Raw genomic sequence first — 72,089 nt, 5'->3', positions numbered from 1 at the left:
AGCATGCCAGCAAGAAAATGCTTAGCAGAATCACAAACTTTGAGGGAGCCATACCAACAGAACAACAGGGTTGGCAGTAAAAAACAGGGAAGTCAAAAGCAACAACCAGGAACTAATTTAAACAGCTTTCTCAAGACATGTCAAACAAGGAAAGACAAAAAACATTGTCACTGGGCAGAGAGAACTCTTTTCAGACAGATCAGCTTCTGAAGAGTGGTTCTGGAAGAATCCCAAAGTTGTCATCAAAACCAAAAGGCCTCACATCTAACACAAACTGTTAAGCCTTAGGCTAGGAAGGATTTTCAAAGCAGTGACAGAGTCTGCATCTTTATCTTACATCACTGTGAACAGATAATTTTTGGTGAAGTTAATGAGCGATAGAAGCTGGAGAACAGGCTTCCTTCAGCACTCAGACACAAAATCAGAAAGTCATATGCAATGAGAAGTCACTCAAGCTCTCCTTTACTTAGAACAAGTGTTTATATTCAGTGTGCCTGCAAGGGAGAGGTGCAGACAATGGTCTCCACAGTCTTCCTACTGTATCCCTTACGGATCTTTTATAAACTCAATCAAAAATTGTCTGAAAAGTCTGTCCAGTCAGGTAGCTGTGTCCCATGATGAGAGATGCAGTGCTTAAATGTAACTGGAGGGACTCTGGGGCAGAAGAAATCTGCCCTTGATGATCAGATGGTTCTTATCTCACAGGCAGGTGGTATGACGAAACAAAGATGGCATCAAAGACAGTACCCTTTTACAGCTACATCAAACTGTGAAAATACTGAAGGCTGGCCATCAGACAATCCCTTCAGTATCTCTGCTACATACTGAATATGTAGAAACACAGCACAAGTCAAAAACTTGTCTTTGTAACCAAGCTAACTTCTCTTACCTATTAGCACGACCATTGGCACTTCCGCGAGGAAAACCTGGAACAGTTTTACAAAAGCCCTCACTTGTAAATAGATTCAGTATAAAAGGGTAAAGGGTATCATCCACTCAATGTTATGGATTAAAATATAACAGGAAAAGTTCAATATAAACTGGAAGATACAGGAAAGCTATTTCAAATATTTTCATATATCATATGAATGACTTTTTTTGCTATTTTGACCTACTAACGTACAGTTCTCACCAAACAGTTTCAAAAGCAACAAAAAAATATCCCATTTGGAACAATTCAAACTTCTAGATGAATGCTGATCACTCCACAGACATTACTGAAAAGACGAGTTCCCTAATAATTTACTACTAAAACTAAACTAAATATGAATTTAAATCTGTTTTTTAAATGAATTTTAAATAAATTTTTTTAGACCATCTTTTTAAAAAAATCTAATAGTGAGAGGCAAGCAATTCAAGATATTCTGATAAACACTATATTTCATTCTAGGGATACAATATGGTAAGAGAACAGAAAACCAGGCAATTTTAGCTATATCCATGGGGCTTTCCTCCTCTCTGACTGACATTTACAGGCTTGATCTTTAACATCTCTTAAGGAAAACAATAATTTTGATAATAATTAAATGTATTCATTTTACAGATAATATATCACTACAAAACCTACAATTTTTCCACATCTTAATAGAATTTTAGTCATACCCAGAATCAGCAGCAGTATGAGTAGAGTGTTTCATCAGTAATATATCAGACCAGACAAGAAAGCCTGATAGTGATCAGTTCAGGAGCTATTCTAAGTCTTTAAATTATCTTCATTAGGCACAAAATATGGTAGTAATTTTATTTTAATATCAGCATTTTTATTAACCTGTTCCTTAAGAAAAACCCTGAAGTATTACTTTTATTCATTAGTTATTCCTTAACGTAACCCACATTGCATTCTGGAAACAAAAGTGGGAATTTTCTTTAAAATCCCTCTTCGTAAGGGAGGTACCACAATCAAAGCAGCCAGCGAGAGCATCAGCGCGCTGCAGTCACGCACTGACACCTAGTGAACGCTTGCAGTTCAGGAATCCTGGGCTGATCTCCTCACCGCCCCTGCGCCACGCGTGTTACCAGCACACTCATACAAACACAATGCTTCCCTCATTCCAATTAGGGGGACACCAGGACCTGAGGTATTCCTTGCACGGGAGCAGGAAAAGACACATAAAGCATCTGACCAGCTCAAGAACGTGTATGTCCCTGCAAATGAGTCCCTAATTTATTTTATTTTTCATGCATAATGGCAGCCTAGTGACTAGTGCTCAGTATGGCAGTGAGAACAAGCAGACAGACAAGTTCCTCGAGACGAGATGGATTTTGCAACCCCCCCAAATCCACTCAGGGAGTCAGCTGGCTCCACACACAGCACAATTGTTTTCTTTCCATTATGCAGCAGATGGTGCTGGAGATGATCTGAAAAGCCCTTAAACGTGAACGGCACATGCAGAGAAACAGTGGAGACTGCAACCAGAGGATTTATAGCTGAGAACAGTCTGGGGTCAGCGATTATGTCATCACATTGTCACTCCTAATGTGTCTCAACAGAGATGCAGAAGCTAGCTGTTCAACCCATTCATCGAGCTTCATGCAGAATCACCAGCCTCACATCCTCACCAGAAACAACAGAGAGTTCCTGACATTCTTACTCCGCTCCTCTTATTCTTTAATTGCATTTAAGGGATCCCTTTTCCCAAACTTTTTGCATTTCTTCAGCCTAAAACCCAAGGAACTATCTGTTCTCTTGAATCCATAGAGAGCACTGGACAAATTATTCAGTGAAAAACTGCACTGCCGAGTATTACAAGCAAAGTCAGAAAACAAATTCCAAAATAAGCCTTCAAGCTCTTACAAGTGAGTTGAGGTTGTGTTGGAAGGCAGGGGAGGAGGGGCAATGCAGTACACGGCCAGATGCCACGCATCACCGTAAACCTTTTCAGACCCATGTTCCAAATTCCAGTTTCCACAGCTTGAGTTTCTTGTATTTCCAAACAGAATGTTCCAGAATCACATACAGCGTTATAAATTATATACCTCTGCAGCCTGTAAGCATTTTTCCAATATTGGCTCTGAACTGACTTTGGTGAAAGTTAGTCGGAAGAAAAAGTTATAATTAGTCATTCCAGAACTTCTAGCTTCACTTGAAAAAAAACCACATTCAGGGTATTCATACCTAGCTCTAGGTACTAGGCTCAATTTCTCTCATGTATATGCAAGTTATGTTGTTACAGCTATAGCCTACACAGGTGCTAGCAGTAGTGAAAAGTCTTTAACAAATGGATATCTGGCTGAAGTAGTTACTATATACTAGATTGCTCTTTCCTGTATGATCCTTCTCCAGCAGAACTGCTTGTCTTTCAATTCACAGCTCCAGCTGTAGAAGTCACAGTGGTGTTTTTTCCTTTTCATGATTCCATAACAATCCACATTTGTGTGTGGTGACAGTGGCAGGGGGAAACAGAGGTCTCCCTGCCCAAACCATGAAGACCAGCAGGCCACTGGCAGCTGCCTTTACTTTCCAAATGTGTTTTTAATACATCTCTAAATTACCATGTTATGAGGATAAACTTCTTAGATGTACTATTCAGAGACTTTTACAACATTAAATTATCTACTTTACTTGACCTGATTGTTTCAGGAACTTCATAATCCCCATTTTCTTTTTTACCAGTTTGTTTACAAAACAAAACAACCCATACTAAACTGTGGGGCTATGGCGGGAACTTGACAAATCTGAATAACTGGCTTCTTATTTTGGAATGAGTGCTCAGAAGGAAAACAACACAGAAAACCTATGTAACTTTGAAAAAATGACCCAAGCAGAGTTACTCTATCAAGGTTTATCCTATAGCTTTTTGGTTCAGGATACACCCCAAACTTCCCATGCCACTTTTGCTCATCTGAGATGGTGAGGGACAGACACTGAAAAACACATAAAATTACTGCCACTGTTAATGAATTTTAGTTTGTGAATCGGGTGCAGTATTTTGAGATCCTTAATTTAAAAAATATAGTATAAGTCTGTTAAAGAAGTAAATATTTTATGAATGCATCTTGGAAACAAGTTAAAGACAAAGTAAACATTAGGAGAAGCAGGGCAAATCCTGAGCAACTCAATTCTCATTAGTTTTTTATAAGCATATACAATGTTCAAAAAGATATAAAAATACAAATTTCTAGGTATATAGAATGCTCTCCTGCTTGTTGAGACTGTATTCTGGAAGACAACATGTTTTTCTATGCTATCAGAACAGTGAGGCTTGACAATTTTTTTTCATAATTTGTCATATCACGTTAAAAATTAGAACAGGTAACTGTATTCTTGTCAAATAAGAATTCACATTAGGTGTAAACATATGGGCAAAAGCACAGATGATTAAGGGGAGGAACCTGAGGGGGAACAGCAGAGTGCCTGATCAGCTTTCAATGATCAAAATTTCTTCCATAATAAAGAATATTTATACTCCCTCAAAGCAGTATCCTGCTTTGCAGTTCAAATATCCTTGTTGCCATGGGAACTCCAAAAGAAGCCAGTTGTGACATAGCAAGCCTATAACAGAAGCAAATCTACTGTGAAATGACCAACAGTCCAGGGTTTTGTATAAAAAATGCTTGAGTATTTTTAACCTGAAAACAAAATGCTGCCTCAAGTCTTTCTTCCAAATCCTTCTTCCACAAATATCTTGCAAATTTTCACTAAAATACAGACACTGTTTATACAAAATAAGGTAAAATACTATTTCATATCTACTACATCCAGCACAAAAATACCTACTTCCATATGTGTCTTTTGCAGATATATTTGGTACAAAGTATGCATTAGTGATTTACATTACTGTACTTGATGTAGAGAGACAAACAGATCTCAAAAAACCAGAACAGACAAAAGACTAAAGCACACACACACAAAAATACTGCATAAGAAACTATATAAAGGAAGACTTCTAATGCAATTATATAAAACAATATTTCGAGGGTATACATGCAATTTGCCCTTTGCATCTGTTTTCACCAGGTAACAAAAATCAGTGCTTGATTACTAAAATAGAACATCATGTCTTTTGAGAAGGCTGTTGGCACATCAAAGCAAAGTGAAAAAGCAGTGTCAAACCCAGAGTCATGCAGTTCCCACTTGAACACAAACAGTTTGCAGACGTGTGAATAAAAAAAACCCAACAGGCTGATCAAAGGATCCATGTAATAACATGGAATTCATACTTTCAAACATAACCCTTTCAGTACCCCATTATAATCTTATCGAGACACTAGACTTATTTTCCTGTCAAATATGTGTATAATACAAAATGTCTTGAGTACACCACATGATAAGTACTGCACTGAAATGATGTGACCTTTAGGTCACAAATGCTGATTTCTGACATGACAAGGAAGCTGGGGAAAGCCCTGAAGAAAACAGTTTTTCAAAACAGTTACCTGCAAAATTGCTTTTATATGTCAAAGCAGTCTTGTATATGTTTAGAATACCTTTTAACATTATAACTACTTAAGTATCACATTATGACTAATTTAAAAAGAATCCTAGGGAACTAGGTACAAGTCTTATCTGCAGACTGACTCATGGCTCCAGATCGCTTTGCACAACTATTAATTAGGAAATACATTCTTTTTTATCTGTTCTAACAACACTTGCTTATCAGACAGCATATTATACAGAACATATTATCACTGAAACCAATTAGTTTGGATGGCCTTCATTTCACCCCCCTCCCTGGAGCGCAGATAAGAGCAGCTATCTCCATTTTGGCCATGCCCACTCTCCTTTTTGACCTAGCCTGCACATTCTGGCACAGAACTGTACAGGTCTTGCCAAATGCTTGGACTAATCATCAAGAAACGGAGGATACTAAGAGTAATGGAAGGCATTCCCAATGGAGAGGGTAGTTGCCTGGGAAATGGGAAAAGCAACAGGCTTTTCTTTTTTACCTGTCAAAGCCATAGAGCAAACAGGATGAAGGAGAGGGAAAGCAGTGATACCTGAATCTTTATTAAGGTCTGTCTGAAAAAGTATTTAAACTGGACTCAAGAAGTCAAGTAATCTACAACAAAGTGAACCAGTTCAGTGAGAAAACTTTTAAAAGATAAAATTTTACTTTCAGAATACAGTGGCGTTATTCATTTGACAAGTTTTTACAATTAGCAAAAATATAAGCTTCCTGAAATGTGTTGTGGGGTAAGAGAGTAATACAGTACAATGATGCATACTAGAAACAGCAAAAAACAAAGGAAAATATTAAATCTTAGGTCATTTAGTGCCACCTGGGGGAAGGGCCCAGAAAGGGCAAGGGGTATTTAAGGCCAAACACAAAGCAATCAGATGTCCTGACCCTACTTCCTCTTGGAATTTTTATCTCAATACCACTGGAATCCAGGAGCTGGATATGTACTGATATGTGTCCTTTTCTGGATCTTTTCTGTCTTTCTTCTTCTAATTCCTTCTTCTTGGAATTTTTGAGAACTTAAAACTGGCTTAGAGTTTGCTAAGTTGAATGGGCCAAGTTAGTTCTTTGTGAAATGTTTTATGTTGATTGAATGCTGCATTAAACCCTTTTCAAAGTTTCTTTTGACTCTCTGAAGTTGCCAATAAAGTTATTTTTGTTGTTTTGATCTCTTGAGAATACCTTGTCAGTATTTCTCCTGTGGGTCTAACTTAGAGTACATGAACAGCCGTAAACCCTTTCCAATGGCTCACCACGCAAGTTGCTTGGGGCCTTTACAGCATTCAAACCTTCTTATTCTCTGGCTCAATTTCTCTAAATTAGTGTGCTGGGTTTGGCTTGGAGAGAGTTAGATTTCTTCATAGCAGCTGGTATGATGCTGTGTTTTGGATTTGTGTTGGACACAGTGGTGGTGATTCCAGGATGTTTTTTGTCATTGCTGAGCAGTGCTCACATACAGTCAAAGCCTTTCCAGCACCTCACGCGGCCCCACCAGTGAGGAGAATGGGGGTGCACAAGGAGCTGGGAGGGGACACAGCCAGGACAGCTGCCCCCAGCTGACCACAGGGATATCCCACCCCATGTGGTGCCATGCTCAGCATACAAACCTGGGGGAAGAAGGGGGAAGGGGAGATGTTTGGAGTGTTTGTCTTCCCAAGTCACCGTTACGTGTGTGCAGCCCTGGCTGTCCCATGGATGGCTGAACATGGGAAGTGCTGGATGGATGCCTTGTTTGGCTTTGCTTGTGTGCACAGCTTTCCCTCTACCTACTCAACTGCCTTTACCTCAACACACAAGTTTCCCCGCTTTTACCCTTCTGATTGTCTCCCCATCCCGCTGCTGGAGTGAGCAAACAGCTGTGCAGCATTCAGCTGCCAGCTGGGGTTAAACCAAAACCATCAGTCGCCAGCAAACACCTGCAGAAGATTCCCCTGTAGAAAGTAAACCAAACCCCAGCTCAGCCCCATTCACCCCCCCTTCTCTTTGAATAAATAGACTGATGTAGTACATCCGTGCAGCAACATCTGTCTGTGGTTAAAGCAAGCTGTGCTACCAGTGTGACAAGTGCCAAACAAGGCTGTCTGCTGATCTGTAGCATCTCTACCAGGCCATTTGTTTCCAAAATACAACAATTTACAATAGTGAATGTGTGTTGTAACACACATTACAACCTCCTGCAGTTGCTTATTGCTTATTCCCTCCACAGTCGTTACGACGCAATCACGGAGGCAGGAAATAATTTCAAATTGTCATTAGAACCACCTCACAGAAACAAAAATCTAAACACCAGACACAAGACCTATCACAATGATAAATTCACAGCAAGGTAACAGTGCATGCTGCAAACACTTTTTGGACTATTACACAAGTAAGGATCCCCAAAGAGTGAAGAAAGCAGTCTACATTCATGTACTTTATATTCCATATATACTACTTAACTCAAAATACAAACAGATTTCCCAAGGTTCAACCAAAATTCCACCACACGTTGCAGAAAGCTCTATTTATTTCATAGTAAAAGTTAAATAGACCTAAAAGACTTTATGATGTGTAAGAAGACTTTAAAATACAGCATGCTTGGCCACAAACTATCCACATTTTCTCATTTCGCTGTACTTAACTGCATTTTCTAAAACAAATTATGATCAGATTTTTAGTGACTAGTGAGGGATATTGCTGAGCTAACCTGAACTACTGTTCAAACAATAAACATGAAAATAACATCTTGAAACAATAGCCACAGATAAGAACAGGCACACAAAAAGAACAGATCTTTCCTTGTACTCAATTTTTAAAACCTGTATTTTACAGATTACTTTAGCCTGCTTTGCTCTGACAAGACTAAAAAGCACATAAGTTGTTCTGGAATCACCCTAAGGTCACTCCAGCACCTTTGCCCTTGGGTGTTTATTTACGTTGCCACTTCTCAGGGTAAATATACTGAAATTTACAAAACCCTTAAGCTTTGTTTTTTCTACAGACACTATGCAAAAATCCATTCTCCAGTTTGCCCACTGATAAAGTAAGGGTGACTAATGTGGATGTGGAATCTTTTGTGGCAGACTTTTGTTAGCAACCTTTCCTCAGTAAAACATATCCTCATCCAGAACACTGCAATATATGGTCGGTATAATTACCCATTAAGTGTGACAGAACATGGGAAACTGAGCATGTTTTGCAGCCTGAAGCAATCTGTTCATTATTTAGCTCTACTAGCCTGGGTCAGCCACTGCCTCTCACAACTGTTTGTCTTCTTGACTACCGAGACCAGAAGATGTTTTAGACAAAGAACGAACGGGAGGTATATCACTGCTCCTGAGTTTGCTGTGCTGAGTGGATAGAGAACATAGTTCCTCACACAGGACTAGCACAGTCTTGCAGCACCACAGGATCTATCCAGAACCACAGACTGCACAGAAATCCCCGGAGCCGTCTCCCGTTTGCTCCGCTCTGCCGGGGCCAGCCGGGCGGGCGCAGCTCGGTCCGAGCGCTCCGCGCAGCCAGGCCAGGCCCCCGGCGCAGCGAGGCCCAGCGGGGCAGCCCCCACACACCGCAGGGCTCCGAGCCGATGGGCGCAGCTGGGAATGGACGTGCTGGGCCAGCGGCAGCACCGAGGGACGGCCAAAACCCAAGGAGCCCTAAAGGGGTGCCGCAGGCCACCTCACCTCACCTCGCATCCCTTTACGCCTCAGGTGCCCCAAACGCCAGGAGAGACAGGCGGTCTTACAGGCGAGGATCCAGAGGGTCTCCGCTGTGGGGACAGCCGCTCTCTCTGGGTGACTCCCACACGCACACAGATGCCGGGGCGGCTCGTTCTCCTCACCCAGCTCTCCCAGCTCCTGGGCTGGCAGCGGCCGCGCCGCGCTCCCCGCCGCCTCTGCGCTTGCAAGCACGCACTGCGCTTGCGGCTCCTCACCTGAGCCACGGTATTCCAGCGCTGCCTGGCGCCTCCCCGGTTCGCCAGCCGGGCCCGCGCCGGCAGCGGCCCCCGCCAGGCACGCCGGGCCCCCGTCCTCCATCGCCGGCAGAGAACGCGGCCAGCGGCACTCCGCGGCTCCGGGCGGGCTGACCCCCGGCGGCTCCCGCGGCCGCTCCGCCCTCCCCGGGCCGCCTCGGGCCGCTGCTCGGCCCCGCGCTGCCGAGCCGGGCCGGGCCGGGCCGGGCGGGGCTGGGGCAGCGGCAGCTCCGAGCCGCGCACTGCCCGCAGGGACGCTGCGGGGACGCGCGTGGGCATCCCCCGTGTCCCATGTGTCTGTCGCAGGTGTTTCCAGTACAGCTACAGATCTGTTTACAAAACAAACTACAAAGAGAGGGGTACCCAAGCAAAAAAAAAAAAAAAAAAAAAGTACCCACAGCTGCTTGTTGTTTGAGGCATTTAATAATTTATTTGTGCTGGTCTTCTGATAAGCACAAACCCCTCTCAGACACATACTGATTATTTTCAGTCTAAGTCAGACGAATATATTATTTATGTACCTGCAATTTTTTCAAGACCGTTCCCTCCCCAAAAACAACCACCAACATGAAATTTGTCCTTTAATTACACATTTTGGATTTTGGATGTTTTGGATTTTGGGTTCTCTCATCTCTCCCTATCTTACACCCTGCCCTGACAATTGTTTTTTTACAGCTGAGGTGAAAAATCTTAACTGAAACACTGCAGCCTGAGTGCTCACTACACGAGAGTAGCAATACTCATTTTTATAGTGAACAACCTCAACAGACCATCAGTAGTTGATAATTGTGGAAAGAAGGGAGAAAAGGCATGCACCATCCTACTGCTCCGTTTGTGTTTCTCCTGGGGTGCACACCCAAAGCTCAGAGTTCCACATCACACAGATTCCTGGGAATATCTGGTTTTCCCAATACTCTTCAGAGGATCTCATGTAGAGTGCATATCTGTGCATCTATGATGATTATTAGTGTTTGTGCTTTTAATTTGTTCACTTGTTGTAACCTTCATGGCATTACTTTAAATTTAGGACAGAGAAATGTTCTTCTTAGAAACAGCACTCAAATATGATTGCTACCTAAAAATTTGGCTCTCATGTCTTATCATAAAATAATAAATTATACTTAGAAAATAAAGATGCAAATATATTTTTCTTTATAACACAAAGATAATTCATCACTTCACATATAAAATATAATTGAAATGATACATACATTGCAGCCTTGGTAGCTGGAGACTTTCTTTAATATCTGATTTTTAGTTGTCTCAGAACACTGATATGAAAAAGGGATTGAAGCATCATGAGCTCTTAGATGTTATCCTGGGATCCTGAATAGGATTAATAACCTCAAGAGTGTAAGTTCAAATGATGTTTAAGGTCCTTCAGAAAGCATACAGCTTCAATTTTTCTTTACTTTTCACAAATCGATTTCTAACATTTTATATATATTCATATTTTACTTTCATAGCACCTCTTGATATCCATTAGTTTTTAATGGGAAAATAAAAAATGCAGACAAAACCATTAAATACAATAAAAAATGAAGTCTTTATTCTTTTGGCTCAACTGTAATGTGGTTTACTGTTCTTTATGGTAATAGCATTTTCCTGCATGCAGTTCACCGACACACAAGTCAATATTTTTGTAAAAGGAGGAGTCAACATCGAATTTTTGCTTGTGTAAGAAACACAAAATGTCCTGATGTGATCAATTATACAAGTTTGCTATTTAATTCCTGTGGAAAAAAAACATTGTGGATCCCATATTATATTTAGAACAGTTCTAGTGCAGCATGAATCAACAAGAATAAGAATAGTCTATGTAAACAAACACTGGTAAAGATTTCATGAATAAAAATACTACCTTGAAACTTCTGATGCAGGCAGTGCTAGAATCTTAAACAAATCCTCCCCACCACATTTCAATTACAAGTTATATCTATTTGGAAGCAAGTGCATTTTGGACTCAGTTTGAAACTTATTTCACATTAAAATGTGTGCAAAAATACAGTACTAATAAAAAAGCAGAAACCTAAAGCTACCCCATTCTTTCCTTTGTTTCTTATATTGTGAAGTTCTTGAATTAAAAAGTGCTATGGATAGAAAGTAATAAAAGTGACAGTAACATCAACCTGAAGATAATTCTCATTTCTTATTTTATGTACAAAATGCTGAAAAATAAAATAAAATGGTATTTTTTACAGTATTTATATTTTCTTAGAAAATTCTATCCATGTAGTTTTCAACAGATTAAGCAGTTTGCAACATATCCTGTACAGTCTGACTATGCACCGTACAGTAGTCACTTAAAATTTTAGAATGCAAAGCAAGAAGCTCTTAAATAACTGCAAACTATTGCTTGATGTCGTGAAAGAATGATGACCAATTGAACAATTTAATTCACTTAACCACTGAGCTATGGCTTCCCATATTAGACTCTTAACAGTGGAAGGAGTAAAATTACAGCAGCAAAGGCAAGATAAACATGCATCAGTGATAGCTTCCAAACTGTCTATAATGGTACAGAATACTTCATATTAGCTGTTGAGAGATTGCAAATTACACTTACTGTGGTACATATTTGATGCAATAAATATTGTGCACATGTCATTATTTGTTTGCTCAAACATGCACCACGGGATAAAATAACTATTTACATAGAGGGTACTTTTTTAATCAACACATACAATGTCAACCTTGCTGAGAGCAGAAGATGGCTAAATGATACTGCAGGGTGAAGCAAAACAACTTCATAATCCTTGTGTTTTGCAGGTTTTTGGTAAATTCAATTTCCCAAGGTCAGGTAAACTGTTTTCTGCAGAAGAATACTTAGAAGTAGACTCTATGTCCCTCAGTAAAATTTTTATACAGAGATTGTTCAACTACTGTTAAATGACTCATGAAAAAATAAAACATCTGTTCTATTATTGTAGACTCTATGGGACTTTACAGGCACATTAAGATTTGTCTGGATGAGATACTAGATGGATACTGTTATTAAGCACCTCAACATACAGAGCCACCCTGAAACATGGAAGTAGTCAGACTGCTGCTTTGTGCGACGTCATGTTTTCCCATGCATGAACTACAAGTGCAGCATGCCTTCATGCAAATCACTTCTGTTTGTACATTATAGAGAATCCGAGAGCAGAACACCTGGTCCTCATACCCCCTTCCCCAACATAAAACCCATTTACAAAAATAGTCACATATAATAGTAAACAACCTGTGAATTAAAAAATGATAAGTTCACCAACACTTATTTTTGTAAAAATATGGCAAATGTGACTGTTGAAATGCTAACAGTGGATACAATTTTTGTACTGTGTGTTTCATGTTAAACACAGAGATTCATAGGTTTGCACCTTTTTTTTTAACTGGTCCCTACAGTCTGGTTGGCCATTTTATCATCTCTTCAGCAGTGTCAGCTGGTACTAAAAACAACAACCTCCTGTCAAGATGTTACCCTGTTTTACAGAGTTGCAGTTTGATGACAAGGGGTCACTGTCTTGCTATAGGCACTGACCTTATATATATATAATTATATATATATATCTATATATGTAAAAACTGACAGTTTGGCATGTACCTCCTACAGGAGTCCTGTTGACACAAATACATACTTTTTCAGGCTGTAAACAGTTTATTACAAACAGCGTTCTATGTTACTTTTTACTTTCCCTGCTGTCTTTACCTTTATCTTCTTTTTCTGACTTGTCTTTTTCATATTTATCCTTGTCTGGCTTTGTTACACTGTCATAAGAGGGTGGGGAGGTTGTGGATGGGGTCATATCTGTTTTTTCTGGAGTGGAGTTCTGGGAGATACAAAGTACTTCTCAATCATCTCAGCCAAAAACATACCTAGGAAAAAATAAGTTAAATCAGTAAAGAGTATTATTACATTTTAAAACCACTGCTAAAGATATATTCTACAAGGACCGTAGAACTTTAAGAAGAGTAGGATAAACAGATTTTTATAAATTATCCATTTAGTTTTTTTACAAAATCTTTGTGTTTGGTATATGTTTTTAGGACAAACTGATAACTAGTGTATGTATATTGGTAAATGCTGCGATTAGAGGAATACCCTTTTGTTTAATGGTAACAAAAATAATCTCTGTTAATCTGAAGAAAGATCATATGCACATTAGTATTAAAATTCCATGTAATCAAATTAGGTTATTCAAAAAAAAATACATATTTTAAGAGAAGTGCGACTTCTTAATCATATATAAAATAACATGAACACAGGTTTATCACTAATGACATAGAAATTCCAAACATAAAAAATTGATACAAAGGTTTATTATAATTCCCAGAAGAATAAAAGACTTGAGCGTTGCATTATGTGCCTCAAAGCAGAACAGTAACTTTTTTGACACAAAAATAGCAAAATTGATTTGCATATTAAGGAGTACTTAAAAGTTAAAAATCCACCATTTTTACTCCATTTCTTTCAGGTTTGCTGCTCTAGATAAAGCAAAATTAGTACAGTCATTATTTGTTACCACATCTGCTTCAGCTCTGCTTCTGCAGTGCTCACTCTAGCTCAGGCACAAAGCCTCTCAGGATCAAACAAAACTGAAGTAAGCAAAGGGTTTTGCCCTGCTCTCTGGGGTGCACACATCCTACCCTCATAACAGTCCCACACAAATTTTTTCTTGGATTTTTGATGATTGGACTCTTTCACCTGAAACTGTCCATGTAAGTTTATATCAAAATTGCCTTTCAGTATGTGTAGGAATCTCTACTGATTTCAGAATATGGATCTAATTTCAACCAGTAAAAAAGTAGGAGGGTATGAAACCTCTTTCTAACAAGTTCTTACTATACTTTTCAGTTATTTTATGTATAAGACTTTCTAGTGACAAAGTTGAACCCAAATATAAATAGAGTTTACACGCCAAAAATATTTCCATGTTCACAAATTAGACATTTCATAAAAATGAGTTGCTCTTACCTACTATGGAGAGAATCACAACCACAAAATCAAAAATATTCCAACCTATAGTAAAGTAGTAATGACGAAGTGAAATCAATTTCAGGACAAATTCTCCAGTGAAAAGTACGATAAACACCAGGTTAATCCAATATAAAATGTTTTCCATTTCTTCACTCTGATCATCTGTTTCTACCATCATTGTGACCATGTTAAGGCAGATGAGTATCATGATACTGATATCAAATGCTTGTTTTGTTACAAAATCAAAGACCATCCCTTGGAATTTGTTCTGTTATAGCAGAAGAAAAAGAAAAAAAAAAGGTATTTCAGATTAATAAGGTTTTTCTTATATAATGTAATTTTTTTGCTTATGATTTATTTCAGCCTGAGGCATAATAGAAAAAATAAAATTTTTAAATAGATGCAAAAATAACAGAAAATATTTTTATTCTTACTGCTGGTCGAGGTATAGGCTTTTGTGGTTTCTTGGAACCCAATTTTTTCATTGCATTGTAGTATTTCTTCTGTTCTTCTGTCATGAAAATGTCTTGACCTCCAAAGTAAACCCAAGAGACAAAAACTGGTTACAATCATGTATCTTTACTGATTACTTATAAATAATACTAATGATCACTCTTGTTCACATTCTCATCTGTAGGAAAATTTAGAACAGATATAAAAATCCTCTTTTATGATTTTTATATTAAGTATTAAGCTACAGAAAGTGTTGAGTTCAGCAGCTGGAACAGTGATACCTTTTCAGGCAGTGTTGACAAAACACAAAGACTAAAGAGGGTATGAACAAAGATAATTCAATGTTTATTATCAAAGTGCAGAAATCTATACTGCTGAACTCTGTGACATGAAGGTATAATAGCAGAGAGTTTTTATAGCCACATTTAGCTATTTCAGTGGTTAGTCTTTTTATGAGTCAATTAAGGCTTCAGTCACAAATCCATATCTTCAAAGATGACATTGAGTATTTCACTAACCATGGAGAGTCATAGATTGTCACTTGTCCATCAAACCCTCATCAAGCCAAAGTAGAAGCTTTAATAATTTAATGTATTTACTATGCAGTGCTCTTAACTAATTTATCATAAGAATATTAATAAAGTTGTCATCAGTGGACCAAAAATAAGAATTTTTTAATATTCTTTTCAGAATAACAGTGAAGTACTTATCTTCTTTTTCTGCTGGTTGAAATTGTCTATTATGACACCAATAAAAAGGTTCAAGGTAAAAAATGATCCAAAGATGATAAAGATGACAAAGTAAAGATACATGTACAGGTTATCTTCATACTTGGGCTGATCCAAAACCTGCAAAAAAGGCACAGAAACGACACATTAGTTTGACAGTGAACACTGTTAAAGATAGAATTTAGGGCTCCATCACTGTAACCTTTGGTTCCTGTGGTCAAATCCTGACATATATTCCAGTGATCTTCAATCTACAAGAAGTTACATTCTTGAAGTTAATTTTTAAAAATGAAACTGACCTGTAAGAATGTAGAATAAATACTGAAAACACAATTTAAACTAGCAAAGTTCCACCTGCCTGAGTGTACAGACAACCAGCAACACCAAGTTTTACATCTGCAGAATTTTCTGTAAATCTTGTGGGAGGCCAGTGTTGTGGGCTTGTGGAGATTTCACTGCTACAGGCACTTAGGAAACTGCACAGGATTGTGGAAGAGAGGCATCCAAGCCATGTTTAGACTAAGCATATTTTCTTGGTATAGCTCTGCACTGTCACTATACTACAACAGGCCTCCTGCTGTGAGTGCAGCTTACCAAAAAAAAAAAAAAAGGAGCTTTACCAGTATAGTTTATTCAATTGTCTACTTAGAACTAGAGGAAAACTTGCACCAAGGGAACAAGGGTCAGGCTAAAGGGTAAGAAAATGCATGGGTTTAATTAAAAATAAGCACTCTGCCCTAAAGAAAGCAGTCAGGCAGCTTGCAGAGAACAATGAAAATCTTAACTATAAATAAGATCAGTATTACAAAAAAAAAAAAACAACTTTCCCTGAATTGCTGTCTGTTTCTAAATATAAAGAATGACTCAAAGCATAATGAGAGGAGGGAAAGGTATTTCATTGCAATAGGTAAGTGTGTTGGTGTGTTGTAGGACTGAGGAATTTTGATTCAAATGTACTATAGAGAAAATGGAATCCTTTAGGACTGCTCCTCTGCTTTTCTCATTTCTTGTATTTTCCCCATGGTTTCAATTTTCTTTAACTACAAAATTATAGTAACTCTTTGTTCTTTCATTTTTGCTGTAATTTCTGAAAGATGTTAAAATTGCATTCTCAAATCTTGGAGCTCATACAATCAAAACAAATGGAGTCAAGGGACTATACTTACATTCCGAGAATCCACAGCTGCGTACATGATATCCATCCATCCTTTAAATGTAGCCTATAAACAGAACACAGGTGTTTAGGTCACAATTCTCCTGGAAAATGGCTTGTCAGAAGCATTTTTTAGGAGCTGAAAACTAAGTGTATTTAGTACTCATCATGAAAACCAGTGGAGTGAAATCTTAATAGCTGACTCTTGCCTTCTATTGTATGTTTTATTAATGTACAAGAATTGCAAGCCAGTTCTAATATCTGACTATAGAGGATACAGCATCCATTAAGAACTTTTGTCTATTACGAATAATACCTGGTGTAAAAGTTATTTTTTCTGTGCATGATTATTAGAGGTTTATTTGACACAGATTCAATGCAGTTAAGGTGTATTACGTTTGAATTACATTTTTTTTCTCATAGTCAGTATATCCTCTAGGCTTTATGTTACTTCTTCTGTAGAGTCATGAATTTATCCCATACTTCATGACTCAAATCAAGAATTGAGAGACAAAATTTCTAAATTAAAAAAAAAAAGAAGTAAAAAACTTTTTACTGTTACAAGTAAACAATAGAGATCTAGAAAGATAAATAGAAATTAAGGACTGGTGACTTACCACTTGGAGCAGAGAAAGGTAACCAAGGCCTACGTTGTCAAAGTTAACCTTCACATTCTTCCACCGGGCAGTTTCATTGTTTTGTATGAGCTCCTCACATTGACTAAAGTTGTTAATTTGGCTGATATCAAATCTCTCATCGGTTGTAGTGTTAACACAGTAGTAAAACTTTCCAGCAAATAGATTTACTCCCATGATACTAAATATCAGCCAGAATATAAGGCAAACAAGAAGCACATTCATAATAGATGGAATTGCTCCCAACAGGGCATTCACCACAACCTGGAGTACAAATGAAACCGAAGAGAGACACTGTAAGAGCACCGGCACCAGGATTTTACAAATGCTTCATCAGCCTCTCTCACATGTAACATGCTATTATAATTCTAATATCCGTGTTACACTTCAATTGTTGAGAGCAACAAATCAGAAAAGCAGTGTCGAGAAAAGTTAAAATGCCAAACTTAATTTGAAGGAAAAATACAAATAGTAGCAAGTAAAGAATGGGTAAAATAAGAACCGGTAAAACAAAATAAAAACCGGTAAAACTTTAAAAAAAAATAAAGGAAAAAGAAGTATTTATCAGTGCTTTTTAGAATATTTACTTAATGTATATCTGCAAAACCATAGCAATTATAATCACTGTTGAATCAAACAAGCCAAATTTTCAATACTATTGACTGATATTAAAATGTTTACTGGATAAATTCAAGCAAGTTCAAATCTATTACTGAGCAATTTTCTAATTGAAATTAACTTTGAGTCTTTTTAAAAATAAAATCAAGTGATGTATGCATGTTCCTTTGGATGTTTACATTTAGAATTAGAAAAGTAGAAATGTTCAAACTAGGAAAGCTACTGAGTACCTGAACACACCAGAGCTGTGTTCAGGCAACTGGCAGATAAAACTTGAAAAAGAGACTTGATTTAATTCCCAACCGAATTTTGGGAAAAATAAGGCTTCAGGAAAGAAAAATGTGAAAATGAGTTCATGTGTGATGATGAGCCATGATTAAAAACATGCTAGAATGAAAATAAAACACTGAGGAAATAAAATTTGGGAGAAAGTAGGTCCATTATGAATGAGAATTATTAATTTAATGATGGAATTGATGATGCTAAATTATTGAATTCTAATTTTAAATCTCTCTGTAAATAACTCTAAGAATATAAAATTTGGTAAGTATAGAGCACTGCCACCAACTGAAGTGGCAACTTTGCCAAAACAACTGAAGCAGATCCTTAAAACTTAAAGTTTGCTTTTTTTTTTTTTTTAATGCAAAGCAGTAGCTATTATTTTGATGGGCTTTTTTATATTTCATTTAGCTTATATGATGTAAGTACTAGGGCAGATCCTCTAGCATAATAAACGTATTGTTTCTGTATGAAATACAAATATGTAGTGAAATTCTATAGAATCAATTAATAATAAAATTATTCAGGTAGATGGGCTTTCATTCCTTGCCCTCTTACAGAACAGAAAATAAACCCTTCGAATATTAGCTAGGTGATGAACCACCATCATGTGCATTATAAAGGAGAATTGGGTGAAGGAAAGGAGGGGTTCCTGTTGTACTTTCAGAGCCCTATTCCTGTCAAAACACTACCTCTTTTCAGTGATACATACTTTGGACAACATTTGAGAGCCTATAGGACTTCAGTGAAATTGTTGTTATATTTAAATTTAGAAACTGGATCAAATGAAGTTGCTTTCAATGTAAACTACTTAATCACTCTATAACAGCACAAAATAGTCCATGAAGTCCAAATATTCCATGGTTTTTTTTGTTTGTTTGTACCTTTTTCCCACATATTGTAAATCAAATGTTTTAATAAGTAGTTATTTCTAGTGGGGAAATTTAAAAGAAATCAGAATAGTTTCTTAATCATACTAAAAATCTTCTTAGCAATAACTCTTATAAATTAATAAGCAAAAGTAATATAGAATTTTATAAGTCAGCATCTGGGTTGAGAGGATTCCCTAACTGGTGGATAAATCTCTTCTGAGATTTATGTCTTATGTTGACAAGCTTGTACTCAGCACTGTGAACCACATGATTGCAGGAGACCATAAGACGTTGTTTGACCTAAGCAAATGAACAGCCTATATAACTATGCTGAATTAGTTCAAATTGGAAAATCATGTACTCACTTATTTTTACAGCAATTTGACTGGAATAACAAATGGCAAGGTCATTTTTTCCCAATTTGAGAATATTTTCCAAATATATTAGTTTTTTTTTTAATTGAAAGTTATCGCAATTCTTCTACTCAAAAAATAGAAGTAGATTTCTTAAATGCAATAATATCATCCACCAGGAACAATTCTTGAGATATAAAAGGATAGTTAATGAAGTGAAAATATTTGTCCTCGAGCTTTCAGTCTCAGTACACCCAAGAATTCTGTTCCTCTTTGTGCTGCAGCTGCAGGTCCAGTCATGTTCTTTCTTTAATTGCTGGATTTCTGCAGCTGACCTACTTTCTCTGGTATTAGTCTGAGTCCTGAAGCTACAGAGAACCAGCTTGTGATACGAATATTTGAAGACGCTCAAAACATGCAGTTGAACATCACTGGAAACACTGATCCCAACACTTTCCAGCTTCCACTAGTAGTAAGTCTGTGAGAAAAGGGGGCTAGGCCTGACAGCAAATGAAAGCAGGGGAAGCATAAGAAAGACATCAAAGCCCTTGTTTTCTAGTTGAAAGAAAAAGGTAGCACCATATAGCAGTGAGTGATACTGCTTGGGACAGAGCACGGGCAGATTAATTATATTCCCACAGGCTATTTTAATGAAGTACCAAGTGCAAATTAACTTTCCTAGCAATAACAGTGGTGGGAAGATTCAGGGAAAAAAAAATAATGTTTTTCATGGGGCAATTTTTTTCTATTAATTACTAGTTTGAGTGGGCACAAGTCTAGATCCTAGAAAACAGTACAGTGTCTTAAAAACTGTACATGTATTGAATAGAATTTCCTGCTTGCATATGGGAAGTGTAATGCTCAATGGAAGTCATTTAAGTGTCTATGTAAATATATGCATTGTACTGTACTGTCATATTTTCAGTTCATACATGATAAACACCAATGGAATGATTCTGTTATGAACAGACATCTTGAATTTCCATGTATCAGACATTAAAACGTTCTCATACTAATCTCTTCATCAACTTGAGCTACTGTATCTTTAAAAATGCTAAACTTGGAATTAATTACTTTAAATAAGGCAAAATTCACTACATCCATTGGAATATTTCAATGGTTAATTGCCTAACTAAGTTATAGGTCACATTTCTAGTCTTAAGTAATCTAACTTCATCTACTACTTTTTATTGCATTTTTTTGCTAAACTCATAAATCTTCTCCTCATCTGGGTATTGTACAAAGAGATACAGTTGGCAGTTCAGGATCAAATCCGTAGGTAAAGTTTACACCAACATGGAAGTCATGGGATTGGCAATTACACATAAACCTTCATTACAAGGTTACTTGGTTTTTCCTTGCAACAATAAATTGCCACTTAAGCAATTTTATATAAAATTTGAAATATTTTTATTGTGGGTTTTTTGTTTTGTTAATTGCTGGCATAAAAGAAACCCCTACAGTTCATATGATTTTAGTGAGATAATACTGATGCTTTAGACAGGCCTTACCTCTGATATAAACATCCCAATTTTCAAATTTGTTTTAGTAAAGGTCCAGAAATTTTTTGGAGGCAAAGAAATGCTATTTCGTGTTTGAATTTATAACATTTCATCAAAGTAAATTTCCTTTTTCATTGAATCTCTTCTCTTACTTTCCACATACAGAGAGCATGACATTTTCTTCAGAAGCTCACCAGTTTGTAGTTGACTTACAAATAAGCTAATCAGCTTATCACCTGGGGTGGCAAAGAATAGTGATCGCAGGAGGGAGCTCACCCAAGGATCCCTTTTAATTATGGCAGGAGGGTTCCAGTTCAGGTGCATCTGCTGATACCCACTATGGCAGTATGTCCAAGAGAGACAGATGGACCCTGAAGGTGTAAGCCAGACATCTTCCTGTGGCTGGAGCTAGAAATATCTACCGTGTCTGGTTGTTCACTGCTACTCTTGAGAGAAACATTTCTAGAGCTTTTGAGTCTTGGCTGCATACATCAGGTCTTTGTCCATATCAGTGCACTAAAGAAGTGATTTAAACTGACCACTTTAACTGACTTTGCACTGAGATAGAGTGAACGTGCCCTGCTGGGCAGCTGAGGGTCTCGGCTGTGGTAACTGATCCAGTGATAATGAACAGCTGGGGACAGTAACTTCTCAAATATACCAGCAAAAGTCTAATATGTTTTCAGGCTGCTCAGTGCTCTATAGATTATAATCAAAATTTTACAATCAATATAGAAAGCAGTAAGCAACCAGAAATCATAAAACCATCCATATGCTAGAAAAGTTTTCTTAAATAGAATGCTATGGTTCTAATATGAAAGAGAGAAGATATTTTAATAGTGCTAATTTACTTATTAACACACAAATTAATTACAAAACTTTTAGTTCTAAAAGACATTCCCAATTTATATATACTGAATAATATGTTAAATGATATAGGCTATGTATGATAGTCTAAACTGGTACAAAATACACATGTGCTTGCATACATGGGTGTATGTACACACTCTTTTAAGAGGAAGTGTTGGAGCTTTTTTAAACTGTTCTGACTATAGAAGGTTGTGTTTGTATAGGATAAATGCAGTAATATTGCATAGATCCATGCAGTTGATAAATCCTTGGGCCCTCCATGAAAATATGAAAATGGGGAAAGGCCAAGGAGCATTGTTAACTGTAACAATATGTGCCATAACACATGAATTCATATAAGCAGATGAAGCCTTTTGCTTATATGTTAGTGATAAATGTGAAATATATAGGATGGTAGTGTAGCATTTCTGCATGGATTGGTCGTTGATTATTCTGCATGCATTGTTTCCGTGGATGCATGCATTATTTCAGATTCTTTCATGTTGTCTTACCCTCATCCCTTCAAATCGCGACAAGGCTCTTAGAGGTCTCAAAGCTCTTAGTGTCCTAAGGGATTTAATCGCACCAAGTTCTGAGTAGCCCAAGGCATTAGCTGTTAAGCTAACCAAAGAGACCTACACAAAAACAGAAAGGCAATATTGCTCATTCATCTGTATATCCTTCTGATACATATGGTGGGAATGATGTGCGCCCTGAACTTCTCAAGAAGATTCAAGGCTGGACCTCTTTCTCCAGGAAACCCTCTATAATGCAGAAAAAATTTACGTCAGACAAAGTAGAATAAAATAATATTCTAGGTACCTGTTGATGAAATCATGTTGATAGAATGGTATAAAAGTGCCTTCTATAGTCACATAAACCAGTCAACATTTGGTGGGATTTAAACAAAAATGAAGTCACATGCAAAAACAAAACACCCAAAAACTGGGTGAATTGGAATGGACAATTTAGGTCAGGACTTCCCATGATATCTTCAGAACTTGATGAGAATACAAATGCTCTCAAAAACCACTTCCAGACCTTGCTTTTGGTCAAATGTAACTTTCTAGTGTCCAGAAAATCTTATTCAACAGCCATAGCTACCAGTGCTGTTCAGATTTAACCGGACTAATCAAGACTGAGAACCAAGTGTTTGTTAGACAATGGTAGAAGCTTCAGTGTTAGGCATATCCATACTTCATTACATTCCCTGTGACTCCTTTAACCACTTCATCAATTCTGGCTTGCATAACGCTGGTCTGGTCTGCAGGCAGATGAGTAAATAAACTAGAATAGCTGTAAAATAAATAATACAATTATCTTTCATCAATAATCCTTGGAAATGTATTTCTAATAGCCATTGGGAAGGAGTGGCCCTAATAAATCAAAAATAAATCATCTTCTATTTATGTCCATTTAATGCCCTTCCCTTCCATCCTTCCTGTTCTCTCAATTCTTTCATCTCCAAATTGTTCTTTTTGATTTTTTATTTCAATCTCCTGACTATAGATTAAAAAGAATGATTGAGATATTAATTTTTTAATTAAAAAATTGCACCAAGGTAAGGTTGACATGAAAAACTAATAAAGTTATTTATAAGGGTCACAGAAGTAACTAAACCACAGATTATCCAATAAGAATTAAATATTTGTTGATAAATACAAGTTCTCCTGGTCATGGCAATGTACACATCAGATGATTGAGCCAATACATGTTTTACAGAGGTACAGACTCAATCATAAAATACTATATGAGTATATAGTCATGTCTTATCATAGGATTTGCAATGCTGGTCTGGATTTACAAGGTATAGTGTTTTCCAATGTCTCTATAGTAAAGACCTCCTGATCTATCACTGTAGTTTTAGGGATATATTTAGCAATTTCTATAGAATTCTGGTGCTTTTTGTAATGTGCAAATAGGTGGTTTAAGACATACTCTTAACTTGCATTCCATAGGAATTACATCTGTGGAACTGAGAGGTAAGTCAGACTATACAGAATTATAAACCATACCGCCACAGCAGTTAAAACAGAGTTTTTGTTGAATAGAACAGAAATCTTATCCTTAAAACAAAATATTCTTTTTTTTCAAGCCTGTTGTACAAGACATGAAAAAGAATACATACATCAACAATCAGGAAGTCCAGCCAGCACCATGCATTAGTGAAATAAGTTTGAAAGCCATAAGCAACCCATTTTAAAAGCATTTCCAGAATGAAGATATAGGTGAAAACTTTGTCAGCATATTCCAGCATGGTCTTGATAGTTTTACGTTGTTCTATGTAGATATCTTCAAATGCCTGGGAAAAAGATTTTTGAAGATATAATTAAATGTCTTCACAATTTGCAGTGTCATATAGGAATGGCCAGGAAAAAAATTGAATTGAAAAAATATACATGATGATAAGGCATGTATCTTTCCCTCAAGCATAACTTTGGCTTTCACTTAATACTTTTTGTAAGGCTGGGTCCAAACAATATTCATCTTTCAGCTGAACTGAACAGCAATACACAAAACTTACTGTAAGACCACTCTTCAAACTTAATTTTAATTTATTTCCATGGATAATGTTTGTGTAGCCAGGTTTTGGTAGTGGGGGGAGCTAGAGGAGTGGCTTCTGTGGGAAGCTCCTAGAAGCTTCCTCCCTGTCCAGCAGAGCCAATGCTAGCTGGCTCCAGGACAGACCCACCAGTGGCTAAGGCCAAGCCAATCAGGAATGACAGCAACGCCTCTGTGACAATATATTTAAGAAGGAAATAAAAAAAATATTGCAGAGGCACAATTGCATGTAGAGAAAGTGGAGTGAGAACATGTGAGAAGAACAGCTCTGCAGATACCAGGGTCAGTGGAGGAGGAGGGGCAGGAGATGCTCCAGGTACTGGAGCTGAGATTGCCCTGCAGCCAGCAGAGCAGATAATGGTGAAAGAGCTGTGCCCCTGCAGCCCATGGAGATCCCCCTGCAGCCACTGGAAGAGCCCCACGCTGGAGCAGGGGTATGCCCAAGAACAGGCTGTGAACCTGAGGGAAACCCATGCTGGAGCAGGCTTCTCACAAGGACCTGCAGACCATTGAGAGAGGAGCCTGTGCTGGAGCAGGTGGCCCAGTAGGACTTGTAGGACCAGGAGGACTGGATCAGGCTGTGCCTGAAGGACTGTACTCCATGGAATAGGGACACACATTGCAGCAGGTTTTGGAGAACTGTTGCCTGTGGGATGGACTGACATTGGAGAAGTTCATAGAGAACTGTCTCCCCATGCTGGAGTAGGGGAAGGACTCCTCTCCCTGAGCAGTGGCAGAAACAATGTGTGATGAACTGATCATAATGCACATTCCCTGTCTACCTGCACTGTGGGAGGAGGACGTTGAGCTGGGAAGGAGGGATATGGGGTGAAGGTGTTTTTAAGATTTATTTTACTTCTCATTATCCTGCTCTGATTTTGTTAACAATAAATTCAATATATTAAATAAATCCAATAAATTAAAAATAAACTGTTAACAATAAACTCAGCCTAGGGAGGCTGAGTCTGTTTTGCCTGTTACAGTGTTTGATGGCTGATCTCTCCTGGACTTATCTCAACCCATGAACCCTTCTTTCTCCTGTCCACATGTAGCATTACAGAGCACCTTTGGTGGGTATCTGGCATCAACTCACTACTGATAGCAAGGGCTTATTGACATTAGGATTTCCTTTGTGGGAGTTACAGATTTATATTACAATTTTATGAGGGATTTAAAAATGACTGTGTGATACAGTATTTTTTGAGGAAGAATTGAAACTAAACTATGCATACTAACTCACAAAGCAATCCTAAATAGAGATAACTGTCTTAACAAAAGAAAATGTATACATTGACAGTGAATCACTGTGCATTGAGCCAAGTGTAGAAAGAATATTATATTTTGTCCCTGCTATGAGAAACTAATTATTTCAATACCTACTCAGTGCACCTGATTTAACACCAATCTGTAAAATATCTGATGGAATTGTGTTGGCACCTTCCTCCTCAGTTTGACAATTTGAGTTGCTGCTGATAAATTTGTAGCTCAGCTGTGTTTTTATTCAAAAGTGTGTTAAAAAAAGAAGCTATTATCATCAATATTAAGACATGTGAACACCAGTCTGATAAAACTAATTTCTTATTTCCATTAACACTATATTTTGAACTTGCCAAACCATTTGTTTCACAGCCCACAAGCAAATTCTTACATGTCCTACAATACTTGCAGATAAATATTTATATTAGAATATACATTAATTGGATATCAAATTCTAATTTGTTACCTGTAGGTATGTGATTAACTGTAATTTTAAATGCTTGCTGTTTAAAATCACAATAGCCACAATAGTTCCACACTTAATTTACCAGAGCACCACTGCTGAGAAGAATCATGAAGACTATGAAGGTCTCAAACCAGTTGTGTTCAACAATCTTATAGCAGGTTTTCCTAAGATTCCACCAGATTTTCCCCTTTCCTTCTTCTACACTGACTTGACAGCATTTGAATCTCCGTACACACCCTAAATGTGATAATAAATTTTGAGATGTCAGAATAAAGTAAATATTTATTAGGAATCACAATGAATGGTAATCATTTGACTTATTTCTTATCATAGTGCTACTGCATTAGATCCTTATAATTCCTCTTTAAGCATTTTTATTTAGTATTTGAATTTAATCTTCATATATTTCACAATACCTTCCAAAGAAAGAGAGAAAACACACAAGGACAGTAAGTCTATGGCAGTACCTCTGAAAGAGTTACTAATACTAACAGATATTACAACTATAATCACTAAACTTCTTTTGATTTTGAATAAAAAGAGAATCCTGCCCAAGTCTACACAACTAGGTCTATTTATCTTGCCTTTATTTTGCTTTGCCTACCTTCTGTGAAACAAGCTTCTGGCTCTAGAACTTCTTCTGGTTCTGCTTCTGGCTGTTCACCTTCTGGAGGTAGTCCAATATCAACTGTGCTGCCTTCTGATGAACTGGATGCATTCAATTTCTGTGAACGAAACCCCACATTATTTTTTTTTCAGTTTTATTATTTTGAATAGAAATTTATGTTGGAAATGTATATCAGAATATTTTGAATGTATTCAGTGCTGTGATACTAAAATAACTTCTTATCTACAATTTATAAAGCCAAATTGCTCTACTACAGGTGAGGTCACAAGATTAGAAACTACATAACGTGCATTTTCCCTATTGAAAATATTTTGATATTTTCATACAAGGAATTGCTGAAATTACTAGAGTATTATTCTGAGCCACACATAAGAATTTTGAAGTGAAATTTCAGTAAGCTAAGAATGGGTGTTTTCCACATTTTGTACTGTTTAATTATTCCAATCATGTGGCTGCATTTTAGGTTACACTTTAGATAGCATGTGTTAAAACAATTAAATTTCCAAAATCATGACCAAACCAACAGCAAGCTGCACAGATGTATTTTCATGCCTCAAGTAAATATTATTCTAGCAAGTCTGTAAAAAGCTAAGTCAAAAGTTTTATTGTAATGTTTTTACTGACATGAAAACACATGTTATGAGTTTTATAGGATAATTTAATTATCTTTATTTCCAAAAGAGCAGCACATTACTTTAGGAGCAGTAGCTGATATTTTGCATACTCACTTGCCAATGCATTTTCTGAATTTATTGTGCATTTTGAAGCTACTTATTACTTTGGTACAGTACACATAGATGTCCAATTACTATAAAAGGCCAAAAAAAATTTCAATGACTACAGTTAAAACAAACTCTTTTAAAACAATATTGTAAAAAAATAATACTGCATCAATAAATCATACGAAAATTATAATCCAAACCTTAAAAGTTATTCTTTCACACCATCATATGATGCTGGCAACAGACAAATATGAGTACTATAATAAGTAAAAGTAGTTTGATTACAGCATTCTATGACTCTTCTAATGTTATCACTATGTGGAGTATAACATCAGTAAAATGGCTGCATTGATAAGTAGCTAATCTTATAAAGGGAATGATGTAAGCAGATTTAGAATAGAGTCTATAAGGAATTAATATTAGACAGAGATGTTCTATGATAACATTAAAGATATATATTTTTGCTGACACTTAAATCTGAAGTTAGAGGCATTATTCCTTTAAAACATTTCTCAGTAGCTTCAAATTCTATACAGTTTTTTGTAAAGGAAATATAAACAGTATTATTCTGTGGACATAGAAAGTCACTTGAGACATTTAATGGAATTTTACATAGCAACAAATATTCAGTATGTTCTTCAAACAAAAAGTAGATTTATTCCTTTCTCCCCCATTCTGATTCTACTGAATCACACTGACAATATATTCTGTTGTGATTCTGACATAAGCTTAACTTTGATTTTTGTGTACCATGGTTCACTACAGAGCACATTTCAAAGGAAGGCTGAGCAAATGGAAACATGTACTGGAGGGTGTATTATACACTTAGTTTCAGTGATATCTGCACATGCCTTTCATCTATGCTTATTTGAATTTCCCAGCTTAGACATTCATGTCTCATATTTCTGCATGAGTTTTAACATCTATTGAGGTCAGGTCCAATGTACAAAGAGATGGATCCACACTTTTCTGAAGATTATTATTGACAAATTTCATATTGCAATGTGTTTGAATTATAGATAATGCATGGCAGTTTGGTCAATGTGGAATACTGCCTCTAAAATGGAGAAACTAGAAAGTTTGGGATAAATACTGTAGTCATCAAGTAAGGACCACAGCATTTAAACATTAGTGGAAGTCAATCATCAGTTTGAGGAAAAGCCAGAAATACCATAAATGGAAGGTACACTAAAAAAATTACATATGGTGTTAAAAATTACCATTTATCAATACAATACATTAAATCATTTTTTAAACTGAGAAGTGACTGTTTTTATTACATAGTGTTTTCTTACAATGTTGCTTGCATCATTCCAATCTGGAGAGCGTTTCTAGCAGAATGCTGTAGTAGTAGCAGAGCAAACAAAAATTATGAACTGGCTGAACCGTAAGTTTGAAAGACCTACTGTCCATTCTTTTACAGGAAAAGTAAGAGTTCAGTGTCTCAGATATTATGCAGTTAGTTTAATAAGCAAAAAAGGATAATGAATTCCTATTACTAAAATTGCTTAAGAATAACAGTTAACTCAACATGGAAAATTAGATATAGCTACTATAAGGAGAGATCACTAATATCAGATAGAAAGGTAAAAAATTATCAATAGAACCGTAAATTATCAGGAACATCAAAAAGACAACTTTATTTATGTGGGGCACTATGTATGGTGCCCCACATAAAAAGATGCATCTTTCAAGTCTCTTCTCACTAAAAAGCTGCTATGCTTCATTTACAGAGCTGTAACAATAATCAAAGGAGTTAAACTGAACAAAAAAATCCTAAATTGAATCAACAGAAGCTGATACTTGAAATGCAACAATTAAATGCCTCATCCCACTGAGAACTCAGTTACTCTTCTGCTGATGTAACAGAGTATTTCATTAGCATGCTGCACTATTATACCGGCCCCAAACAGATCAGTATATAAAGAAAAATATTACAAAAATTATTCAATAAACTCAGTCTGTAAGAGTTCAGCATCATTTGGGAAAGAACAAAAACTAGAATTTTTCAACAGTATAATTTCTTTTTTTCATTTTTCTTTGTTATTTTTAACATTTAATTTATTGTATAGCATTATGTACTGCCGTGATAATGTACAAAATTTATAAAATTTAGTATGCATCAGAAACAGCTAGAAAGATTTTATGATACAACATCTCAAGATTTTATCAACTCAATTAAGGTTCAGTATGCTAGGAAAGCTTTCCAGTAACATTTACGTATTTCCACAGCGAACTTATGCTCTGGCATAGAGCAACTGAATCAGGGACTTTGTACTGATTTCTATGTATTCAACACAACATGACCTGGCAATGGATCATGTTACTGCTATCATGTTTAATCATCATGCCTTAATATATAGGAAGATTTTTCTAGCACTCACCAGTGTTCACACATATGGAATCCAGCTGGCTAGCTAGACTACCCCAACTGCAGACCCTGATATGTAGCATATATCCCAGTTCTTTCCTAAACATATCTGAAAGTTACCTTTTTACCTGGCAATTTGCTCTCTGCTTACCAGCATTACAAAAAACTAGATTTAGGCTGTTTACTTATATAGCTTGTTTAAAAAATGAACCTATAGAAAGAAGATAATAAACAAACCCAAGCATAAGCTTTGATCTAATAGTAAGTCCATTTTAAGCTTTTTGTTATTCCATGAGTCTAGATTCAGTCATGCAGATTATAAGAGACTTATCAGAATCAAGCATTAGACAGTCTTTGAGAATTATGAAGATATAAATTTTCCAAATAGTATGCTAAGAGAATTATTCTCAAAGAAATCTGTTTTTCAAAACCCTAGAATGTACATACTCTACCTCCTTTTCGAAGAAAACAGTAAGGGGACAAAAATAGTTACATGTTTCTAAAACAGCAGTATACTGATTATCCTAGAGATTTAATTATCTTTTACATCACATGTACCAACAGCCTTGCCAGTCATGCTTTAGTCAGCAACACACAACAGAATTAGAAACAGATTTTCATTAAGCTTTCAAGATAGGAAAGCAGCTTGCCTACCAGAGAAGCATTGCAAAAAGCAGCAGCCAAGATTAGGTCAGGAAGTTTTTGACATAATTACTTTCTGAACCTTGACAACATCGCATAGATTCATACAATTCTGCTTCACTTACAGCCAGGCCACTTCTAACATTTCTTTGTTTGTTCCAAAGATGATTATCTGAGAGTAGTTGGACAGCTCTTAGCTTAACATTTTTAACAAAGCCTGAAATTTCATGATTAGCCAGGATGCCACTAATAGATGTTGAAGTCATAATTTAAGGGATTGAAGGAGCAAAGAGCAGAACAGACATAAGCAGGAAGATGGTGCCAAGAGAAACCACCAATTCGATATTGTTTTCAATTTTCTTTCCTCCTAAATACCTGTGAAAACGCTAAATAATGGAAATTAAATTGGTTTTATTTTCTCAGTCTTTGTGGATGTCAGTATGAAAATGAAATATTCTGTGATATAAATGGCAATATGATATCCAAACTATCCAGTCTTTTTCAGTATGGCTATATCACCTACAAAATCTTCAAAGTGATGGATATCATTGTGATTCCACTGGTGCAAGTAAGTGGAATCTGGATTTAACTCTTTCTAATGCTTATACAGTTAGGCAGAATAACTAAGTGTAAAAATCCAGATCACTGTAAATCAAAGCAAAAGAATTTTGGGGTGATTATTTGTTGCAAATACTGCAAATCCCCAGTATCTCTAAATTATAGTCCACTCTGGACTTTATGGATATTCATAATTCCTTTGATCTACTTATTAATGAGAATTTATTAAATGAAAATATTTGCAAAAATAGTTGTATGAAAGCAAAAGCATTTTAAGTAGCAGTAGAAATATGCTCCAGTGGGAAAAAGATCTACCACCAGAACCTACTTTAAAAGCCTCTTTAATTCGTACAAGCAATAATGAAAGGATATTTCTGAAATAGAGTAAGGAACTGCTGTTTGCAAATATTAGTTAAGCAAACTTCAGTTAACTCTCACAGTAACAACTTCCAAATATCATATCATATAATATCATATCATATCATATCATAACAATATCATCCACAGTGAATCACAATATGCCAATACAATTCTACCAATTCACAATACAAAGCCTAAATTCTTCAGACCATTTTAAATAATGAATATTTTAAATCAAAATACATCTTATCAAAATAATTATTCTTTAAAAAATATAAGAGGAAAAGCTCTGGAACAAGTATGGTTTAAGTCCACTGATTTACAAAACTGAAAGCAGCAACTGTGGTGCTGTAAATATTATGGCATTGTTTAATAGGTGAGATGTAAATCACAATGAAGCTGAGCAACTTCTGCACATTTTGATCCAAACTCAGGAGTTTATTTACTTGAATGCTAAACTTTGTCTATTACTGATGACATGAGAATAACTTTAAGTTTCTCAAGGCAGACAATTTTAGCTGTTTGGGGAGGTAATAATTTTTTGACCATAAATTAAAGAGCTATAAGATTGAATTGGGCCTCATCTTGCAATCAGTGTTCTCTTTGCACCTCGACACCTAAGTGTGAGCGTAAGTAAGAGCAGAACTGATCTCTGAATATTTAACCAGCCAAATAACAGTTTTGTATGAATTCTTTCAACTAAATTATGGTTACATGCTTTGACTGCAGAAATTAAATTAATTTCATGCTTAATGGTGCTCCAACTACTGCATATTAATCTCCAAAATAACTAAATGCTTATACAAGAACTAAAGAAAAGCACTTCTAAAAAAAAAAAGTGAAAAAGAAAAACATGACTATGATGAGTTTGCAGATTACCTCCATTATATGTTAAAATACATTAATATGAAAGTTTTCTAAAACAGCTAGCAGCTTTTCATTATCAACACAATTTACAGATGGAGTTACATATAAATATAAGCTTCTGATGAGAAATGTGGCATATGTGTTACATATTCTGCCTTCCTTCAAAGCAAAAGAAAACCCTTCAAAAACAGAATCCTGAATTCCATATCATCAAGATTAGGAGAGGTACATAGCATGCACTGCAAAATACTATTAAAGTATTATGGAGAGGATCAGAACCACAGAAATCCTGGCGCTGCCGCTCTTGCCTGACCATGCTGTGATGCGAGTCCCGTGGCTCAGCAGGGAGCAGCTGTGCATGTTGGTACTTATTGCAATGAATGGGACAGGATCATAGCTGAAGAGCATGCAGGCCAGTCAATATCGGCTAGAAGGTGATTAAATAGGATATAGAGAGATGTATAACTTGCTTTGGTAACCTGTGTAAAACTGGTGACACGATGCTCTGCCTCGCTAAAAGGCACCAGAGCTGCCCGCTTGACTGATCCAGCTTGGTTCTACTCCTGTGAGAAGTAAGAACGGTAGGAAATGAAGTTCAGGACACAGCACCTCTGGTTTTTGCACTGAATATTGCTTACAGTAAAATATACATTATTAGTGTGTCTGCAACAGCATTAGGAGAGCCCATTTTCTTCAAAGCATTGAAAAATATTTTGTCATTGGCATATATTGGTGTTATTATTGGCCTATAAGTTGCATTTAACATAATTATTACCCGCTATTATGATTATTTTAACTAATTATTATACATTCATACATGTACTACAAAATTTTCCATATAAACCATCCTCATAGCACTTTAAAACATGAAATGGAAAAAAAAAAATGTCGGTTCTACACTAAATACCAGTACTGCAGCTCAGATCCACAGACCTTTATTGATAGGACAATGGGCTCAGCACAGTGTTACCACAATTATTAATGGCCTACTTCCATGATAAAGTTTTATTTAGTATTTGTTCTCTAATTTCCTTATTATACTGTATTCACCCACTGACATTCTTAGGGACAGAGTGTTTTTATAGTTAAATTTATTTTAGGTTTCAGTAACTTTCTAGAAAATTCCTTGTTCATTCATACCTACTAAGCATGTACAACATTTTATGTATTGTTTCTAAAAATGCATAACCTAGTTAACATTCCTATCAAACTACTGGAAAGATACATGTGCTATAATACAGAATTCACTAAACATTAACATGCTTAATTAAAACTTGCTAAGAAATAATAATTATTTTGTTGGAATTCAGCTTATTGCCCTATACAATAGTGAATACATGGACTTGGTTGTAGACACAGAAGCAAGCAGAAGCACACAGACACACTCTCATCAGCATCTGGCAATCTTGCACAGTGTCCTCACAGCACCTGGATGCCTCAGCTGCCTTTCATCTGCAAATCTGCTAATTGAATGCAGTTTGATGGCAGTTCCTGACTTAGATTTTTTCATTTGTGGTGTAAGCAATGAAGTGACTGGCAGATCAACTTGGCAACAGCAGTATCATATAAACAGAAAAACATGAGTGGCCAGAAATGCAAGGCACATTATGGCATGGCAAAAATAAGGAAACCTTATAAAAAAGCCATTTGTAGTCAATTTTTGAATTTAAAAAATGCTTTTTTTTTTTCCTATGGATCATTTTCTTTACAAGTGTTGGTCATCTGACTAATAAGCCAACACTCCACTATATCAAAAAACCACGGTGGTTGAGTATCAAGTGAAGAGTAGGAACTAGGATTAAGATTTTAATGCTTTTGTGTCACACTTCTGTGACTCAAATCTACTTGAACTTTAGGCACTTTCCTAAGAAATATGCTCACAATCTTTGCTCACTGCTGTGTCTCTCTTGAAAATCCCTGAAACTAATCAATATTCCCTTCACTTTTTCACCTTTATCATTTGCATTAGTAAGAAATGTTGGCCCCGAATACTCAGCAGAGTTTCAGACTTGGCCAGTTGAAACTGCTTGACACTAGCTCACCTTTGACTTAATTTGCAGTTTCTGAAGCACAACAGCATTAAAAGCCTCCAAGAATGCAATGAAGACACTGTTTTCTTTTAAATATGGTAGGTGGTATAGAAAGCCTTTCTTTTATGGTGGAAGTTTAATGACTGGAGTTCATGCCTCAAATGTGGGATAATCCACTTTAAAACTTTTCCTACAGGAAGTCAATATTTCTGTCATCTTGTAGAATAACCCAATGAGGGTCCTTCCATGGGAAGAAAAGAAAGTTTTGGCTAATGAAAACAGTCAGCAGTCACATCATCCAGTTATACAGTGAAGTAAGAGATGCACCATTGTCTTACTCAGCCCTGGTAACCACCAGCACAGAGGTTTGTACAAAGCTCACCCTCCACCTCTCCTACTGACATAGTGCTCTTGTGCAATGAAGAACAGAACAATTGAAGGTTAAACTTCAACTGATTTGTTCTACACCCAAGTACTGGTTTTGAAGAGTAAGATAAATATTAATACAATCAATCTGAAAAAAAATATTTTTATAAGAATAATAAAGACATTTGTGATAAGAAACAAGAAAATATGACTAAATGTGTAATGCAGTTGGTAAAAAACTGGATCTCAAGTAGAAAATTACTAGAATCTTACCCATATTTATACTCTCAGATTCAAGTAAGAGAAAATGAAAGCCTTTATGTTAGTTTATGTGTACCCCACAGCATGCAATACTGTTCAAAAATACCCATGATAATGCTGAATGTACTGGCATCAGTACTAAGCATAGCATACACTTACTGCACTTGAGCTGATGTGCCTTCACCGCTTTCAGTCGTGCAGGACAAAGCAGTGGGTTAATAATACAAACACAATAATAATGCCTTGGCATCCACTACAACTCTCAGTGCTAGGTTGGATTTATCCACTTGGCACCACCTTGTGCCAGAAAGAGGTACATTTTATTAGTCACAGTAGGTAACAGGTTCAAATATCTTAAAGCTTTCAAAACAACGAGTAGTCAAATGAAAGGATCTTATACTAGGATATTAAGCTTTGTAACTTTTTTTCCATAAGGCGATCACTTCAGTGGTTCTGCTACCATCAGATAGATTATTAGTGATTTATTTAGCATTGTTTAGTGATGCTAGTCTAGTATTCAAATGTGCCTATCTATGATGTACATGGATGCATTTTGACTATATAAAAAAGGTTAAAAACATCAGAATGAGCTGTTAAAAAAGCAGATTAAAAAATAAACTGCTCACATTAAATAAACATGGAGAAATTTGCTCCAGCCATACACACTTCGTATGACTTCTGGTATCCAGGAATATTAAACTGTTAAGGATTTAACTAAATAAAATAGAAAAAAATATTAATTTTCTAAAACCTTTTCTTACGTATCTTGATTGTTACTGTAAATGCAATATTGTATTACCATCATTCAAAACTCACAACCTTACATCAATTTACCTTAAATAACATTACGAGTTTGTATATGCTATTGTAAAAGAATAAAAGAAAGATTTGAATTCAACACTAGTAACCTCAGGGAAAAAAAAAAACATCAGAGTATTTTAAAGTTAGAAATAAGCTTACCTCTTTGCTTTCTTCCAGGTCTGATTCACTGCTGAACTCCTCTGTGTTTAAATTTTCAAAATCTGATTCTCCAACAGCAATGGGCACTGTCACGGTGAGACTTGGGTTGTTTATGAATGACATGTAATCACTTTCATCAACAACATATTTTTCCACACTGCTGCCTATGCCACTGGTAGTTCCATTCCCGTCTTTGAGATAGGCAAGGTTTTTACCTATATCTACTATTGTATGGTTGGAAATACAGCTGTCTTTTTTATTGTTCAGGTCTTCAAGAGGTTTGATTTCATCTAAAGCTTTCTGTTTTCTAACAAAGGCTTTTTGGATGAATTCACGCACTTTTCTCTTCACATAATCAATGCCTTTCTGAATCCTTGCCACAGCAATCTGGAGATTGTTCATTTCATTATCGTCGTCAGTAGCAGCAAGATTGTCTGAACTAAATGAGCTCAGCAGCAAGGCCAGAAATAGGTTGAGTACCTAAAATAAAATAAGGAAAAAATTGCTCTTATTTTTAAGTCATAAAAGAAATGTCATTAAAAGTTTTTCAATATGAGATAATTTTTATTTCACATGTAACACTTTATTTCTATGCACCTTCCTGCTATTCTTTTCACTTCATAATCCCTGTCCCCAGCATTTTATTATCTTGCCAAAAGCACTTTTAGCTGGTTTGACTTCACTAATACAGGTAAAATCTGAGCTGTTCCTTGACTGTCTCCTCCACAATCTGCAGTAGTTCAGATCTGCTCCTCAAAATGGAGAAAGACATAAAGAGGCAGAATACAACATAATGCAGTGATTTATGCAAGCTACATCCACTGTAGTGCTCATAGGCCAGGGGAGTGCAGGCAAATGCCAGTCTTCTACAGTTCAACAGACCATACCTCTAGTACCTCTAGTACCTTCTAATTCAGAATATAGTAAAATTTTGTATTTGGCAAGTATATATGAGTCTGTCTTGGTCCTGGGCAGGAACACTAGCTAAGCGATAGACTCCACAGATGTGGTACACCTCAGTTTCAAGAAACTATTTCATCTCAATTTCAAGAAGGTATTTCAGACTTTCTTGCAGACATTTTACAAACATACAAGAGAAATTTGGATAGCATGCAATTATGACAGACCATGGGTAAAACTGATTAAAAAACATTTAATTAAAAATCAGATAAATTATATTTGTCAGTTCTTCCTGTTCAAACTTGCAGAATATTTTATAAGATATGCCACAGGACTCACATTAGTCTGGTGAGTGACTTAGTAGTGATGAGCATATTTATAAAATTTGTGGATCATACCAAAAAGAGAAAGATGCCAGCACTCAAGGAGGAAGAACTACAATTATACATAATCATGGTTTATGGCAAGTTGGTGAAATTATTCCAAATCAATATTTTGTTTAATTCTGAAGTACTGTTGTGGAAAGGATTGTTAAGAAAAATGAAATGTATATACACAGAAAGTGTGAAAGCTGGCAAAGTGGAAGCACTGCAGAAAGGAGTGTAGAGGCTGCATCAGGAGAGCAACACTGGTACAGAAAATTCATGTGTCTTTTGGGGATGTACTACAAGGAATGCTGAGTGCAAGAAATTAAAGTATCATTATTCCACATTATTCAGTACTTGTGTCTTTATTCAAAATGTTGCTTGGGAGGAATTCAGAAGCCAATAGCAAAAGGGATAAGCCATTTACAAATCATCACTTATGAGAAAAAAATTGAAGCTTTAAGCTTGTTTTGTTTCCCTAGAGAAATGACTGAAAGTGAAAACAGTAAGCTTTTAAGTATCTTAAATGTTGTCATAAAGACCAGCAGTTTTCCATCAATATTGAGAGAATTTCGTTTACTTGGCTGTAAAAGGTGATTTAAATTAGATGTTTTTTAAAGGCACTCTTAACTGTAAGCATAATTCAGCACTGCTCTTACTAAAGAGGTTATAAACTTACTGAGATTTAAAAGAAAAATAGACAAACACTTTTCATAGATGACCAAGGTATATTTTAACCTGGTGTACAGAAAGGGCAAGTGAACTACATTATTTCCTGAAGTCCTTCTCCAGTTTTCATTTCAGATTTCTAAATCATGAAAAAAAAGAGATATGTCCTAAGAGTTTTAAAAAATCCCCACTGATTACATACCACTAGGTTTCCAATCACCATGACCATCATGAAGACTGTAAGGCACATGGCTTGGCCTGCAACCTCCATGCAGTCCCACATGGTTTCTATCCATTCTCCACACAGCACTCGGAATACAATCAGGAAAGAGTGGAAAAAGTCGTGCATGTGCCAGCGAGGGAGCACACAGTCACTGGAGATCTTACAGACACATTCCTTGTAGCTCTTCCCAAAGAGCTGCATCCCAACCACAGCGAAAATGAACACGATGATGGCCAGCACCAGGGTCAGATTCCCCAGAGCCCCCACTGAGTTGCCAATAATCTTAATCAGCATATTTAGAGTTGGCCAAGATTTTGCCAGTTTGAAAACTCGAAGCTGCAAAACAGAGGAATGGTTCTTTGTTATCTAATTGTAATGAAATTACTGCTATACATTTCATATTTCAGTTACTGCATGTCTACATCATGTCTCTTGTAATCTTTAGAAGTTTTAGTTACAAAATTTCTGTTTCCAGTTCTTTGTACAATACTACACAACAGCAGTGTAAAGTCCTGATTCAAGTGATAAGAAATCAAAAATAATATCTCTATGCTCATTTCAATTACATTGAAATTATCACAAAGACTCCTATTTGGACTTTGACTGTTTTGATGACTTTAGGTATTTATAAAGAAGTTTTACTTGTTAAAGAAGTTGGACAAAACAATCTTTCTCCTGTAAACTCTGAGAAATTATTACTAAAAATAAATGAGCACATATGAAATATGATCAGTTTAACAGGACCATAAGTGTATAGTCTCTTCCAGTTTCTTTCATCTTAACAGTCAGTGAGATGAAGGAAATAGTTTTCCTAAAAAGAGAAACAAGCTAGAGTTGTTAATGACAGACATGAAAGTGACTTGCAAGTATCTTTAACAATATATTTTCTGTCTTTTAAAATAAATGTAATGTGTCTTACAAAGCTTGTCACACAACATTGAGAAAAACAAGGGAAATTATTATATTAATAAGTACAACTTGAAACAGACAAAAATGAAATTATTGGAAAGATACAGCAACTGTTCAGACAATTGAAAGAGAAGAATACTAAAATGAATATAAAACTAAATAGTGTCTCATGTGATTATTTTATGTTTCATCAAGAAAATATGACATTAAAACAACTTGACATAAATGCCAAGTTTAAACCAGAATCTACTACTGAGAGAGAAGTCAATCCAGACAGATTTTAGACTTCAGGCAAAGTACAGTGTAATGCTACGCAGATAACCACAAAAAACTTATTTAAAACCTCTTACTTTTAAAGGGGATGTATTTAACTTTCGTTTCAAGTTAAATATTTTTTTAATTTAAGGCAGAAGTTGATCTTGATGATCAGGAACTCTAGCTTCATGCCTCTCACTGTGTAGGTCTTTTCAGAAGAGTGTTTGGACACTGAATTGCATGCTAGCCTAGTCTGCACGAAGACCAAAGTTTTTCAAGTTCCTGTTCATGAAAGAGATATCTAATAACAGACAGAGACACTGTAGTGACTTCTGAGCAGAAAAGCTGTCAGACTGCAGATAGACCCTTGCAGAGGATGGTACAGAGAAGGCTGGTAGGGATGAAAAGTCCCTGGACAATGAAAAATCTTAACACTACTCTCTTGTAAAACTAACCAATAAAGGCAATTGGTAATGGGAGTTTATAAGCTAAAATTGTCAATAAACTCTTATTAATTAACTCATAATTTACCAAGCAATTCACTGGTCTTCAGTCACAGGTAGTGTAGGCCCTATGACTCTTGAATTTTTTTACTCCCTCATCTAGGGAGAAGACTCTAAGAAATACTTCTCTTAGAAAAGTTAATCTTTTAAGCATACTTTTGTCAAGAGTAGAATTGATGTTAACAATATTTTGAAGGAGAAATAGACATTACCATGACAATATGCAAAACAAACTGGACATAATATATACATGCCATCTAGTGAGTATGCAATTTAGCATTTTATAAGTTCTGAAAACATCTTCTATCTCAGCCAAATATTTAATTTGCAAATGAAAAATGCACAAAATATATATGTACAAATACAAAAATGTAATCTAGAAACATATTTTAAATAGTATATTTACCAATCTGAATGACCGAAGAACAGATAATCCTTCTACATTTGCAAGGCCAAGTTCCATTAAACTAAGACTCACAATAAAACCATCAAAAATATTCCAGCCCTCTTGGAAATAATAATAAGGATCCATGGCAATTATCTTGAGAAACATTTCTGCTGTGAAAATTCCAGTAAACACCTGCAAGGAAAATACAGTTTCTTACTCCAGTTTAGGAAGAGTAAAAGTAAAACTAATGGTATCAACAAGTGCTAAGTTATATTTTCAGGAAGAAATTAATGATAAATCTTAATGTCTTCTCTATATTTCCATACACTGGGGTTAGGAATAAAATTAATATTTGAAGCTTACATATGCATCATAGAGTTTGGGTTACAAATAAAAAGAATGGGAAAATGTGTTTTTTATCTAGCCTGCTAATATGTATGCATGCCAATACACAGAATATAATCTGATTTTAATGCTCATTTTTATCTCCTTAGAGCTCATATTTGCCCTTAAACCATGTTTTTACTTCTAGGAATAAAGATAGTTGTTCCTACCATAAAATTTTTTTATTAACAAGTAATTATACAGAAAGTTGAGCAGAACTGTTCTTCTTCAGGATGACTTATGGAAGACATTGTCATTCCATTTCATAATTTCCTTACATCTGTCATGCTTACTGGGTCTTTCCCCTCTAAAATTCCTTGAACACCCAGACCCTTAGGAGGTACTGGTGAGGAGCAGAAGGGTATGGGAATGGAACTGAAAGTTCTTATCATTTGTAACTATTCATCAAAAAAAAACCCAATTCCTTTAACGAGCTTCAATAACAGAAGATGAAGATTTTGAAAATCAAAGTGCACCTATTGACTCAGTAGATCTTGACTCTGTAAAGTAAGAGTGATGAAATTTGCAAATGTCAACAACTTGAATGTAGGTGCATCAATCCCAAGTCTCTAAATAGTCAACTTTTTATTTTACATGAATGTGCATAAGTCACAAAAGAATTAAAGAAAAATGCATTTTACAAACATATCACATCATGAAAGACTTACAAGGTTTCCTACTGAAAGCACCCCACTAAACTGTTCTGTCATTGGGTAGTGCTCCATGGCCATGAACAGGGTGTTCAGGACGATGCAGATGGTAATGGCCAGATCAACAAATGGGTCCATCACAATCAAATTTACTATATGTTTGACTTTCAGCCAGGGAGTACAGCAGTCCCAAATTAAGCAAGTGTTAGCAAATTTATACCAGCATGGTGGACATTTCTGTCTGGATTCTTCCAGTTCTAGCGAGAAAAATGAAAATAACATTTTAAACACATTTCTCTATTCCAGAATTGCCTGGATATTTCCTTGAAACCTAAATGCTGTTTTCAAAGGTACTGTTGACAAACTGTGTTGATATTTTGAAACTAAGACTGCTTTCAGTTAAAAGAAATTACAATTTAAAATAATATATTACAAAAAAAAAAAACCCATGCCAATTCCCCCCCCCCCCCCCCAACAACTATACTAAACATTCAGTAGATAAAATAACCATTCAAAAGCTAATGCTAGATAGAATGCAAAGGAGAAATTTGTCTTAGAAACCTGTCATAAGGCTGGGTGATGAGGGGATTGAAAGCAGCCCAGCAAACAAAGACTTGGGGTTATTGGTGACTGAAAAATTGTGTGTGAGCCAACCATGTCAGTCACAGCCCAGAGAGCCAATCTCCTCCTGGGCAGCATCAAAAGCAGCCTGGCCAGTGGGCTGTGGGAGTGCTGTGCTCAGCTCTAGGGTTCCCAGCATAAGAGCAGGTTCAGAGGAGGCCACAAAGATATTCAGGGGCCAGAGCACATGGCCTGTAAAGAGAGGCTGAGAGACCTGGGGTTACTTGTCAAGAGAAGAGAAGGCTCCAAGGAGACCCTCTTGCAGCCTTCCAGCACTTATAAGGGGCCTGCAGGAAAGATGGAGAGGGAGCCTTTATCTGGGAGCGGAGTAACAGGATGAGAGTGTACAGTTTTAAAGAGAAAGAGGGTAGGTGTAGATTAGGTAGTAGGCAAAAATTCTTTACTGTGAGAGTGGTGAAGCCCAGGTACAGGTTGCCTAGGGAAGATGTAGATGTCCTATCCCTGGTTGTGTTCAAGGCCAGGTTGGATGGGGCTTGGAGCAATCTGCTCTGGTGAAAGGTGCTCCTGTCCATGGCAGGGGGGTTGGAACTCTAGATGATCTTTAAGGTCCCTTCCAATAAAATATTTTAAAATATCCTCAGGAAAGATTAGCATTTAGAGCACCCCTGAAGTCAGAGAAGTATTTAGGCAGCATTATGGTCCACATGTGCCCAACTGCTTTTTATTACCTTCCAATTTTCTATTTTGGGCATTGTCATTTAAGCCTCAACATAATGTTTCAACCTTTCTTACAAATAATTGCTTAATTCCATGATTCAGAGTAATTGTATTTAGCCTTACAGAAAGAAGAACATGATCCCTCCTTTGTGAAACAGCAAGTCTATTGAGTTGGTAGAAGGGGATTTTTCTACTGCAAGAACCATAGCCATTTTTAAATTGGATACTTGCTACTTCTGCCTCAAACCTATCAGTATGTTGCAAGCTTTTATCTTTTTCCAAATTTATTAGTCCCAAATTAAAACCAAACAAACTAAAAACCTACCAAAAAATCCCTCCCTTAACTCCACATAGAAATCTCTTCTTGTCTGTACCCTCTAGGCTGAAATAGCTGCCTTAAAGCATTACCACTTAATGCATCACACATTTAACAGCACTTTTAAGGCACTGTCATACAAAAAAAAATATAAAATCTGTGTTACATACCTTCCATTGTGTTTGTAAGCATGCTGGCTATACTCATTGCTCTTTGCCTTGCACTAGGGTCTGTTAGGTAGTCCATAGGAACATGGTAAGAACTAGAATGTCTCTTTCTTAAGTCAGTTTCTGTAGTAGTGCCCTGAAAATAAAGCACTAATGAAATAGCTAATTGATTGTACATTTAATAACACTGTAAGTTACTGTAGAGCTCTCCTGGTTTTAAACACTGCTGTCCCACACCAGTTACATTGCTCCAGTTACGCTGAGGCTTCACAACAGACTAAGGTATGCCTGACTCTGGAAAGAACAAATAGTCAAATACTGTAGCACATTGCTCTTGTGCCTGAAGAATATGTTTTTAAGTACTTTGCTGAAAGAGGGCTGAGATATTAAAGCAGATTTCAGACTAAAAAATGTTTCACAGTGCTTCTCAATGAGCTCTGCTGTAAATATCATTCTATTCAGGCAGTGAAGTCTTTTCCTAAATATGAAAATGCACAGCCCACACAGCTAGCAGTAAAGAAACTAAGCATAAGTGCATTTTCTTAAGAGAACTCTTAATTTAGAATAAACTATGAATTTCCTAGCACATTTTTCAGACAAATGAAAAAATATTTAGTAATGTTGACGTAAAAAAACCCGTAGAAAAATTAGCTATATTACAGGAACACTGTCACAACCCTTTTAAGTTGTACTACCAGGGTAACATCAAAAGTTTCATGTATGGACAGCAGGCAGCTAAATACTAATTTAATATATTCCATTAAGTAAACGTAATTTTTTTCAATTTTTATATCCTTTTGGATATACAAGTACAGAACCATCCAGTTAAGTCTAAGCATAATGAATCAATGGGTGTAAGACTACACAAACTAAATTTATTCAATGGTTTACTATGTTATTTTTTGAATTCCCAGTCAATTCACATGCATTTTCATGTATTTAGTTAATGAGAGCTGGACAACTTCAATTTCTCCTTTAGCTGAAATACATGAGAGGAGCATTCATAGCTTAGCCAGAAAGGTCATCATTGCCATGTGACTACATTTGTGGAAACAGTGACTGATACGGGGAGAGTACATCATGCCTGGGCTATTGCAGACTTCCTTACATTGCTAGCAGTGGCTGCTTTATCAATCATCACCTCTGGCAGAAGCTGTCCCGTAGGCGATGTCAAAGCTGGCGGCCCACCAACTAAAGACACCACTCCATTGCAATCCACAGTGCTGTGCATCTTCCCGTTTGCTGGAAGTGCAGGAACTGTTCTGGATGACCTACTGGCCTGACTAATGTTGCTGTTGCGCCGTTCACCATGTCTATGAGGGACAAAGAGAGAATCTCTTCTGCTCTCGTTGTCTTCAAAAGTGCTGTGCTCATCATCAGCAAAGTCATTTTCTGATCCTACGTCCTTTGCTCGACCTCTGAAGCTGAAAAGACTTGTTCTGCTGTTGCGCCTTGGGGAAAACAGGGAGCCACGAATGCTCAGCAAAGACTGCAGGTAAATAAAAACAATTATTATCAGATGAAAATAATTTAAAATACAACATTTTCATACAGAGGAAAAATCCACAATGTCTTAAAGGGTAAGGTCATCTAACAAGAAATGAACTGGTACAGTCCCCCCCACTAATACACTCCCTTTTGGGTAGTAAACAAAGAGCACATAAGTGACAGACAAAGACTAGTTATTTTACTGCTTTGGATATATGAAATCAATCTGTTTAATCAGAGTAAAAGAAACTGCTTGACAGAATTGTTTCCTCTGCTATTCTGCTTATGTTATTACCAACTGTTCATAAACTGAAAACGTATATCTAGACACTCTTTACCCCAGGCTGGCATTAGTATGACAGGCTGAGTAAATAAATATTTAGGCAAATTTTCTGTGACCCAGTCTGCACACAGAAGTAGTTCCCAAATACTGCCTACTTTAAAAAACATACATATATTTTCAGATATTAGTCAAGTAGATCATAATAGGTTTCTTATTTATTTTTTCTTATTTATTTTTTAAAGTCTTAGCTATCCTGAATATGCAATGATTTTTTTGTAACTTTGTATAAATCGGTTTGCTAATCTCATCAATTTACTCATTGGAGTAAGTGTTCTGCTATTGGAGGATGTCCAGTATTAGAGTCAAAATAATGCTCTAATCTTACAATTAATTATACACATTCTTAATTGTAATTCATATCAGTAATTGCCTTGACTGGACTGGTAAGTATTAGCACCTGATTTCACCCAAGACCTCTATGAACAGCAGAGATTATGCATAATGAAGCAGTGTCTTTGTTTCTCTTCTGCAACTTATCTTTGTGGACCTGAGCCCTGTTGTACTAGGGACTGCAAAATGCAGAACAAAAAGGCACTCTGCAAAGAACTTATCATTTAAATGTAACACAACAGATGGATACAAAAAGAAAGGGAATACACGGAGGCAAAATTGATGAGTATGATAAACAGTCATCTTAGCTCACCTGAAGTCACTTCCCTGTCAAGCTTTCTGTAGGCAGCATGGTAAAAGAGAGTTTTAAAGAGGGATTTGAGGAAAGCAATGAAGTGTTCTGTGGAAACTCATGGGAGCTTCTTCCAAGCATGAAGGGCAGCATACCAGAAGGAGCTCAAAGAAACTAGTTTGAAAATTTAACAGGAGGTTATGAATGCTGCTTTGGGTCAGTCAAAGCTGGGACTTGTTTACTGTAAGTAGACAAGGTGGGTTGGGAGGAACTTTAGGTACAGTATGTTTTATGATACAAAAAAAATCTTTAGGTAAATATGTTTACTAGCAGATTAGAGAAAAGCAATGGGATAGGTTAGTGCTCTTTGCAACAACATTCTTGATGAATACAGCAGTAAAGAGGTCCAAGTTAAAAATGATTCACAGTTGTGGGTCCAGAATAGAGTTTAAAAAAAAAAATAAAAGAAAAAGAGAGAGAAAAGGGATCTAGCAAAAGGCCTTGTGGAAATCCTTTGGAAAACTGTCAAAGGGGTAAAAGGATCTCCTAAAGCACAACTAAACCAGGAGAATTGAGAGGAGACAAAGTTATGAATGTTAGGAAGAATAAGATTTCAAGTGGAATAAAATGGTCATTCACATTGAAAGAAAGTGAAATGCCAAGGAAAAAGGCAAAGATTATATATAAGCCTGAGTTTTCTCTAGGAAAATGGTATTAAAAACTGATGAGTGGGACTTCTTTTTAGTGGTTAGAATCCAGACTGAAAAGGAACTAGGGTTGGAAAACCAGAGGGGAGGTGATTTCTAGACTGTCATAGTCAAACAACTGTAAATTAACTTGGAGATGAAAATGTTAGAAGAACAAGTTGTATGAGGAATGCTTAATTTCTTACAAGATGGATGAATTGTGCTGCAGCTGAATAAGGCTGCAGTTTGAATGGAGAGATAGGCAAGAATATGCACCTAGGGGATCATGGATCTTCAACATGAAGTTGAAGTCAATTGACATGTGTGAAAATTTGTATAAGGAACAGAATGAATCATGAACTAAATTCGGCAATGAAGCCTCACAGAGATTAGTTAGACAGCTAACAACATAAAACAGCGGCAGACCAAGGAGGTGGGGTGGGGGAAAGGATGCATTACTATTGAGAAAGGAAATACATTAGGAAGTGAGTGGAAGGAGTGCCAGAAACATTATATTCCCACCACAGTCTAGTCTAAGGAGGACAGTCCTTAGTAAGAAAATATTGGATGAAGAGGTCTGAGCTTCTTTGAGAATGGGAGGCTGGAAAAAACAATACATGAAGAGAGTATGAACGCTCATGATCTGTTAAGGGATGAAACAGGCTTTCCGGAGACAGAAATAGAAGAGGATTAGAAAGGCAGGAATGAGTTTAGTAATAATGGCTAAAAAGAGGGAGAAAGCAAGTCATAAAGACCAGGAAAAATTGAAAAGATGGTGATAGAAGGAAGAAGCATATTGAGACACAAAAAGGGGCAGAAAAAGGAGAGAATGTATGCAAGATCTGGATTTGCAGTGCTAAGGGGAGAGTGAGAAGTGGGCAAATGAAGAGGAGCTTTGAAAACTGTAGGAGATAACATTACAAAACTATCAAATGAAATAAATGTCTGGATGGGAGATGCAGATGGCACTCTGAGTCACTGGTGTTTCAATGTAAGAGAACACATGCAAAGACACATTGCCACACACAATTTCCACCTTCTTTAAGATAACACAATTAATGGTCTCACATCAATTAATTTCTCAAATTTGACATGAGCATTAATGTAATTTCTATTGAGCTTCCTGCATTCCAAATTTTAATACTATTCTCATTTGAAACATTACATTTTGTATGTATGCACCCTGTTTTGAAGCTACTCATCATGCTGAATGCATCCAACTTGATGGGGAGATAGGTCCATTTTAATTAAGAAGCTTGAAATACAGCCCATACTAATTAATATATGTAATTTTGATTTTTTCACATAGGAATTCAGAGCAAAATCAAAATCTCAAATTCTTACAGTTTCATATTTGGCTGCAAGTTTTTACTTGGTTAGTCTTTGATTTAGGATATTAATGAATCTGTGGTATCTTGCAAGAACTAACCAAACTGCTATACAGGGCTTTCTTTATATGATGAGTAGACAAAAAAGGTGTTTAAGAGGTAATAATACTATGGTACCTGGTGTGGGGAAGAGAATCTCTTTTCATATGTCAGTCTATTCCCCTCAATGGAAAATCGGAAGCCTTTCTTTTTGATGCTGTCCTCTGATGCCGATTTGTGAAATTCTTCCCCATCCTTCTCCTCGCCTTCAGATTGTTCTTTTTGCTTTTTTTTCTTTCTTCTATTCCTTCTCTCTTTAGCACTCTTTGAGCTCAGTTTTGATGCCTCAGAAGAACTTTCGGAGAATCCACCTATTCCACCAACTCCGCTATAATCTCTTGAGTCAGCTGCTGCAGCTGCTGCTGCCGCCTATACATACAAGCACATGTGTGATTTACACCATTTATACAAATACATACCCCACTCACTATTTCAAATTTATTGCCACTCTTAAAGAAACTATTATTTTGAAATAAAAGCAATGTTTCCACTTCACCAAGCTCAGCATATCATAAGAAGTGTAATTTGTGAAATACTACAGGAACCATAATTTGCCATTGCTCCATAAACCAGGAGCAAGAGTAACCCAAGGGAAAACTGTGCTGTCAAAAAAACAAGGTAAAAAACATCTGTTTCAGATTGAAGCAATATGTTGCAATGAATTTTTCATCTGAAGCACTACGTAAAAATAAAAATCAAGACTTAAACAAGTGGTAAAATCCCTGTTAGCTGGAAGCAAAACTTTCTTACAACATTTTGATGGGTTTTGAATACTCCCTAGTCTATTAAAGATCTTGTGTAATGTTGATATCTTAGCTTGGCAAATAATAATCAGAGATTTGTGTTAAACTACACACTATTACATACTTGTACCTGTTTGATTTTCAAAACATGTGGAGCATTTTATTAACATTTATTTACAAGATGTGGTAAAAAAACAACAAAAAAAATCTTCCAATTCCCCCCTAACACATAGCAATTGACCAATGAAACAAAAAATGCTGACTGCTGACTTTAGTCATGTGCTTATATGGAAGACATTGTTCAACTTCTGCTCTATGAGGCCACATGCCAAGCAGACATTATAAGTTTTTCTATTAAAGATTTGAGAGCCTTCAAAAATGAAAAGTAATTTCAAAGCAGCGTGTAATCATTACATTTGTACCACAGAACTGTTTTCTTCAGTTTCTCCACTTTTCCCAATTCTCTTTAAAACTGGAAAGCTATGGCTTTCTGCTGTGAGAGATGGACAGGGAGTAGAAAAAGCCAATTGATGAAGCACCATCATCTACAATAGTTTTGCTTCTGTTACTTATATAAGCACAATTAGTCTTTGGATTTTTTTTTCCACATCTCCACCTCCATTTCAAACAATCGCAGAATGGTTGAGGTTGCAAAGGAACCTCCGGAGGTCATCATGTCCACCTCTCCAGCAGACAGGGCCACCTAGAGCAGGTTGCCCAAGGACCATATCCAGATGGCTTTTGATTATCTCCACAAGCACTCTGGGCAACTTGTTCAAGTGCTCCGGCAAAAAGTTAATTTCAGTCTCCAATTTGAAAATCCAGTGTTTTAGCTTTTTGGTTATTATTTTTGTCACAAAATTAACAGGTTCACTCAAACCATCATAAACAGTGCAATGGAAAACATTAGAGATTGTTTACAATCTCTAATGAAGGAATGAAGGAATTTCTGAAACAAAGTAATATATTGTTAGGAGTAGGGGTGTACAAGTTTTCTCATATGTGAACATAAAGCATTTGTTCACTGTCATGAATGGAAGATTAAATTTTACTTTACAACGATACCTGAGCTTCTTCCTGTTGCTTTTTCAGTTGTTCCAGCATTTGCTGAAATTCTGCCTCTTTCTGCTCTGCTTCTTCCATTGTTGCTTGGTTCTGTTCTTCGTAGGCCATGGCAACCACAGCCAGGATCAAGTTGATTAGGTAGAAAGAACCCAGGAAAATGACCAAAACAAAAAATATCATGTATGTCTTCCCAGCAGCACGCAGTGTCTGGAGAAAAAGAGATAATATACTTTTTTAACAGATTTTAACTACCATTGCATAAGTTAGCCTCTGTGTTCTAATTTAGAAATATGTTATAAGATTGATCTATGTTAACACAAGATTATTTAGTTACTTTTTCATTATAGAAATAATATTATATCCTAAACATATATGAAAATGTTTTGTGTCTACTATTGTCAAGGTAAATCCAATTCGAATAGTTCAGAACGTATACCAGTAAGAATCTATACATCTACATTACAGCCTTTAAATTTAACAGTAGGTGGGGCCACTGATCAGCATCTTACCTTCCTGTCTCATCAGTCCCAAACTACACTGCCACAAGAATAGTGCATTATACATAATGTGACAGTGGAGAAAGTTACAGTCCTTCAAGTAAGGATATGTATAGTTCAGGGACAAGGTGCAACCTTTTCAAACAAAACACATTTTCACTAGACTGCAAATCAATCAAACATAGCATCTCTTTACAGCATGTATGGGTAAGAAACTTTGACAACTTAAATTCATGTATTCATTTAGGTAAAAAAACAATGATGCTTAACCATCTTCATAAAATAACAGCTATTCCCTATATTGTATTTAAGAAGCACATGGGAACCTAAATCATGAATAAGGGCCTTATTGTTTTTGAGACAACAGTTTATTGATATGAAATTAAAGATGGTTTCTGCTCCAAAGGCCTTAGGGACAAGTGAATGAAAATAACTATGCAAGTACTATGTAGTAATGGTATTGGTGATGGTGCTGTTTATTTTAATAAGTCCTCACCAGCTGGTAAAGATTCTCCCAAAAGTCCTGAGTCATCAATCGAAACAGTGACAAGAATGCCCAACTGAATGTATCAAAACTTGTGTAGCCATAGTTGGGATTTCTGCCAGCTTTCACACATATATATCCTTCTGGGCATTGACTACAAAAGAAGAGGAAATGCTATTTTTAACAACTACTCTACATTACAGTATGCTGCAGTAAAACAAAATTGTTTAGGAGTACCAGTTGCTAAAGAAATTATGAACAAGTAAAATGTTATTCTACATACCTAACATAAAATTATATAGCTTATTATTTTTCACTTTTTAATTCTACTTTCTAAAAATATTTAAATTCTTTGATAATATAACTAATAGTATTCTACCCTTCCCCACAATTTGTCATAACACATCTCCATCAGGACAAGAGAAGAACATCAAGTAGCACGGCTGATAAACAGTTGTTAGCAAGCTGGAAGCAACACTTATGCACAGATCATTCATGTGATTACCTTTACAAAAGTAGCCTAAGAGGCTGATGGAAGTGCCTGTGTAAATTGAAATCATAGAGATGGTTGTATTTAGGTATAGTTTCACATGCAAAATATTGGTAATTTGTAACTCTACAGTACACTTAATATTAAAGTTGACTACCTGAGCTATTCTAAGTAGCTTGTTATTTGTCTTTGATGCATAATGAAAAATTATGATCATTTTCTTACCCTGCATCTGAGCTATTGCCACACAGCAGTGCATCATTTTGTCCTTCTAAGAAGTAGAAATGACCTGTTTAAAAAAAGATCAAAAAGATGATGAGAAAGATAATATTTATGCCTAATGAAAATTGAGCAATTATATAGACTTTTACACTTGAAAGAAACTAGCAGAGCTAACAAACTGTTCAACTGCAATATATAGTGGTTAGGAATGAAAAAGCATGAAAAGTATTGTTTTGGCAGGAAAATTACTTTCTACAGAATCTTCAAGTTATTCTTTCTTTAGAAAACAAAAAAGTTAGTTACGCAGGTAATTCTTAGTAACCTAACCAAATTAGATACAAGGGATGGAATATCAAATTGTGTATGTTATCAAATAAAAAAAAATACCAGGACATTGAGGAAAAGGATGAGAGCAATTCTGCACCTTCATTCATGCCTTTTGATACATAACATTTAGTACTATTCATTTATAATTATCAATTACAGATTATTTTATCCAAGTATTCCTTTAAAAGAAAAAATGGAATTATTAGGGATGAGATTTTTTTTCCCTGTACTCAGCACCGGTAAGGCAACACCTCAAGTGCTGTGTCCAGTTCTGGGCCCCTCAGTTCAGAAAGCACCCAGTGACAGGATGAGAGGGCACAGCCTTAAGCTGTGCCAGGAAATGTTTAGGTTGGACAGAAAGAACAATTTCTTCACAGAAAGGGTGGCTGGGCATGGGAATGGACTGCCCAGGGAGGTGGTGGAGTCACCATCCCTGGAGATGTTTAAGGAAAGACTGCATGTGGCACTCAGTGCCATGGTCTAGTTGACAAGATAGTGTTAGGTCACAGGATGGGCTAGATGATCTCAAAGGTCTTTCCCAACCCCATTGATTCTGTGATAACACAACATGTTCAAGAAATTTCTAACTGGATCTTGATTTGAGCATCTGGGGGAGAAACCACGCATTTATTGTACCTTGCACAAAACTAATACACAAAATTCTGTAGCAGGGGAATATACTTGAACATTTAGGCTAACTATTAAGATTAGGTAAAATATAATTTAAAGAGGCAGAAAGCCTAAAAAACCACAACACACTCTTCTATTTTATTTTATTTTTCTTTCTTTGCAGCAGAAAATGAAACATTTTGCCATCAATTCCTAGTTTGTGATTCTTAGGGTAAAATGGGAATCTCTAATGGAGATTTTTGGGTCAGGTGGCACATTAAGCTAAAGTTGCCAGAACTAGGTATGTTCTGGCTGTTCTCAGGAAGCAGATGGTTCCGTGAGATTCACTGCCAGCTGGCATGGACTAGCTTAGCTGGCATGAACTTACTGAGGGCTAATGCTAAACAGACAAGCAGGGAATTGCAACCAGTTCCTACAGACTGCTTCTACTCTGTCACCACCAGTATACGATAGAGGCAGCATAAAATCTGCTGTTTTTAAAGAGAGAGAAATTATGTCCATAATTTATATATCTGCAATTCTAGTCTCAGATATCATATAAGAAATCAATGCATTTTCAGACATTCTGGTGATTACAGAGTCAGAGCCCGTGAGACATCTGACTCCTACTTAAAAGGAAGTTTAAAGATGCAGGCAGGCTCCAAGCAGAACTTGCAAAACTCTCTGTGGGCCTAATTCACATTCTTTTGTGGTGCAGCTCCACTTTCAGTCCACTACTTTGGAAAAAAAAGAAAATTTTTAAAAATACAAAAATAATAATGATAAAGTAATAAAAATAGTAAATATGAGTTTGTAGAAAATATGCCACGTACAAAACTATTCCTGTCTCCTGCTGACATAATAGAACAATCGTGGGTACATGTCCTACATGACACTTCCAGATACAAATAAAGAAGATATGTTCTGGCTGGAAATATCACAAAACACTCGAAAAAAGTTCCTAGAGAGCTATTGCCAGTGACACAATGCCAATTCATAAGGGATTCTCTGAAGATCTCCCAGGTATCTGTGCTAGACACAGTTTTCTAACAAGTTTCATTACCAACTCAAGACACAAAATAATAGAAAAAAAATGCATCAAGTATTCTGAAGACATAAGGCTAGGAGAAAAGGTATTTGAAATTTAGAATGACCTTTACAAATTGACATGTTTTTCCAAAAGCAATTGGATTTATTCCAATAGAGACAAGTGAAAAATGCTACACTTGACAGGGCAAAATCAAATATGTAAATACAAAATATCAGGATGTGGCTGCAGCCACCACTGTACAAAAAGATGCAATAACTGCTGCAAAATACAAACTGACTGTGAATCAACAATACAGTGCTGACATAAAAATGACAATTTTGAAACGTGCTAATAGGAATGTTGCATATATAGCATGAGGTAAAGATACAAATTAGAAGTAATTGCTAGAGGAGTTAGCACCCAATTTAAGGATCCTTATTAAGGATCTTATTGTATGGGATTAAAAAACCCATACAAACAAAAAATGCAACAAAAAAAGAGGCAAAATAAAAACAACAAGAAAAGTGCTAGACTAATTGAAAAGACTGAAAAACAGAAAAAAAAAGAAAATATGTATAGAAAATGCAAAATGGAAAATACGATTGCTTGGCTTAGGAAAGACCAGAAATGCAGAGGATAAGAGTAGCAGATGTAGTAATATATTCAATCAGAAATTAGGAAAATGTAGGTCAGATATTTAGGAAAAAGACCTTTCTATTTGTGTGACATAGTACCAGAAACAACAAAAGGAGAATGGAATGGTATCTGTTCTTCAGATGGCTTTAAGAATAGGTTATCATCCAGAATTTCTGCATATCATTTGTATATTTCACGCATGCTGAGATGATAAGTATATTAAAAGATTATAAGGCAATGAGACCTGGATCCAAAAGCATTTAGTTCTTAAACTAAAGAAGTTTCCTAATTTTCATTGATATAGTCACCAGCTAAAATATTAATACAGACTTTATTAAAAACCTATTACACCTAATTATAAATACATTACATACACTAAATACACTAAAATAAATGGAAGGGCCTGAACAGATAAATGGGAGAGATTAACAATACTATTATGAAAGAATAGCAATCTACTATAGATATGTTCAGAGCTCTATCTGAATTTTTAAACAAGTTTTGTTAACACAGTACTAACATTAACTACCTAAAATGGTGGAAACATTGTATTAAGAGGTACAAAAGAGAAAAAAGTGCTCATTTCTTGATTTTCCAAAGATAAGAAACAAATTAAAAGACAGAAATATGGAATCTAGTTCTTAATTTGCAAGAAAGAATCTTGGCATAAATCAGCAGCATTCTCTTAAAGGCGCGTCTGTGCTATGCAGGGGCACGTGGTGCAAAGCCACTCACCCAGCTCCAGAAGGAACAACGAAGCTACATTTGTGTGCTCTGGCAGGATTCTTAGGCTAGCTGATGTTCAGATGTGGGCTCATGAGACCGGGCACTGTCTTGCACAAACCTAGCTGTTACATTTCATCCCATGTTAAGGCTGTCACACTATTTCAGGAGGCTTGACGCTAGCATGGAAATTTCTGGTTTATGCTGCAACATGATTTTACTCTAAAAGTCATATTCAGTGAAAGAAAAGATATTTTGCTACCCACTATAATGTTATGAATGTTAAATCATATAACGACTGTGCTTTTATTTATCAGAGAAAAATTAGTGCTTTTATATTTCTCGGCCATATTACACACTTTTAAAAGGCAAGGGAAAGATACAGATATTCTCAAATCTATTTAAATCAATACCAGAAAATCAATGCAGTAGATTATATAATTAACTCTTACTTTTGTCTTCAATGTATTCATCCCAGTTAAATGTTGTCATTGTTGCATTAATAAATGTACCATTTTCACCTATAGAGCTATTAAAGATGGAAATAACAGTTGTTTCAAAAGTAGAATTGTCTGGAGGCCACTGCAGGCATTTATTCCTCAGGTTGCCCATGAACAGCTGCAGCCCTATCAGTGCAAATACACTGAGACAAAACACAGTCAGGATCATCACATCCGAGAGCTTCTTCACAGACTGAATCAGGGCTCCTACAATAGTCTTCAAGCCTGCAAAGAGAAAATATTTTTATTATGATGTTAAATAGATACTAAACAAACACAAAAAATCATGTGGCTTTTTTCCTCATAAAGATATCATGCAAAAAGACTAGTAATTTGTGACACAATAATTTTAAAGAAAAGCCTTATTATTTGGAAAGATGAATGAGAATATGTAAGTTTATACTTATGTTATAGTGTAAAAAAAATAAAAAGTAGATAATACCAAACATATTGTTTATGCCAAAACAAGTGATTTTTTATTATTCATGCTGTATTTCAACCCTACATAAAATAGTATTTTTTTTGCTTTTGCTGATGCTTCTTGCCCAAACCTTTCTTTTATGAACTTTTGCAATGTATTCTATATTAATGTAACCCCATTGTAAAGATATTATATATGCACATTGAAATAGTATCATAATAATCTTGTTACAATATATGAGGGGTGATGGTTTGGAGAAGAAAGACATCTTTAGAACAATACCCCATGCAAGCCCATGCTATCCTTTAGAGTTTATTTTTGTTTTTATTGACATAACTTAAAACTGAATTAACTTGCTATATCAAGTGCCTCCAATAAATGAGAAAATTTGCATCAATATGAAAGCTTAAAATTAACTTATATTTAAAACATGTAAAGGAAAGCTTGATGTCATAAGATGCAAATCACATAGGCTGTTTACTGCAAATATCTCATGCAAGAATTTGTTAAACTCAAAGGCTGATTTTTTTTTTTTTTTGAGAAGAAAATACAACTAATACAAGCATGAATCAATTTAAATAAATTACATGTCTTGATTCCTGCTTTTTTGGTTTGTTGACAATGTGTAGCAAACAAGGCTTATGCTTTGAAAATGTGAGTACAGCCTTTGTAGAACAAAAGTCAGCCTCGGTGTTTAACCTCGCTCTCACCTGGAATGACTGATATTGTTTTCAAAGCTCGGAGAACTCTGAATGTTCTCAACGCTGAGACATTGCCCAGGTCCACAAACTCTGTCACATATCTGTAATAGGGGAGTTCACACACAAACACAATGACAGCACACAAATAACAGTTGGAGATACGAGGGGCCTAACACCTTACACCAACTACTTCTTACCTGGAATTACAGAAATAGTTTTCAAAGCTCTCAGAACCCTGAAAGTGCGCAGAGCTGAAACATTGCCTAGGTTTACAAATTCTGTTACATACCTGTAGGATTAAATCACAATTACTCAGAATTGAGGCATATTTTATTCTATTTGCTTGGGTCTTTGAGCAAGACCTTTTCACCGTTCAGTGTATTTTGCCTGTGTTCTAAATATACTTCTGGCCATAAAATTAAATTAAGTTTTATCATAATAAACCACATTGACTTGACGTTTGAAAACTAATCTGGTCAGCTATTAGCAGGAAGTCAAAAGGATTCCTTTAATTCTGGTATGCAGAAAGGAGACAGGATATGAACAGTTCAGGGTGACGGCATTCACAATCCTAATGGGCTGGCACACCATGCTGGCCTCCGCAGCACATGCTTGGCTAGAAATACTAAAATGTGTAAAAGAGTAGAAGAAACATATTGAAACTGCAGGAAGTCCAGGCTCCAAATATTCTGGCTGACAAGATATGAGGCAATTTTTAGTCACTAATCTCATGCTACCAGAAAGAATTTTTATTAAAAAAATAAGTAGAAGACTTACGCAAATGTAATAACAGTGAAATCTAGCCAATTCCATGGGTCACGGAGAAACGTAAAATCTTCTAAACAGAAGCCCCTTGCAAGAATTTTAATAAGTGATTCAAACGTATAAATTCCAGTGAATGTGTATCTGAGGAAAATATGCAAGACAGAGTTTATAGATCACGTTATTTTTGCAGTTTATGCTCTCTAGTTGTTTTATTCTCGTTTTCTTTTCTCATTAGGATTTAAAGACTGATAACCCACATCTTAAATTCAACTTCTACATTCTATGCAATAAGACAGATGCAAAATTCCCAGTTACTTAATTGGTGCATGTTTATGACCAGTCTGAATTCATGTTATAACAAAGCACACAGATGTATTATGTTAGAAGTCTAGGAGTTACTATCAGGCTAAAAATTCCTTTTTTCAATGTTATTTTTACGCTGAAATGTTGCTTAGTCCCAAGAGTTGGCAAGCGCCAACCCTGATCAGTCTTCATTGCTCTGTAACTGTGTTATGGAGTAGGTATATCCAGCACTTCACCTTCAGTAAGACAGATGTAGTACTGGAATTAAACAAGTGCAAGAACAACCAAAATTATTTATGAATGCCAATTAAATTTTGACTAAAAATGTAATTGAAATGTAAATTGAAAATATATTAAATTCTGGCACTCTGAGTAATTTCAGTCTTCTGTGTCTAAGTGATGTCATTCTGAAATTTAGTTTAATTTAATGAAAAGGAATTAAAATTAAACTGCTCAAAAATCTTACTCAGCTAACCTGAAAACAGTTTTCTGATATGAAAGTTTTCCATTCAATTACTAAGAAATTTATTTCCTGCAGAACTTTACTACTTTACTCCACAGATGAGGACATCCGTTGCAACTCTAAATGGCACAATATACGGACATGAAGAAATATTCAGGCAATGAATCTTCATCATAAATATTTACTACATGCTAGATTCCTGAATACATAGAGGCTTACACTGAACTCGAAATGAGAATGTCTTCGTTGACCTTAATAGCCCTATGGTTTCACTTTTCATTTTTGTAGATTAAACAGGTATGGATCAGCCCAAGCAGTAAGGAATGAAGAAGCAGCAGACAGGAAGCACCAAGAACAGTGTTTCACACTGTGGCCTGCAGCTTTGGAACTGTCACTGTGTATTGACACCTCGCAGCTAATTGCACCAATGAGCCAAGCAGTCATCATATTGCACCAATGATTAGCTAACCATTTCAATACTGTTAAAATAGCTTATTTTGCATATAAGTTTTCCACTGTTAGATTGGTTTTAGTAAGAGAAAGCTGCACTGTGATCAACACAGCCATCCATAAGATGATTCCTTTATCTGTAACGGTTATTGCAACAGAGATGAAAGACTGCATTTCCCTGCACTCTTGCACAGATGTGACATAGAACTCAGTCAAAAATATTTATAATCCACCTTTTCTGTATGATAGTAAGAATGGCTTATCTTACATTTTCCATGTAGTACTGCGAACTGAGGAAGGACATTAAAGAACTTGTCATGCTACAATTATATGTATTTAATGTTACAGCAAAGGAAATAGCATCAGAATAGTTGTTGATAGGATGTCCCAACAAAGTAGCTGCTGCCAGTGGAAGTCACCCTAATATAATTTAGAGTAGTTTATTTCTGACTATTGGATATTATTCAGAGAAAATCCATTTAACTTACTCTACATTCTTTGTCCAGTCTGGAGGGTTACTCATGGTCATAAATACGCAGTTGGTCAAAATAGTGCACATGATAAGCATGCTGAATAATGTAGGCTAAGAGTTAAGGAATGTAAACCAGAAAATTTCATAAAAAGATTATCAAATAACACACTGCTTTGGTAGATTTTCACTATCAGGAGATATCTATCCCTCTATTGCTCTTTTAATAGCCAGTGAAAAGCCCTGAATATGTTAAAGCTTTCATTACTTGCTTTATAGTTACAAAAGAACAATCATATGCTAAAAATTATAAAACCTGAAAGGTATTTTAAAAAGCACCACAACTCTAAAATATTTTTTCTTATTGAACAAAAATGTCACCCTTTGAAGTATTAGCTTCTAACTTCAGGGAATAACACAAAAAGTATTTCTTTTAGATGATCTAGAAAAATCTGATCTGCTTCATGGATGCAAAGCAATGAAAAATACATTTTCTTCACTTTAATGTTTAGGCATGTATCAACATTTTTCCTTATCACTATGATACACTGAAAGCTAGCTGCCACATAGAAGGAGAGAACATAGGGAAATCTTAGTGAGAAAAGTATTTTATTGCTGTTTGTTTTATATATGACTTTGGTAACATAAACGCTGTTGAGAGGGGAAGGCACATGTGATTCTCAAAAAAAAAAATCCAAATAGAATTCCAGAAGTGGTTCAAGTCACTCTAAATCTACAACCTTTTACTCTCAGAACTGCTGACATTCTTCTAAGATACAAAAAAAAAATACACCCATCAAAATGAAAACCATGCAAATGAACTACGAAATGCCCACATGATGGCACCAACACCTAAAGCTACAGAGAGGACAAAGCTCGAGTTTGAGAACAGCTGCAGGTTCATGTGGTGCTCTTAAATAGAAATTCAAATACAATGAGGTGAGAAGTACAGTGAGGTTCCCCTCCAAAACTTTTCTTTGCATGTCTACACTAATAAAAAAACCTTCAAGTGATAATGATACCTCTACCTTCTGAGCTGTCAAAAAACCGTGACATTACATTCAACAATCCTTTGGGTTTTCTGCACAATGAATATATTTAAAATTCTTTACTGAGAACCTAGCTTCTCTTTATGGAATTTACATATGAACAGAGCAAAAGAGAAACAAATATATATTTTTTTAAATATTAAAAACTCATGCTACAAGTGTTTCACCAGACTGTACTTTACATAGGCTTTCAAAATCTTTTTTGATGAAATGTCCACTTAGAGCCGCAGATCCTCACAATGCTTTCATTAGTGGAAAAATAACTATAATATACCTTACCACAAATTTAAACAACGTGGTTTAGCATTCTGACTTTGGTCACTAGCTCTTCACCACCACCTCGGTCCCACAATCTTCTATTATTCCCTATAACTCAATATAATAATGCTTCAGAATATGGGAAAGAGTGTCATATTATTGAAAAATAATAATTTGTAGTGGCACCTGTAGCAAGAAAATTGAAAACAGCCTATGTAGTATCATGATTGTTTTGGAAGTCATTTGTAGGCTAGCCATTGATAACAATGTCTAACACATACCAACTACTGTAATTATCAGTCTTCCAGTACACCAAGACTCAAAAAAGTCCTTTCAAGATTTAGTCTACATAATCTCAGGATCTCTATACACAATGCTAACACAAAGTTAGCACACTACTTTCAGTGTGCTTATGTTAGACTTCTGTAAATACAAGTGAGTAAACATTTGTATTTTTTCCTTATTAAGTAAGCTGGCTTTCTGAAGTCAATGACCTCATTGCTCATATTGGTATTTGGGATCAGACTAGTGGGATGCCTACTATAGTCTGCTATTAAAACAATGAAAAAGACAAAATAATAGTTAAGTAATTACAATAATTTAGCTATTCAAATCTCTACCTGCAATGTGGAAATCTCATGATTTTCTTGAAGACTGAAATTAAAACATCAATAGGCTTACAAGTGTATGATGCAATAATGATCAAGAAATAAAACAGACAGGCGGGATACATACAAGACTGAGAATGTATAACAAAACAAGAAAGCTAAGCTGTGTTATGAAACTATCTTTCTGTAAGCATTATCTGAATCAGAAAATGAAAAGGAATAATGAAACCATATTTTCACTAAATACTCATGCAAGCACAGACCTGGGATCAAAGATTTTATTTTAATACACAGTGTCAGGGAAGAAATGAAAGTATTCTGAGCAACATATCTGCAGTTTATGAAAAATGTGGAGGAGGGGAAAGATGAAAAAAAGATGTGAAGATTACAGAAAAAAAATAAGAGGGAAGGAAAAATTATGTGGGGGAAGAAAGAAGATACAGAAATCGTAAAGGATGACGACTGGCTGTCTGGCTTCTGGTATTACTATATTAGGATCCAGTAATGAACAGAAATGAAAAAGGAGAATGAGAAAAAGATCAGAAGACAGAAATAGTAGAGAGAAGAGGGACAAAGCACTACTGATCACATTGATCCTGGGACATATGCCAGAGAATGACTTAAATACCAAGTAACATCTCATTCATTACAGTTTCAGACTAACCACTTGAAAAGGATATGAATGTACCAAAATCTTAATAGCTATTTTTCTAAGAGGATTGAAAGGAGTTAACATGTACAGGGCAGAGGTGGCACTGAATCGGAATATTGCCTTTCCTTTATTTAATACTATAAAGGTCTGGAAAAAGAAAAAGAGAATGAAAAACAGCATTTAGAAGATACCAAGTTAAAAACCCTGAATCATTTTCATTTCATCATTAATCATATTTGGTCAAAATGCTCTTTTTGCATTGACACAATCCCCTTGTCCAGTTCACACATTGTAGCATCCAGCCAAATTACTATAAATACAATTAAATGAACACTTAAATGCATCTATAAAGAAATCATAAGTAATCCTGATATTGATAGCTAGTAAACAGAGACAAGTATGAAAGTAATGCAGGCAATATTTGAAGAATTAGCATACTTTTTGTACGGTATAATATATACACCGAGGTGTGTAACTGTTACCAAAATGAGAGCCATTAAAACTTCAACTTCAATCTCTAAATCAAATGACCAGCATAAATTATCAAATCAAAGTACTAAGACAAAAGTAACTCAAAGTGATCTAAGTATCAAGTGATCCTGAAAATATGGAAATCAAGAAGGTTCAATAACCATTTTTTAACATAGTACTAATGTACTCAATTTTTTGCTGTACTCTGAGAGTAATGTATTACTTCCCTTTTCAACTATTGCTTGTGATAGTTCTGTACCTGCAAGTCTATTTTCCTTGTCATACTTTACTTTCACCTAATACAGAATTCACTCGATTCACTGTATCCAGGTATTTTCACTCTCTCCACAGTTTCAGCAATGACTCATGTATATTATCAACATTCAAAAAAAGCATTTTAAAATGTAACAGTGCTTTTAAAATCCAAGCAATAAAGAATAAAACCTGTAAGGTTTTTTTTTTTTTTTAAATTATGTTGATTCCCACACATCTGGGGAAAGTCCTGTGTATTTCCACAATCTCTTCTTTCTACACATGGTTGACTTTCACACTTTTGAAAGACAATGGATCTAGATAGCATTGTGGCAGTCCTAGGAAGCCCAAAGGGCACATAAGCCATGCAGACCTGGAATACTGCCAGCAGCCATGATCTAACTCAGCTGAAATCAGAGGGCAGCATTTGTCAAGATTATGCTCTACTTTCTGAGCAGGTGTGGCAAACAGAGCAGCTGAAACCACAGCCTCCCCCTGCCTGAAATAATAAATTATAAATTATAAAAATCAGTGGTTCCAAACTTAACATGTTTGCATTCTCCCATACTTAGAGATTCTCAAGCTGTACTTTGATCTTTTATTGTACAGGAATCTGTAACATGCTCTTTACTATGAAGATTCTCTTACTATTAGTCCTGGAGTTAATGAAAACAGGACTTCTAATAATCAGAGTTCTTATGTCTTCTGTTCCCTTTACTCTGACAAAACCTCTGATGAAGTCACATTTGTGTTATGCTGACTCATTAATTAGGCTAAAAAATTAAAATGGAGCCTGACCCAAAAAATTATGTTCAAAAATATGCAAAGAATGCTAAGAAAAATAATAGGAGAAATTATGATTGCAACATAAAGCATGAAGTCTTGCTTCTCCTACTGGAAACCACAATGCTTTTGGAAAAGATCAATCAAGAACAAGCAATTCAGCAGGATTTTACTTCACGTCTGCACTTAATTGCAGAATTACTCTTCTAGTTTCCAAAGCATGATGATGCATGCTCTAACTTCAGGATTTCTGGCACTGAATTTAGATATTTACTACTACAGAATGTAGAAAGAATTAAGGAAAGGAATCGGTACTTTAACCCAAATTCTATTTGCCTTCCAGACTTCAACAGGGTAAATCACTTGACTAAAGGGAGCAAAACATGATAATTAATTGAAAACCTTGTTTTCAGATTTAACTCATGATTCTCTATACACAAATTCAGTTTTAGAAATCTTGCAATGAACAATTTAAGCACAATTGATTTTTTTTTTTTTTTAGCTATTCTGCTTAGTTATTCATGGTATGCCTATATTGCTATTATTTCAACATATTACTGATGAGGCATACCCCTAATTCCTGCAGAAAATATCTTCATTTGCATTTTTTCTCTTAGTCTGAGTTTGAATCATAACAATTCTTGGAATCTTTCTTCATTTTTCTTTGAAGCAGTTTCTTCACTTTCACGGGTTTTGTTTTTTAATTCACTTGTTTTTATTAGCTAGCTAGTTTCCACAGGAAAGAAAAGAAAGCAGGAGAAAAAAATTATGAAAACAAGGAAAAAAAATCATTTCTTCTTTACTAGTACAATAAGGAGACTGCAATACATATGATGCCAAAATCAAAGGAACTGAAAATCTGGAGGAAACCCAAGGCCATCTGGACACTAGTCTAAAGTTCAACACTTTTGTGCTGGCCACAGCAGTTGTTGTTACTTTAAATCAAAGCAAATATGCGGATTGTTTGGGGTTTTTTTTAAGTAACATCTCCATAAAAATAATTTTTAATTATGTAACATTCTGTCAACACTCCAAGTACAATTGCTACCTCCGCTTTATTTATGTCCCTCTTTTGAACACCTCCTCTTTGAAAACAATCCTAGTACAAAATAGAACTGGTTAAGAAATTTTTTTCACCCAGACTAAGTTGGATATATGATGCTTTTACAGAGTAAATATGGATCAGGATGATCATCATATCCTGAGAAATTACCTTTACATACTTTCCTATCCTTCCCAGTGAAAAGAGAATGCAACCTAAACTTTTCACAACAGTGAAGAAATCTAGTAAGAGGATGTGTGGCTACCTTTGAGGTGGATTTCATATTGAAGACCTGCTTCTTTCACCACTATAACACAGCAATTAGTAATTTTTCTAAACATAAACCCTGTGCTGCTACTTCAATTCTCCTGCATGTAAAACACTGAAAGTTACAGGTTTTAATAAAATGCCAGGTTTATTTAAAAAAAAAAATAAAATAAGTGCATCTCTACTTGTCTATAAGGTCCCACAAGCATTACTAATTTCTGTTCTTGGAATGGAGACTTCTGCCAATCACATCAGCTGTTGGGGGAATTATTATATGGAAGCTCTAGATCAAAAATAATAGAAATACTATGTCTTTGAAGGGTTGTTTGTTATTTATTTTTCCTAAAGTCTGATGGAAATACTTTTACACTCACTTTTTTATTGATATAATATGGGTCCAGGTCTTCCAAGGGCTCGGACACCATTCCTGGAGGTATGTCGCCGTAAATAAATGGCAGGGTCTTTCCTGCCTCCAAGTCACTGTTTGGCTTTGGGCCATCTTCATCATCATCATCTTTGCGCTCTTGTTTGGATTTTTGAGCTTTCTCTTCATTGATACGCTGTTCAATAGCTGCAAGGGATTCTCTTGTGAAGTAGCGGAAGCTGTCGGGTCCTGGTGGTACCAGCACTGATTGTGCCATCTTTTCATCCTGCACCTCTTAATTACTGTTTAGCCTCTCTCATAAAAAAAGTGCTAAAATTAAAAAAAAAAAAAAACAAAAAAACAAACAAACAAACAAAAAAAAAAAAACAGAAAAAAATTAGAACAACACAGCTACCAACAATGTAAAGTAATATACCATCACAGAATTTTGTGCGGTACATCTTGTTAAATTCAGTAATTATCATCCAAAAGGAGGCTGCTGTGAAATGAATTTTTAAATTTGTTTTTATTTAAAGACAAGTCATTTTCCTTTGCAGCTTGCCTCTTAGAGTGGTTTCAGAGGTATCAATTCTTAAAGCATTTAGTTTAAAATTCATTTAGTGCTTGCACCAATAGATTGTCATTTCTACAGGCTGATAAAAAAAGTCACATACAATACTATAACATTTTTAGCCTTTATCAAGGGTAATGTTATCCATTCCCATGAACAGAGTAGGATATATTTTCCACTACATTCAGTGTGAGGAATCAACAGTTCTGAAGTATTTAGTTCAGTGCTGAGTGAGACTCCAGACAATGCACCTCCTTACACCCTGAAAGCTGCATCTTGGAGCAGTCCTCCCTCTAGCTATATGGACCAGAAATTACTCTTAGAATCCACTATTGCCACGTAGGCCAGAAGGATCAGTTGAAAGCAATACAAGATGCTCCTTCTCTTCGAGTACAAAATATGCTGCCTTTGCTGAACTGCCAGCTCAGGAAACAAGGTGCAGGCATAAGCACCTGTATTCAGATCCCCTGCCTGGCAACACACTGTGCACTGGAAGAATTGCTGAATTAAACAAAACTGATTTTTAATCATTACAACCTGCACTTAGATCTTTCATGTCTGATATCATATCAATTGTATATATATTTCATAAATTTCACCAGCAAGAGCAGGACCATCTCTTCTTAATGTCTCCAGGCAGTTCAGTTAAAAAGAACAGTGGAAAATATTCCTAATGCAAATACTTTGATCTGAAATTACAAACAGGCTATCTGCTGTAGCCTACAAGAATTTTTCTCAAGCATCCTTCTGAGTAAGTACCTTAAAAATATAGCAAATACAATAAAATAACAAATTCTGAGTAAGACAATATACCCAGAAACAATAATCAGATTAAAAGGATACAAAAGTTTGAATAGAATCAGCCTGATCCTATTTAACTGTCTCACTTAGCACACATACTCCGGCACAGCCGCAACAAATTAATATTTTTGAAGGCTGTTAAATAAGCTGCAACATGATGCTTTCTCCTCCTTTTCAACCATATGCACACAGCCACTTACACCTACACAATCCACACACATCCCAACTCCTGCAGGTCTCCCTGTGAGCATGCTCTTCCACTGCAGGCAAATGCACCTGGTGCATTCTGTCATGTACAGTCTGTACCAAACTCTGCTGGCAGCCGCACTGACTACCAGCAGCAGAAAGGTTCATTAGGAAAATGAAAGTGGTCCTACAGCAGAATCCTGTTAGATTTTATTTCTAATTACAGAAGGGAAAAAAGAAAAAGAAAAAGCATAATTCTGTTTTAATACTGCAGGAAACAATTAAAAATTCATTACCAGTGAAGAATCTTGCAGTTATGTGGGTTTGGAATGGCACCAGGGAAGACTGCAGTTAAAATTCCATCATGCCTTGTCCTTTTTTTTTTTTTCCCTTTCTTCTTCTATTTTTTTTTTTTTTAATTCTCCTTTTACAGACCACACCTAACTTCCTGCTGAAGGATCCTGGTTATTGAAGTAAAATCTGGCATTTCCTCTGTGAGCCTACTAAGTGCTGTAACTCTTATTGCCAGTAGATGGTACTGATATATACTCATAAATTCTTCTCAGAAATCGTAAAGAATTTTTGCATGCTTGAACACTTCCTTAAACTGAGACTCTTGGACTAAAATATATGATTTTATATAACCAGTCAAGTCTCAAGATTCTCAAAAATTCTTTTGAATACATAGCAGCTACTGATGTGACCATAGCTGTTAAAACTGTGAAGGTAAGAAAGAAGGAAAGTAGGAGGGATAGCAAAGTCAGAGAAATCAAAAAATGGAGGTTACACAGACAGAGTACAACCTAAGCAATTGCTGAAACTGTATTATCAGCAGTCTGGATTATTTTAAACTACAGGTTGTATAAATGATCTAAAATAAATGCATACAATATGTTCACTGTGCATTCTTTCTAAATGTGCATCGTCCAGCAAAGGGAAGGAAGGAGGTTCACTGAGTGTTCACTGCAGCAGCGAGCTCCTATACAGAAGTCATCTATTCTTGCTCCTTGCTGCAGCAGGTGGTTGGGAGCACTGTATGCCACTCTCTGTAGCAAATCAGTAAAACACCCCCTTTGGGCCCCACTCCACCAAAACACCATCCTACTTCTTTCCACTCTTCTGCTTGCTCTGTATTTTCCATGCTTACCAATTTTCGTACTTTTTCCTCCTGCTGCACCAATAAAACTTTTTTATCTCTCTCCTACCTCACCATCAACCTTCTGCCCTTCCATTCTTCTTTCACACAAACACAAATCTCTTCCAAACTTTTCAAGCAAGACACATTGCTGTATCTATACGTTCAGATGTTCGGGCAGTCATTTACTCTCTGCCGTCTCCTTTCCTTCAGCCACGAAGAGGACAAAAAAAAAGGGTATGGAAAGTAATAAAAAGCAAAATGTCAATCTAACGTGAGAGACATCGGAGAAGGAATTAATAGAGTGGCTGAAGAAACGTCACTGTATCTTTGAAAAACAGACAGTGAAGAGAGGGGGAAATATTGATAATTTTGTCCTTTGGTAATTGTGGTAAGAGAATTAAGAGTTCGACTTGGTCAAAATAAGGTTTTTGAAATTTTCAGCAATTAAGACAAGATGTGCCAAATGAGAATTATAATTGAACCACATCAAAAGTATCACTTTGGTTTTGATTAATTTAAACATTACACAATATTTTAAAATAATGTTAAAAGCCTTTTTAGAAAAGTGTTTCATTCAATAGGGTTTTCTATTTTCACAGATAATTAAAAGAAATCAACAAAAAGTTTACAAATAGTTCCATGTAAACAATTTTTTTGGTTAAGAAGCTTGGGATGAAAACTTCTGGCTGGCTCTAATTAGGACTACAGTTTACTTGGGGCTGTTCTGAAGTCTCAGAATAAGAGGATTGTGAGGCAGCACAGATCCACAGGAGGAGTAGACGAGCTTCTAACTACAAGAGCATTTTGATTATTTATTTGTATGGATAGGCAACATCTTATGTATGAAAGTTACAGTAAACCAAGAACCTGAAAAGCTGGGCTAATTCACACAATATGGGAAAGGCACCTCATTCTTCCATTAATAGTATATTAAATGAAAGCATCTGATTAATTGTTTCTTATTGTAAGGGTCTTAAATTACCACGGATCACATATTGATTTCCACCAGCGATACACAATATACAAGCACAGTGTGAGGAAGGACAGCGAAAAGAGAAGACAAAAAGGAAATAGTCAGGGGACATTGTATCCCATTGCCTTAGAGGCTTAGGTCTATAGTCTTATTAGGAGGCTGTAAAGAAAAATGAACAAGTATTTTGGAGAGACAGACTACACAGGAAATGCAGTCTAAAAGAAAAATATATATATTTCTAAAAAGGAGACAACAGTAATACATCTAGAGAAGCTTGTAACAATCCTTAAAACAGATACTACACATAGCTATACTAAATCTAACAGATAAAATTATTAGAGATAGAAAGGGAAAATTATTAAATCAAATAGCAAATATCAATGAAAACCCAATTCAACATAGCCTATGTTTAAGAACTATTGTGTGAACATGGTAAAAAACTTACCTAAAACATAAACATGAAATAAGAATAGCAATTCTGGTAATAAGTCATTCCAACTGCTGTCTAGCTTCCCACCTACAGCCATGGGTACATTTTATGAACAATTTTATCACTGACGGTATCCATCTTCCCTCTTCTGTGGCATGTGTGAAAGCTTGAAATGGACCTTGTCATTTACTCCTCTGGTAAAACACAAGGCCCACAGAGAGGGTAGAGATGAAGAAGTGTTCAGTGTCATATGTAAAGAAACTCCACATGAGGGTGAATGATTTTTGACAGGAGAGAGCCAAGAGAAACCTCCAAATCTTCTCCTGACATCCTAAGAACCTTCATTTACAGACAATCCTGATTAATAAAACTAGAAGGAAAATAGATTACCAGTTTTTCCTCAGAAATGTGTAAAAAACCGTCTTTGTTCAATGGCAAAGCAAAGTATTAAAAAGCACAACTGGCAACTGGCCATCATTCTCTGTGGTTCTGTGATCGTTTTACTCTCCAGCTGTGTGTCCCTGTACTATATTAGATTGTCCCTAATTGCATGACTTTTCATTTATAGTCCTGAATTTCATCTCGTTCCACTAACAGCAGTCATCAAGCTCATCTAGTCCTTTCTGTATAATAGCTTGCTCAGTCTTTGACAACGCCTTACAACTTTGTGATAGGAGCAAATTACATTGGCATATTTCCATTTCTTTGCTGAAACAATAAATTAAACTTTAAATAAAATCTGGCCCAAAATTAAAACAGTGGCAAGCAACTTTGACCAAAGAGTAGGTTACTGTGATACTTGCTGTAGTTTGCAAAATATGTTAATACTACACTAAGACCTTTAATCTTAAAAAAAACCCAACACCATTAATTTTAAGCTCTAAAATAAAACAGTATTTTAATTGAAAGAGCAAAAGAGACCCAAGCAGAGCTTTTTCTTCTTGCAAACAGTATCCATTTAATCAAACACTTGAATTTAAAGAATTCCTGTCACCTCTTTCCCCCATGATAGTTAAAATTCTTACTACACTACTAAATTAATCATGGTGATCTAGGTGACTGAAAACCATGTTTGCTAGCTTTGAGATGACATGACACTGGGAGGGCTACAAGCTGCAAGGATAGTATTAAGCTTTAAAATGTCCTGACAAACAACAAAATGGGCTCAAAATGTGAGGCAATTGAAGAAATATAAGTTCTACATTTTATACTTTGACAATATGGAAATAATTCAGACCACAGCAATAAAACATCCAAGAGATCCTACATCTGAAAGCTCCCAGGGAGATGTAAGATTTGAGCTCTTTCTGTCTTAATTTTACATTGAAAAAGTCGATTGAAGACACAATGACTGCCTTTATATGTCGAAAAAGCTCTTCCAAGAAAGCAAAGGAATTTGTTTTCCTTTTATCTAACATAAAGATAAAGAGGTTGTGGCGTTAAACTGCAGCAAGAGGGTTTGTTAGGAAAACTTTTTACCAGTGAAAAAAGGAATTAAGAGAGAAGACATATAACAATCTTTCAAGGACTTTAAGAAAAGCTAGACCACGCAAGTAAAAGATCAGTGGTGAGTGTGAGTTTTGTAGCAAAACTGATCAGGATGAGAATCAAGAAACTTGTAACAGGCCTTAACTGTTTAAGGGTCTTAATAAGTGTAGGTTTCTCATTGTTTTGTGCTGCTTCATCTGTTATGTTTCTCCCCAGGCCTAAAGGAAGCTGTCAGCACTCCATGGAACTGCATGAAAGATTGCATAACATGGGATTGCCCTGTTGCAAGGTGGAAGGTTTAGAGCTGCTGCAGTACCTCTGCTAATATTTATGTTTTCACTGCTCCACTGCTGAAATTAGACAGCAAATAAACATCAGTTCTCCTGTGCCTGAGGTTTGTGTGTCTCATACAATGTTCCACTGTCTGTTCAGTAGCCAGAGCTGAGACAGAGGTCCCTTCATACAATATTGATGTACTGAACTGTGCACTTTGAACAGTAGGTGTTCCTGCAAAACAAATCTTTCCAAATGGCTCTTACAAGAGCTATATTAAAACACAGCTTCCTACACATTTTCCAACATTTTAGATGGATGTATAACTAGCAAGTCACCTTTGAAAATGCAGTTACTTGAAACCTTAAGCCAGTATGAGATAGTTCTGTCACAAAGGACAGACACATTTTCCACCCACTCTTACCCTGCTCATTTCCCACTGTGTTGGCCTGAACATTTCTGCATCTCTTCATTTGAGCCAGATCAGCCCAGTAGTCTGGCTGAAAACTGTAAATAACTGGGCAGATTTCAGAAAGATCAAAGAGCTGATCCATCACATTTAAGAAAAGGAATTAGGAGTCTTAATGTCTCGAGATGTCCTCTCAGAATGAAAAGGACTAGCGGACTACCTTCAGGGTCTTCCAAATTGTAGTGCTTTACCTAAGTGCAAGCTCAAAAGGCTTAAGGCACCAGAGTATGAATGAATGGATCTCCAGAGCTTGAACAATGAAGCAGAACAGGGCCCTAACAAATATTGGCACAGGCCCTGTGTCTGGTGTAGTACCCAGTATAAGTAGAATAAAAAGGCCAAAAGGGTCATTAAAATGTCTAAATGCTGGCAAATCTAAGGATCAAATTGGGCTACCATTCAGGTACAGCAGCCTTAGGATTGCTCTTCCAAGATCAGACAGTGACCAGGATCATCTGTTTCCTTTCAACAAGAACATCAGGACAGCGTTTTAAGAAAAAAATTGCAGCAAGGATCATATAATGTGAAAACAGATACGCAAAGATCCATACTGGGAAAGTTTGGGGGGTCCTTCAAATCAATTTTCTTACTCTCATTAAAACTTATTTCAGGAAATTGTCCATAGGTCTCTGGCAAGATGTACTCCAAAGAGTTATAAAAAAAAAATATTGGTAAAAATCAGTTATCTTTAATTACTGTTAACCAATAATTGGTAATGATTTGCATTTGTTAAAGTTAATCCATTTTCCTCTTTTATCAGAAATGGCCTTTGAAAAATTGCTGATTTTCAATCAAATGTCAGGGCATGAACAAAAAAGCTACTTTTCTTTCCAGATGAGAGGCCATTAAATCCTTCCTTCTAGTATTAGACAATCTGGATTTTTCACTTGATGAAAATACCATTCTTCAACTTTTTTATTTAATACAGTGAGATAAGCTTTCGGCCAGACTATAATGATCTCCTCCAGTGCTCCTTGACCACAGGAAAAAAAACAGGGCTGATGTAAATCCAAGAAAGGTTCAAAACAACAAAAACAACAGTTCAAGTTTCCCTTGACAAAAAGGGAAATCAAACAGCAATGTGGGAAGAAAATGCAAAAGTATTCACCAAATCCCTAATGAAGCTGATTAAGTGATTACGGCCTTTGAGCTATCTAGCCACAGTGGGCTCTTCTTCAAATCAATCTTTGCCCTGATACACATCATGAGAAGCTATGCCCACAAGAAGAGTCTTCTGTAAGTGTCAGGCTAGAGATATATCCATTTTTAGTGTGTTTGTGTGGGGAGAATGAATATACAACTCAAAGATGTAATGATAACAGAAGTGCCATATGTATGGGATGAGCTAGATATTTCCAGATGCCAGAATAGGAGAATGTGCTGACTATTTATGCTGTTAATAAAACATGCTGTGATTTCTTTCCCGACAAACCAGAACTCAGAATTTAGCATTCCCAGTATGGGCATTATGCAAAGACGTTTAGAATGAAAACTCCAATTAATCTGAACTACAGCGTGGCTACAGAAAATTCATATCTAATATATATCCTTTGGATATAAGGCACCAGGCAGATGGGAGATTTTAACATCCCCTGAACATCTGTCTAGAAGTTTTGGATGAACAACATAAATCATTATTCTGTACCTGCTGACAAATTATTGTGGGGCATACTCTGTGATTCTACTTTTATAGCTTCTTACTGTATTCTGCTGCAA

The 72,089-nt window shown here is 36.0% G+C and overlaps 1 protein-coding gene across 1 annotated transcript; it reads right to left on the bottom strand.

The window, feature by feature from the left end:
* Positions 1 to 13,016: 13,016 nt before the first annotated feature.
* LOC121335402 (sodium channel protein type 2 subunit alpha-like) lies at positions 13,017 to 64,321 on the bottom strand. The gene is given in 27 exon segments (XM_041403475.1): positions 13,017 to 13,170; positions 13,173 to 13,212; positions 14,312 to 14,582; positions 14,749 to 14,853; positions 15,478 to 15,615; positions 16,662 to 16,715; positions 17,266 to 17,547; positions 22,269 to 22,391; positions 23,885 to 24,058; positions 26,124 to 26,278; positions 26,646 to 26,766; positions 35,807 to 36,286; positions 37,943 to 38,299; positions 40,037 to 40,210; positions 41,071 to 41,309; positions 42,838 to 42,970; positions 43,943 to 44,323; positions 47,479 to 47,769; positions 49,209 to 49,415; positions 50,202 to 50,343; positions 50,905 to 50,968; positions 54,679 to 54,951; positions 55,858 to 55,949; positions 56,626 to 56,754; positions 58,318 to 58,407; positions 60,894 to 61,012; positions 64,055 to 64,321. Coding segments are annotated over 27 exon segments (5,055 nt in total).
* Positions 64,322 to 72,089: the final 7,768 nt, after the last annotated feature.

Source organism: Onychostruthus taczanowskii, unplaced genomic scaffold (genome assembly GCF_017590055.1).
Source record: "Onychostruthus taczanowskii isolate IOZ18803 unplaced genomic scaffold, ASM1759005v1 scaffold20, whole genome shotgun sequence".
NCBI classification, from domain to species: domain Eukaryota; kingdom Metazoa; phylum Chordata; class Aves; order Passeriformes; family Passeridae; genus Onychostruthus; species Onychostruthus taczanowskii.
Note: the sequence above shows the minus strand (reverse complement) of the source record. Positions and strands in the feature narration are given on the sequence as shown.